The 69,228-nt window shown below is 55.7% G+C and overlaps 1 protein-coding gene across 2 annotated transcripts; it reads right to left on the bottom strand.

The window, feature by feature from the left end:
* Nucleotides 1-32,977: 32,977 nt before the first annotated feature.
* LOC116957911 (uncharacterized) lies at nucleotides 32,978-57,484 on the bottom strand. 2 transcript variants are annotated; one of them, XM_076054567.1, is made up of 6 exons: nucleotides 56,877-57,484; nucleotides 51,212-51,350; nucleotides 50,017-50,112; nucleotides 39,926-40,063; nucleotides 35,061-35,114; nucleotides 32,978-34,836 (listed from the first exon to the last, which is right to left on the bottom strand). In XM_076054567.1, the coding sequence occupies exons 2-6, from the start codon at nucleotides 51,348-51,350 to the stop codon at nucleotides 33,419-33,421; spliced, it is 1,845 nt and encodes a 614-aa protein (XP_075910682.1). In that variant the 5' UTR covers nucleotides 56,877-57,484; the 3' UTR covers nucleotides 32,978-33,418. The 2 variants fall into 2 exon arrangements, with proteins under 2 accessions (XP_075910682.1, XP_075910683.1); XM_076054568.1 differs by having other exon boundaries at nucleotides 50,017-50,109; nucleotides 56,877-57,483.
* Nucleotides 57,485-69,228: the final 11,744 nt, after the last annotated feature.

The following is a 69,228-nucleotide window of genomic DNA, read 5'->3' as shown; positions in this document are numbered from 1 at the left end:
GGGTGAAGGAGAGAGCTGTGGATGAAGCAGAGAGCTGTGGATGAAGGAGAGAGCTGTGAATGGAGGGAGCTGTGGATGAAGGAGGGAGCTGTGGATGAAGGGGAGAGCTGTGGATGAAGGAGGGAGCTGTCGATGAAGGAGGGAGCTGTGAATGAAGGAGGGAGCTGTGGATGAAGGAGGGAGCTGTGGATGAAGGAGGGAGCTGTGGATGAAGCAGAGAGCTGTGGATGAAGGAGGGAGCTGTGGGTGAAGGAGGGAGCTGTGGATGAAGGAGAGAGCTGTGGATGAAGCAGAGAGCTGTGGATGAAGGAGGGAGCTGTGGATGAAGGAGGGAGCTGTGGATGAAGGAGGGAGCTGTGGGTGAAGGAGAGAGCTGTGGATGGACAGAGCTGTGGATGAAGGAGGGAGCTGTGGATGAAGGAGAGAGCTGTGGATGAAGCAGAGAGCTGTGGATGAAGGAGGGAGCTATGGGTGAAGGAGGGAGCTGTCGATGAAGGAGAGAGCTGTGGATGAAGCAGAGAGCTGTGGATGAAGAAGGGAGCTGTGGATGAAGGAGGGAGCTGTGGATGAAGGAGGGAGCTGTGGGTGAAGGAGGGAGCTGTGGGTGAAGGAGAGAGCTGTGGATGGACAGAGCTGTGGATGAAGGAGGGAGCTGTGGATGAAGGAGAGAGCTGTGGATGAAGTAGAGAGCTGTGGATGAAGGAGGGAGCTGTGGATGAAGGAGGGAGCTGTGGGTGAAGGAGGGAGCTGTGGATGAAGCAGAGAGCTGTGGATGAAGGAGAGAGCTGTGGATGAAGGAGCGAGCTCTGGATGAAGGAGCGAGCTCTGGATGAAGGAGAGAGCAGTGGATCGAGGGAGCTGTGGATGAAGGAGGGAGCTGTGGATGAAGGAGGAAGCTGTGGATGAAGCAGGGAGCTGTGTATGAAGGAGAGAGCTGTGAATGGAGGGAGATGCGGATGAAGGAGGGAACTGTGGATGAAGGAGAGGGCTGTGGATGAAGGAGGGAGCTGTGGATGAAGGGGAGAGCTGTGGATGAAGGAGGGAGCTGTCGATGAAGGAGGGAGCTGTGAATGAAAGAGGGAGCTGTGGATGAAGGAGGGAGCTGTGGATGAAGGAGGGAGCTGTGGATGAAGCAGAGAGCTGTGGATGGAGGAGGGAGCTGTGGATGAAGGAGGGAGCTGTGGGTGGAGGGAGCTGTGGATGAAGCAGAGAGCTGTGGATGAAGCAGAGAGCTGTGGATGAAGGAGGGAGCTGTGGATGAAGGAGGGAGCTGTGGATGAAGGAGAGAGCTGTGGATGAAGGAGAGAGCTGTGGATGAAGGAGGGAGCTATGGGCGAAGGAGGGATCTGTGGATGAAGGAGGGAGCTGTGGATGAAGCAGAGAGCTGTGGATGAAGAAGGGAGCTGTGGATGAAGGAGGGAGCTGTGGATGAAGGAGGGAGCTGTGGATGAAGCAGAGAGCTGTGGATGGACAGAGCTGTGGATGAAGGAGGGAGCTGTGGATGAAAGAGAGCTGTGGATGAAGCAGAGAGCTGTGGATGAAGGAGGGAGCTGTGGATGAAGCAGGGAGCTGTGGATGAAGGAGAGAGCTGTGGATGAAGGAGAGAGCTATGGATGAAGGAGGGAGCTGTGGGTGAAGGAGGGAGCTGTGGATGAAGCAGAGAGCTGTGGATGAAGCAGAGAGCTGTGGATGAAGGAGGTAGCTGTGGATGAAGGAGGGAGCTGTGGATGAAGGAGGGAGCTGTGGGTGAAGGAGAGAGCTGTGGATGGACAGAGATGTGGATGAAGGAGGGAGCTGTGGATGAAGGAGAGAGCTGTGGATGAAGCAGAGAGCTGTGGATGAAGGAGGGAGCTGTGGATGAAGGAAGGAGCTGTGGGTGAAGGAGGGAGCTGTGGGTGAAGCAGAGAGCAGTGGATGAAGGAGGGAGCTGTGGATGAAGGAGGGAGCTGTGGGTGAAGGAGGGAGCTGTGGATGAAGCAGAGAGCTGTGGATGAAGGAGAGAGCTGTGGATGAAGGAGCGAGCTCTGGATGAAGGAGGGAGCAGTGGATCGAGGGAGCTGTGGATGAAGGAGGGAGCTGTGGATGAAGGAGGAAGCTGTGGATGAAGCAGGGAGCTGTGGATGAAGGAGAGAGCTGTGAATGGAGGGAGCTGTGGATGGAGGGAACTGTGGATGAAGGAGAGGGCTGTGGATGAAGGAGGGAGCTGTGGATGAAGGGGAGAGCTGTGGATGAAGGAGGGAGCTGTCGATGAAGGAGGGAGCTGTGGATGAAGGAGGGAGCTGTGGGTGAAGGAGGGAGCTGTGGGTGAAGGAGAGAGCTGTGGATGAAGCAGAGAGCTGTGGATGAAGGAGAGAGCTGTGAATGGAGGGAGCTGTGGATGAAGGAGGGAGCTGTGGATGAAGGGGAGAGCTGTGGATGAAGGAGGGAGCTGTCGATGAAGGAGGGAGCTGTGAATGAAGGAGGGAGCTGTGGATGAAGGAGGGAGCTGTGGATGAAGGAGGGAGCTGTGGATGAAGCAGAGAGCTGTGGATGAAGGAGGGAGCTGTGGGTGAAGGAGGGAGCTGTGGATGAAGGAGAGAGCTGTGGATGAAGCAGAGAGCTGTGGATGAAGGAGGGAGCTGTGGATGAAGGAGGGAACTGTGGATGAAGGAGGGAGCTGTGGGTGAAGGAGAGAGCTGTGGATGGACAGAGCTGTGGATGAAGGAGGGAGCTGTGGATGAAGGAGAGAGCTGTGGATGAAGCAGAGAGCTGTGGATGAAGGAGGGAGCTATGGGTGAAGGAGGGAGCTGTCGATGAAGGAGAGAGCTGTGGATGAAGCAGAGAGCTGTGGATGAAGAAGGGAGCTGTGGATGAAGGAGGGAGCTGTGGATGAAGGAGGGAGCTGTGGGTGAAGGAGGGAGCTGTGGGTGAAGGAGAGAGCTGTGGATGGACAGAGCTGTGGATGAAGGAGGGAGCTGTGGATGAAGGAGAGAGCTGTGGATGAAGTAGAGAGCTGTGGATGAAGGAGGGAGCTGTGGATGAAGGAGGGAGCTGTGGGTGAAGGAGGGAGCTGTGGATGAAGCAGAGAGCTGTGGATGAAGGAGATAGCTGTGGATGAAGGAGCGAGCTCTGGATGAAGGAGCGAGCTCTGGATGAAGGAGAGAGCAGTGGATCGAGGGAGCTGTGGATGAAGGAGGGAGCTGTGGATGAAGGAGGAAGCTGTGGATGAAGCAGGGAGCTGTGTATGAAGGAGAGAGCTGTGAATGGAGGGAGATGCGGATGAAGGAGGGAACTGTGGATGAAGGAGAGGGCTGTGGATGAAGGAGGGAGCTGTGGATGAAGGGGAGAGCTGTGGATGAAGGAGGGAGCTGTCGATGAAGGAGGGAGCTGTGAATGAAAGAGGGAGCTGTGGATGAAGGAGGGAGCTGTGGATGAAGGAGGGAGCTGTGGATGAAGCAGAGAGCTGTGGATGGAGGAGGGAGCTGTGGATGAAGGAGGGAGCTGTGGGTGGAGGGAGCTGTGGATGAAGCAGAGAGCTGTGGATGAAGCAGAGAGCTGTGGATGAAGGAGGGAGCTGTGGATGAAGGAGGGAGCTGTGGATGAAGGAGAGAGCTGTGGATGAAGGAGAGAGCTGTGGATGAAGGAGGGAGCTATGGGCGAAGGAGGGATCTGTGGATGAAGGAGGGAGCTGTGGATGAAGCAGAGAGCTGTGGATGAAGAAGGGAGCTGTGGATGAAGGAGGGAGCTGTGGATGAAGGAGGGAGCTGTGGGTGAAGGAGAGAGCTGTGGATGGACAGAGATGTGGATGAAGGAGGGAGCTGTGGATGAAGGAGAGAGCTGTGGATGAAGCAGAGAGCTGTGGATGAAGCAGAGAGCTGTGGATGAAGGAGGGAGCTGTGGATGAAGGAGGGAGCTGTCGGTGAAGGAGGGAGCTGTGGATGAAGGAGGGAGCTGTGGATGAAGGGGAGAGCTGTGGATGAAGGAGGGAGCTGTCGATGAAGGAGGGAGCTGTGGATGAAGGAGGGAGCTGTGGATGAAGGAGGGAGCTGTGGATGAAGGAGGGAGCTGTGGGTGAAGGAGGGAGCTGTGGGTGAAGGAGAGAGCTGTGGATGAAGCAGAGAGCTGTGGATGAAGGAGAGAGCTGTGGATGAAGGAGCGAGCTCTGGATGAAGGAGGGAGCAGTGGATCGAGGGAGCTGTGGATGAAGGAGGGAGCTGTGGATGAAGGAGGAAGCTGTGGATGAAGCAGGGAGCTGTGGATGAAGGAGAGAGCTGTGAATGGAGGGAGCTGTGGATGAAGGAGGGAACTGTGGATGAAGGAGAGGGCTGTGGATGAAGGAGGGAGCTGTGGATGAAGCGGAGAGCTGTGGATGAAGGAGGGAGCTGTCGATGAAGGAGGGAGCTGTGAATGAAGGAGGGAGCTGTGGATGAAGGAGGGAGCTGTGGATGAAGGAGGGAGCTGTGGATGAAGCAGAGAGCTGTGGATGAAGGAGGGAGCTGTGGATTAAGGAGGGAGCTGTGGGTGAAGGAGGGAGCTGTGGATGAAGGAGAGAGCTGTGGATGAAGCAGAGAGCTGTGGATGAAGGAGGGAGCTGTGGATGAAGGAGGGAGCTGTGGATGAAGGAGGGAGCTGTGGATGAAGGAGGGAGCTGTGGGTGAAGGAGAGAGCTGTGGATGGACAGAGCTGTGGATGAAGCAGAGAGCTGTGGATGAAGGAGGGAGCTATGGGTGAAGGAGGGAGCTGTCGATGAAGGAGAGAGCTGTGGATGAAGCAGAGAGCTGTGGATGAAGAAGGGAGCTGTGGATGAAGGAGGGAGCTGTGGATGAAGGAGGGAGCTGTGGGTGAAGGAGGGAGCTGTGGGTGAAGGAGAGAGCTGTGGATGGACAGAGCTGTGGATGAAGGAGGGAGCTGTGGATGAAGGAGAGAGCTGTGGATGAAGCAGAGAGCTGTGGATGAAGGAGGGAGCTGTGGATGAAGGAGGGAGCTGTGGGTGAAGGAGGGAGCTGTGGATGAAGCAGAGAGCTGTGGATGAAGGAGAGAGCTGTGGATGAAGGAGCGAGCTCTGGATGAAGGAGCGAGCTCTGGATGAAGGAGAGAGCAGTGGATCGAGGGAGCTGTGGATGAAGGAGGGAGCTGTGGATGAAGGAGGAAGCTGTGGATGAAGCAGGGAGCTGTGGATGAAGGAGAGAGCTGTGGATGAAGGAGAGAGCTATGGATGAAGGAGGGAGCTGTGGGTGAAGGAGGGAGCTGTGGATGAAGCAGAGAGCTGTGGATGAAGCAGAGAGCTGTGGATGAAGGAGGTAGCTGTGGATGAAGGAGGGAGCTGTGGATGAAGGAGGGAGCTGTGGGTGAAGGAGAGAGCTGTGGATGGACAGAGATGTGGATGAAGGAGGGAGCTGTGGATGAAGGAGAGAGCTGTGGATGAAGCAGAGAGCTGTGGATGAAGGAGGGAGCTGTGGATGAAGGAAGGAGCTGTGGGTGAAGGAGGGAGCTGTGGGTGAAGCAGAGAGCAGTGGATGAAGGAGGGAGCTGTGGATGAAGGAGGGAGCTGTGGGTGAAGGAGGGAGCTGTGGATGAAGCAGAGAGCTGTGGATGAAGGAGAGAGCTGTGGATGAAGGAGCGAGCTCTGGATGAAGGAGGGAGCAGTGGATCGAGGGAGCTGTGGATGAAGGAGGGAGCTGTGGATGAAGGAGGAAGCTGTGGATGAAGCAGGGAGCTGTGGATGAAGGAGAGAGCTGTGAATGGAGGGAGCTGTGGATGGAGGGAACTGTGGATGAAGGAGAGGGCTGTGGATGAAGGAGGGAGCTGTGGATGAAGGGGAGAGCTGTGGATGAAGGAGGGAGCTGTCGATGAAGGAGGGAGCTGTGGATGAAGGAGGGAGCTGTGGGTGAAGGAGGGAGCTGTGGGTGAAGGAGAGAGCTGTGGATGAAGCAGAGAGCTGTGGATGAAGGAGAGAGCTGTGAATGGAGGGAGCTGTGGATGAAGGAGGGAGCTGTGGATGAAGGGGAGAGCTGTGGATGAAGGAGGGAGCTGTCGATGAAGGAGGGAGCTGTGAATGAAGGAGGGAGCTGTGAATGGAGGGAGCTGTGGATGAAGGAGGGAGCTGTGGATGAAGCAGAGAGCTGTGGATGAAGGAGGGAGCTGTGGGTGAAGGAGGGAGCTGTGGATGAAGGAGAGAGCTGTGGATGAAGCAGAGAGCTGTGGATGAAGGAGGGAGCTGTGGATGAAGGAGGGAGCTGTGGATGAAGGAGGGAGCTGTGGGTGAAGGAGAGAGCTGTGGATGAAGCAGAGAGCTGTGGATGAAGGAGGGAGCTGTGGGTGAAGGAGGGAGCTGTGGATGAAGGAGAGAGCTGTGGATGAAGCAGAGAGCTGTGGATGAAGGAGGGAGCTGTGGATGAAGGAGGGAGCTGTGGATGAAGGAGGGAGCTGTGGATGAAGGAGGGAGCTGTGGGTGAAGGAGAGAGCTGTGGATGGACAGAGCTGTGGATGAAGCAGAGAGCTGTGGATGAAGGAGGGAGCTATGGGTGAAGGAGGGAGCTGTCGATGAAGGAGAGAGCTGTGGATGAAGCAGAGAGCTGTGGATGAAGAAGGGAGCTGTGGATGAAGGAGGGAGCTGTGGATGAAGGAGGGAGCTGTGGGTGAAGGAGGGAGCTGTGGGTGAAGGAGAGAGCTGTGGATGGACAGAGCTGTGGATGAAGGAGGGAGCTGTGGATGAAGGAGAGAGCTGTGGATGAAGCAGAGAGCTGTGGATGAAGGAGGGAGCTGTGGATGAAGGAGGGAGCTGTGGGTGAAGGAGGGAGCTGTGGATGAAGCAGAGAGCTGTGGATGAAGGAGAGAGCTGTGGATGAAGGAGCGAGCTCTGGATGAAGGAGCGAGCTCTGGATGAAGGAGAGAGCAGTGGATCGAGGGAGCTGTGGATGAAGGAGGGAGCTGTGGATGAAGGAGGAAGCTGTGGATGAAGCAGGGAGCTGTGGATGAAGGAGAGAGCTGTGGATGAAGGAGAGAGCTATGGATGAAGGAGGGAGCTGTGGGTGAAGGAGGGAGCTGTGGATGAAGCAGAGAGCTGTGGATGAAGCAGAGAGCTGTGGATGAAGGAGGTAGCTGTGGATGAAGGAGGGAGCTGTGGATGAAGGAGGGAGCTGTGGGTGAAGGAGAGAGCTGTGGATGGACAGAGATGTGGATGAAGGAGGGAGCTGTGGATGAAGGAGAGAGCTGTGGATGAAGCAGAGAGCTGTGGATGAAGGAGGGAGCTGTGGATGAAGGAAGGAGCTGTGGGTGAAGGAGGGAGCTGTGGGTGAAGCAGAGAGCAGTGGATGAAGGAGGGAGCTGTGGATGAAGGAGGGAGCTGTGGGTGAAGGAGGGAGCTGTGGATGAAGCAGAGAGCTGTGGATGAAGGAGAGAGCTGTGGATGAAGGAGCGAGCTCTGGATGAAGGAGGGAGCAGTGGATCGAGGGAGCTGTGGATGAAGGAGGGAGCTGTGGATGAAGGAGGAAGCTGTGGATGAAGCAGGGAGCTGTGGATGAAGGAGAGAGCTGTGAATGGAGGGAGCTGTGGATGGAGGGAACTGTGGATGAAGGAGAGGGCTGTGGATGAAGGAGGGAGCTGTGGATGAAGGGGAGAGCTGTGGATGAAGGAGGGAGCTGTCGATGAAGGAGGGAGCTGTGGATGAAGGAGGGAGCTGTGGGTGAAGGAGGGAGCTGTGGGTGAAGGAGAGAGCTGTGGATGAAGCAGAGAGCTGTGGATGAAGGAGAGAGCTGTGAATGGAGGGAGCTGTGGATGAAGGAGGGAGCTGTGGATGAAGGGGAGAGCTGTGGATGAAGGAGGGAGCTGTCGATGAAGGAGGGAGCTGTGAATGAAGGAGGGAGCTGTGGATGAAGGAGGGAGCTGTGGATGAAGGAGGGAGCTGTGGATGAAGCAGAGAGCTGTGGATGAAGGAGGGAGCTGTGGGTGAAGGAGGGAGCTGTGGATGAAGGAGAGAGCTGTGGATGAAGCAGAGAGCTGTGGATGAAGGAGGGAGCTGTGGATGAAGGAGGGAGCTGTGGATGAAGGAGGGAGCTGTGGGTGAAGGAGAGAGCTGTGGATGGACAGAGCTGTGGATGAAGGAGGGAGCTGTGGATGAAGGAGAGAGCTGTGGATGAAGCAGAGAGCTGTGGATGAAGGAGGGAGCTATGGGTGAAGGAGGGAGCTGTCGATGAAGGAGAGAGCTGTGGATGAAGCAGAGAGCTGTGGATGAACAAGGGAGCTGTGGATGAAGGAGGGAGCTGTGGATGAAGGAGGGAGCTGTGGGTGAAGGAGGGAGCTGTGGGTGAAGGAGAGAGCTGTGGATGGACAGAGCTGTGGATGAAGGAGGGAGCTGTGGATGAAGGAGAGAGCTGTGGATGAAGTAGAGAGCTGTGGATGAAGGAGGGAGCTGTGGATGAAGGAGGGAGCTGTGGGTGAAGGAGGGAGCTGTGGATGAAGCAGAGAGCTGTGGATGAAGGAGAGAGCTGTGGATGAAGGAGCGAGCTCTGGATGAAGGAGCGAGCTCTGGATGAAGGAGAGAGCAGTGGATCGAGGGAGCTGTGCATGAAGGAGGGAGCTGTGGATGAAGGAGGAAGCTGTGGATGAAGCAGGGAGCTGTGTATGAAGGAGAGAGCTGTGAATGGAGGGAGATGCGGATGAAGGAGGGAACTGTGGATGAAGGAGAGGGCTGTGGATGAAGGAGGGAGCTGTGGATGAAGGGGAGAGCTGTGGATGAAGGAGGGAGCTGTCGATGAAGGAGGGAGCTGTGAATGAAAGAGGGAGCTGTGAATGAAAGAGGGAGCTGTGGATGAAGGAGGGAGCTGTGGATGAAGCAGAGAGCTGTGGATGGAGGAGGGAGCTGTGGATGAAGGAGGGAGCTGTGGGTGGAGGGAGCTGTGGATGAAGCAGAGAGCTGTGGATGAAGCAGAGAGCTGTGGATGAAGGAGGGAGCTGTGGATGAAGGAGGGAGCTGTGGATGAAGGAGAGAGCTGTGGATGAAGGAGAGAGCTGTGGATGAAGGAGGGAGCTATGGGCGAAGGAGGGATCTGTGGATGAAGGAGGGAGCTGTGGATGAAGCAGAGAGCTGTGGATGAAGAAGGGAGCTGTGGATGAAGGAGGGAGCTGTGGATGAAGGAGGGAGCTGTGGATGAAGCAGAGAGCTGTGGATGGACAGAGCTGTGGATGAAGGAGGGAGCTGTGGATGAAAGAGAGCTGTGGATGAAGCAGAGAGCTGTGGATGAAGGAGGGAGCTGTGGATGAAGCAGGGAGCTGTGGATGAAGGAGAGAGCTGTGGATGAAGGAGAGAGCTATGGATGAAGGAGGGAGCTGTGGGTGAAGGAGGGAGCTGTGGATGAAGCAGAGAGCTGTGGATGAAGCAGAGAGCTGTGGATGAAGGAGGTAGCTGTGGATGAAGGAGGGAGCTGTGGATGAAGGAGGGAGCTGTGGGTGAAGGAGAGAGCTGTGGATGGACAGAGATGTGGATGAAGGAGGGAGCTGTGGATAAAGGAGAGAGCTGTGGATGAAGCAGAGAGCTGTGGATGAAGGAGGGAGCTGTGGATGAAGGAAGGAGCTGTGGGTGAAGGAGGGAGCTGTGGGTGAAGCAGAGAGCAGTGGATGAAGGAGGGAGCTGTGGATGAAGGAGGGAGCTGTGGGTGAAGGAGGGAGCTGTGGATGAAGCAGAGAGCTGTGGATGAAGGAGAGAGCTGTGGATGAAGGAGCGAGCTCTGGATGAAGGAGGGAGCAGTGGATCGAGGGAGCTGTGGATGAAGGAGGGAGCTGTGGATGAAGGAGGAAGCTGTGGATGAAGCAGGGAGCTGTGGATGAAGGAGAGAGCTGTGAATGGAGGGAGCTGTGGATGGAGGGAACTGTGGATGAAGGAGAGGGCTGTGGATGAAGGAGGGAGCTGTGGATGAAGGGGAGAGCTGTGGATGAAGGAGGGAGCTGTCGATGAAGGAGGGAGCTGTGGATGAAGGAGGGAGCTGTGGGTGAAGGAGGGAGCTGTGGGTGAAGGAGAGAGCTGTGGATGAAGCAGAGAGCTGTGGATGATGGAGGGAGCTGTGGATGAAGGAGGGAGCTGTGGATGAAGGGGAGAGCTGTGGATGAAGGAGGGAGCTGTCGATGAAGGAGGGAGCTGTGAATGAAGGAGGGAGCTGTGGATGAAGGAGGGAGCTGTGGATGAAGGAGGGAGCTGTGGATGAAGCAGAGAGCTGTGGATGAAGGAGGGAGCTGTGGGTGAAGGAGGGAGCTGTGGATGAAGGAGAGAGCTGTGGATGAAGCAGAGAGCTGTGGATGAAGGAGGGAGCTGTGGATGAAGGAGGGAGCTGTGGATGAAGGAGGGAGCTGTGGGTGAAGGAGAGAGCTGTGGATGGACAGAGCTGTGGATGAAGGAGGGAGCTGTGGATGAAGGAGAGAGCTGTGGATGAAGCAGAGAGCTGTGGATGAAGCAGAGAGCTGTGGATGAAGAAGGGAGCTGTGGATGAAGGAGGGAGCTGTGGATGAAGGAGGGAGCTGTGGGTGAAGGAGGGAGCTGTGGGTGAAGGAGAGAGCTGTGGATGGACAGAGCTGTGGATGAAGGAGGGAGCTGTGGATGAAGGAGAGAGCTGTGGATGAAGTAGAGAGCTGTGGATGAAGGAGGGAGCTGTGGATGAAGGAGGGAGCTGTGGGTGGAGGGAGCTGTGGATGAAGCAGAGAGCTGTGGTTGAAGCAGAGAGCTGTGGATGAAGGAGGGAGCTGTGGATGAAGGAGGGAGCTGTGGATGAAGGAGAGAGCTGTGGATGAAGGAGAGAGCTGTGGATGAAGGAGGGAGCTATGGGCAAAGGAGGGATCTGTGGATGAAGGAGGGAGCTGTGGATGAAGCAGAGAGCTGTGGATGAAGAAGGGAGCTGTGGATGAAGGAGGGAGCTGTGGATGAAGGAGGGAGCTGTGGGTGAAGGAGAGAGCTGTGGATGGACAGAGATGTGGATGAAGGAGGGAGCTGTGGATGAAGGAGAGAGCTGTGGATGAAGCAGAGAGCTGTGGATGAAGCAGAGAGCTGTGGATGAAGGAGGGAGCTGTGGATGAAGGAGGGAGCTGTCGGTGAAGGAGGGAGCTGTGGATGAAGGAGGGAGCTGTGGATGAAGGGGAGAGCTGTGGATGAAGGAGGGAGCTGTCGATGAAGGAGGGAGCTGTGGATGAAGGAGGGAGCTGTGGATGAAGGAGGGAGCTGTGGATGAAGGAGGGAGCTGTGGGTGAAGGAGGGAGCTGTGGGTGAAGGAGAGAGCTGTGGATGAAGCAGAGAGCTGTGGATGAAGGAGAGAGCTGTGGATGAAGGAGCGAGCTCTGGATGAAGGAGGGAGCAGTGGATCGAGGGAGCTGTGGATGAAGGAGGGAGCTGTGGATGAAGGAGGAAGCTGTGGATGAAGCAGGGAGCTGTGGATGAAGGAGAGAGCTGTGAATGGAGGGAGCTGTGGATGAAGGAGGGAACTGTGGATGAAGGAGAGGGCTGTGGATGAAGGAGGGAGCTGTGGATGAAGGGGAGAGCTGTGGATGAAGGAGGGAGCTGTGGATGAAGGAGGTAGCTGTGGATGAAGGAGGGAGCTGTGGATGAAGGAGGGAGCTGTGGGTGAAGGAGAGAGCTGTGGATGGACAGAGATGTGGATGAAGGAGGGAGCTGTGGATGAAGGAGAGAGCTGTGGATGAAGCAGAGAGCTGTGGATGAAGGAGGGAGCTGTGGATGAAGGAAGGAGCTGTGGGTGAAGGAGGGAGCTGTGGGTGAAGCAGAGAGCAGTGGATGAAGGAGGGAGCTGTGGATGAAGGAGGGAGCTGTGGGTGAAGGAGGGAGCTGTGGATGAAGCAGAGAGCTGTGGATGAAGGAGAGAGCTGTGGATGAAGGAGCGAGCTCTGGATGAAGGAGGGAGCAGTGGATCGAGGGAGCTGTGGATGAAGGAGGGAGCTGTGGATGAAGGAGGAAGCTGTGGATGAAGCAGGGAGCTGTGGATGAAGGAGAGAGCTGTGAATGGAGGGAGCTGTGGATGGAGGGAACTGTGGATGAAGGAGAGGGCTGTGGATGAAGGAGGGAGCTGTGGATGAAGGGGAGAGCTGTGGATGAAGGAGGGAGCTGTCGATGAAGGAGGGAGCTGTGGATGAAGGAGGGAGCTGTGGGTGAAGGAGGGAGCTGTGGGTGAAGGAGAGAGCTGTGGATGAAGCAGAGAGCTGTGGATGAAGGAGAGAGCTGTGAATGGAGGGAGCTGTGGATGAAGGAGGGAGCTGTGGATGAAGGGGAGAGCTGTGGATGAAGGAGGGAGCTGTCGATGAAGGAGGGAGCTGTGAATGAAGGAGGGAGCTGTGGATGAAGGAGGGAGCTGTGGATGAAGGAGGGAGCTGTGGATGAAGCAGAGAGCTGTGGATGAAGGAGGGAGCTGTGGGTGAAGGAGGGAGCTGTGGATGAAGGAGAGAGCTGTGGATGAAGCAGAGAGCTGTGGATGAAGGAGGGAGCTGTGGATGAAGGAGGGAGCTGTGGATGAAGGAGGGAGCTGTGGGTGAAGGAGAGAGCTGTGGATGGACAGAGCTGTGGATGAAGGAGGGAGCTGTGGATGAAGGAGAGAGCTGTGGATGAAGCAGAGAGCTGTGGATGAAGGAGGGAGCTATGGGTGAAGGAGGGAGCTGTCGATGAAGGAGAGAGCTGTGGATGAAGCAGAGAGCTGTGGATGAACAAGGGAGCTGTGGATGAAGGAGGGAGCTGTGGATGAAGGAGGGAGCTGTGGGTGAAGGAGGGAGCTGTGGGTGAAGGAGAGAGCTGTGGATGGACAGAGCTGTGGATGAAGGAGGGAGCTGTGGATGAAGGAGAGAGCTGTGGATGAAGTAGAGAGCTGTGGATGAAGGAGGGAGCTGTGGATGAAGGAGGGAGCTGTGGGTGAAGGAGGGAGCTGTGGATGAAGCAGAGAGCTGTGGATGAAGGAGAGAGCTGTGGATGAAGGAGCGAGCTCTGGATGAAGGAGCGAGCTCTGGATGAAGGAGAGAGCAGTGGATCGAGGGAGCTGTGCATGAAGGAGGGAGCTGTGGATGAAGGAGGAAGCTGTGGATGAAGCAGGGAGCTGTGTATGAAGGAGAGAGCTGTGAATGGAGGGAGATGCGGATGAAGGAGGGAACTGTGGATGAAGGAGAGGGCTGTGGATGAAGGAGGGAGCTGTGGATGAAGGGGAGAGCTGTGGATGAAGGAGGGAGCTGTCGATGAAGGAGGGAGCTGTGAATGAAAGAGGGAGCTGTGAATGAAAGAGGGAGCTGTGGATGAAGGAGGGAGCTGTGGATGAAGCAGAGAGCTGTGGATGGAGGAGGGAGCTGTGGATGAAGGAGGGAGCTGTGGGTGGAGGGAGCTGTGGATGAAGCAGAGAGCTGTGGATGAAGCAGAGAGCTGTGGATGAAGGAGGGAGCTGTGGATGAAGGAGGGAGCTGTGGATGAAGGAGAGAGCTGTGGATGAAGGAGAGAGCTGTGGATGAAGGAGGGAGCTATGGGCGAAGGAGGGATCTGTGGATGAAGGAGGGAGCTGTGGATGAAGCAGAGAGCTGTGGATGAAGAAGGGAGCTGTGGATGAAGGAGGGAGCTGTGGATGAAGGAGGGAGCTGTGGATGAAGCAGAGAGCTGTGGATGGACAGAGCTGTGGATGAAGGAGGGAGCTGTGGATGAAAGAGAGCTGTGGATGAAGCAGAGAGCTGTGGATGAAGGAGGGAGCTGTGGATGAAGCAGGGAGCTGTGGATGAAGGAGAGAGCTGTGGATGAAGGAGAGAGCTATGGATGAAGGAGGGAGCTGTGGGTGAAGGAGGGAGCTGTGGATGAAGCAGAGAGCTGTGGATGAAGCAGAGAGCTGTGGATGAAGGAGGTAGCTGTGGATGAAGGAGGGAGCTGTGGATGAAGGAGGGAGCTGTGGGTGAAGGAGAGAGCTGTGGATGGACAGAGATGTGGATGAAGGAGGGAGCTGTGGATAAAGGAGAGAGCTGTGGATGAAGCAGAGAGCTGTGGATGAAGGAGGGAGCTGTGGATGAAGGAAGGAGCTGTGGGTGAAGGAGGGAGCTGTGGGTGAAGCAGAGAGCAGTGGATGAAGGAGGGAGCTGTGGATGAAGGAGGGAGCTGTGGGTGAAGGAGGGAGCTGTGGATGAAGCAGAGAGCTGTGGATGAAGGAGAGAGCTGTGGATGAAGGAGCGAGCTCTGGATGAAGGAGGGAGCAGTGGATCGAGGGAGCTGTGGATGAAGGAGGGAGCTGTGGATGAAGGAGGAAGCTGTGGATGAAGCAGGGAGCTGTGGATGAAGGAGAGAGCTGTGAATGGAGGGAGCTGTGGATGGAGGGAACTGTGGATGAAGGAGAGGGCTGTGGATGAAGGAGGGAGCTGTGGATGAAGGGGAGAGCTGTGGATGAAGGAGGGAGCTGTCGATGAAGGAGGGAGCTGTGGATGAAGGAGGGAGCTGTGGGTGAAGGAGGGAGCTGTGGGTGAAGGAGAGAGCTGTGGATGAAGCAGAGAGCTGTGGATGATGGAGGGAGCTGTGGATGAAGGAGGGAGCTGTGGATGAAGGGGAGAGCTGTGGATGAAGGAGGGAGCTGTCGATGAAGGAGGGAGCTGTGAATGAAGGAGGGAGCTGTGGATGAAGGAGGGAGCTGTGGATGAAGGAGGGAGCTGTGGATGAAGCAGAGAGCTGTGGATGAAGGAGGGAGCTGTGGGTGAAGGAGGGAGCTGTGGATGAAGGAGAGAGCTGTGGATGAAGCAGAGAGCTGTGGATGAAGGAGGGAGCTGTGGATGAAGGAGGGAGCTGTGGATGAAGGAGGGAGCTGTGGGTGAAGGAGAGAGCTGTGGATGGACAGAGCTGTGGATGAAGGAGGGAGCTGTGGATGAAGGAGAGAGCTGTGGATGAAGCAGAGAGCTGTGGATGAAGCAGAGAGCTGTGGATGAAGAAGGGAGCTGTGGATGAAGGAGGGAGCTGTGGATGAAGGAGGGAGCTGTGGGTGAAGGAGGGAGCTGTGGGTGAAGGAGAGAGCTGTGGATGGACAGAGCTGTGGATGAAGGAGGGAGCTGTGGATGAAGGAGAGAGCTGTGGATGAAGTAGAGAGCTGTGGATGAAGGAGGGAGCTGTGGATGAAGGAGGGAGCTGTGGGTGGAGGGAGCTGTGGATGAAGCAGAGAGCTGTGGTTGAAGCAGAGAGCTGTGGATGAAGGAGGGAGCTGTGGATGAAGGAGGGAGCTGTGGATGAAGGAGAGAGCTGTGGATGAAGGAGAGAGCTGTGGATGAAGGAGGGAGCTATGGGCAAAGGAGGGATCTGTGGATGAAGGAGGGAGCTGTGGATGAAGCAGAGAGCTGTGGATGAAGAAGGGAGCTGTGGATGAAGGAGGGAGCTGTGGATGAAGGAGGGAGCTGTGGGTGAAGGAGAGAGCTGTGGATGGACAGAGATGTGGATGAAGGAGGGAGCTGTGGATGAAGGAGAGAGCTGTGGATGAAGCAGAGAGCTGTGGATGAAGCAGAGAGCTGTGGATGAAGGAGGGAGCTGTGGATGAAGGAGGGAGCTGTCGGTGAAGGAGGGAGCTGTGGATGAAGGAGGGAGCTGTGGATGAAGGGGAGAGCTGTGGATGAAGGAGGGAGCTGTCGATGAAGGAGGGAGCTGTGGATGAAGGAGGGAGCTGTGGATGAAGGAGGGAGCTGTGGATGAAGGAGGGAGCTGTGGGTGAAGGAGGGAGCTGTGGGTGAAGGAGAGAGCTGTGGATGAAGCAGAGAGCTGTGGATGAAGGAGAGAGCTGTGGATGAAGGAGCGAGCTCTGGATGAAGGAGGGAGCAGTGGATCGAGGGAGCTGTGGATGAAGGAGGGAGCTGTGGATGAAGGAGGAAGCTGTGGATGAAGCAGGGAGCTGTGGATGAAGGAGAGAGCTGTGAATGGAGGGAGCTGTGGATGAAGGAGGGAACTGTGGATGAAGGAGAGGGCTGTGGATGAAGGAGGGAGCTGTGGATGAAGGGGAGAGCTGTGGATGAAGGAGGGAGCTGTCGATGAAGGAGGGAGCTGTGAATTAAGGAGGGAGCTGTGGATGAAGGAGGGAGCTGTGGATGAAGGAGGGAGCTGTGGATGAAGCAGAGAGCTGTGGATGAAGGAGGGAGCTGTGGATTAAGGAGGGAGCTGTGGGTGAAGGAGGGAGCTGTGGATGAAGGAGAGAGCTGTGGATGAAGCAGAGAGCTGTGGATGAAGGAGGGAGCTGTGGATGAAGGAGGGAGCTGTGGATGAAGGAGGGAGCTGTGGATGAAGGAGGGAGCTGTGGGTGAAGGAGAGAGCTGTGGATGGACAGAGCTGTGGATGAAGCAGAGAGCTGTGGATGAAGGAGGGAGCTATGGGTGAAGGAGGGAGCTGTCGATGAAGGAGAGAGCTGTGGATGAAGCAGAGAGCTGTGGATGAAGAAGGGAGCTGTGGATGAAGGAGGGAGCTGTGGATGAAGGAGGGAGCTGTGGGTGAAGGAGGGAGCTGTGGGTGAAGGAGAGAGCTGTGGATGGACAGAGCTGTGGATGAAGGAGAGAGCTGTGGATGAAGGAGAGAGCTGTGGATGAAGCAGAGAGCTGTGGATGAAGGAGGGAGCTGTGGATGAAGGAGGGAGCTGTGGGTGAAGGAGGGAGCTGTGGATGAAGCAGAGAGCTGTGGATGAAGGAGAGAGCTGTGGATGAAGGAGCGAGCTCTGGATGAAGGAGCGAGCTCTGGATGAAGGAGAGAGCAGTGGATCGAGGGAGCTGTGGATGAAGGAGGGAGCTGTGGATGAAGGAGGAAGCTGTGGATGAAGCAGGGAGCTGTGGATGAAGGAGAGAGCTGTGAATGGCGGGAGATGTGGATGAAGGAGGGAACTGTGGATGAAGGAGAGGGCTGTGGATGAAGGAGGGTGCTGTGGATGAAGGGGAGAGCTGTGGATGAAGGAGGGAGCTGTCGATGAAGGAGGGAGCTGTGAATGAAGGAGGGAGCTGTGGATGAAGGAGGGAGCTGTGGATCAAGGAGGGAGCTGTGGATGAAGCAGAGAGCTGTGGATGAAGGAGGGAGCTGTGGGTGAAGAAGGGAGCTGTGGATGAAGGAGAGAGCTGTGGATGAAGCAGAGAGCTGTGGATGAAGGAGGGAGCTGTGGATGAAGGAGGGAGCTGTGGATGAAGGAGGGAGCTGTGGGTGAAGGAGGGAGCTGTGGGTGAAGGAGAGAGCTGTGGATGGACAGAGCTGTGGATGAAGGAGGGAGCTGTGGATGAAGGAGAGAGCTGTGGATGACGCAGAGAGCTGTGGATGAAGGAGAGAGCTGTGGATGAAGGAGCGAGCTCTTGATGGAGGGAGCAGTGGACCGAGGGAGCTGTGGATGAAGGAGGGAGCTGTGGATGAAGCAGGGAGCTGTGGATGAAGGAGAGAGCTGTGAATGGAGGGAGCTGTGGATGAAGGAGGGAACTGTGGATGAAGGAGAGGGCTGTGGATGAAGGAGCGAGCTCTTGATGGAGGGAGCAGTGGACCGAGGGAGCTGTGGATGAAGGAGGGAGCTGTGGATGAAGGAGCGAGCTCTGGATGAAGGAGGGAGCAGTGGATCGAGGGAGCTGTGGATGAAGGAGGGAGCTGTGGGTGAAGGAGAGAGCTGTGGATGGACAGAGCTGTGGATGAAGGAGGGAGCTGTGGATGAAGGAGAGAGCTGTGGATGAAGCAGAGAGCTGTGGATGAAGGAGGGAGCTGTGGGTGAAGAAGGGAGCTGTGGATGAAGGAGAGAGCTGTGGATGAAGCAGAGAGCTGTGGATGAAGGAGGGAGCTGTGGATGGAGGGAGCTGTGGATGAAGGAGGGAGCTGTGGGTGAAGGAGGGAGCTGTGGGTGAAGGAGAGAGCTGTGGATGGACAGAGCTGTGGATGAAGGAGGGAGCTGTGGATGAAGGAGAGAGCTGTGGATGACGCAGAGAGCTGTGGATGAAGGAGAGAGCTGTGGATGAAGGAGCGAGCTCTTGATGGAGGGAGCAGTGGACCGAGGGAGCTGTGGATGAAGCAGGGAGCTGTGGATGAAGGAGAGAGCTGTGAATGGAGTGAGCTGTGGATGAAGGAGGGAACTGTGGATGAAGGAGAGGGCTGTGGATGAAGGAGGGAGCTGTGGATGAAGGGGAGAGCTGTCGGTGAAGGAGGGAGCTGTCGATGAAGGAGGGAGCTGTGGATGAAGGAGGGAGCTGTAGATGAAGGAGTGAGCTGTGGATGAAGGAGGGAGCTGTGGGTGAAGGAGGGAGCAGTGGATCGAGGGAGCTGTGGATGAAGGAGGGAGCTGTGGATGAAGGAGGAAGCTGTGGATGAAGCAGGGAGCTGTGGATGAAGGAGAGAGCTGTGGATGAAGGAGGGAGCTGTGGATGAAGGAGGGAGCTGTGGATGAAGGAGGGAGCTGTGGATGAAGCAGAGAGCTGTGGATGAAGGAGGGAGCTGTGGATGAAGGAGGGAGCTGTGGATGGACAGAGCTGTGGATGAAGGAGGGAGCTGTGGATGAAGGAGAGAGCTGTGGATGAAGCAGAGAGCTGTGGATGAAGGAGGGAGCTGTGGATGAAGGAGGGAGCTGTGGATGAAGGAGAGAGCTGTGGATGAAGCAGAGAGCTGTGGATGAAGGAGGGAGCTGTGGGTGAAGAAGGGAGCTGTGGATGAAGGAGAGAGCTGTGGATGAAGCAGAGAGCTGTGGATGAAGGAGGGAGCTGTGGATGGAGGGAGCTGTGGATGAAGGAGGGAGCTGTGGGTGAAGGAGGGAGCTGTGGGTGAAGGAGAGAGCTGTGGATGGACAGAGCTGTGGATGAAGGAGGGAGCTGTGGATGAAGGAGAGAGCTGTGGATGACGCAGAGAGCTGTGGATGAAGGAGAGAGCTGTGGATGAAGGAGCGAGCTCTTGATGGAGGGAGCAGTGGACCGAGGGAGCTGTGGATGAAGCAGGGAGCTGTGGATGAAGGAGAGAGCTGTGAATGGAGTGAGCTGTGGATGAAGGAGGGAACTGTGGATGAAGGAGAGGGCTGTGGATGAAGGAGGGAGCTGTGGATGAAGGGGAGAGCTGTCGGTGAAGGAGGGAGCTGTCGATGAAGGAGGGAGCTGTGGATGAAGGAGGGAGCTGTAGATGAAGGAGTGAGCTGTGGATGAAGGAGGGAGCTGTGGGTGAAGGAGGGAGCAGTGGATCGAGGGAGCTGTGGATGAAGGAGGGAGCTGTGGATGAAGGAGGAAGCTGTGGATGAAGCAGGGAGCTGTGGATGAAGGAGAGAGCTGTGGATGAAGGAGGGAGCTGTGGATGAAGGAGGGAGCTGTGGATGAAGGAGGGAGCTGTGGATGAAGCAGAGAGCTGTGGATGAAGGAGGGAGCTGTGGATGAAGGAGGGAGCTGTGGATGGACAGAGCTGTGGATGAAGGAGGGAGCTGTGGATGAAGGAGAGAGCTGTGGATGAAGCAGAGAGCTGTGGATGAAGGAGGGAGCTGTGGATGAAGGAGGAAGCTGTGGATGAAGGTGCGAGCTCTGGATGAAGGAGGGAGCAGTGGATCGAGGGAGCTGTGGATGAAGGAGGGAGCTGTGGATGAAGGAGGAAGCTGTGGATGAAGCAGGGAGCTGTGGATGAAGGAGAGAGCTGTGAATGGAGGGAGCTGTGGATAAAGGAGGGAACTGTGGATGAAGGAGAGGGCTGTGGATGAAGCAGGGAGCTGTGGATGAAAGAGAGAGCTGTGAATGGAGGGAGCTGTGGATGAAGGAGGGAACTGTGGATGAAGGGGAGAGCTGTGGATGAAGGGGGGAGCTGTCGATGAAGGAGGGAGCTGTGGATGAAGGAGGGAGCTGTGGATGAAGGAGGGAGCTGTGGATGAAGGAGGGAGCTGTGGATGAAGCAGAGAGCTGTGGATGAAGGAGGAGCTGTGGATGAAGGAGGGAGCTGTGGGTGAAGGAGGGAGCTGTGGATGAAGGAGAGAGCTGTGGATGAAGCAGAGAGCTGTGGATGAAGGAGGGAGCTGTGGATGAAGGAGGGAGCTGTGGATGAAGGAGGGAGCTGTGGGTGAAGGAGAGAGCTGTGGATGGACAGAGCTGTGGATGAAGGAGGGAGCTGTGGATGGAGAGAGCTGTGGATGAAGCAGAGAGCTGTGGATGAAGGAGGGAGCTGTGGATGAAGGAGGGAGCTGTGGGTGAAGGAGGGAGCTGTGGATGAAGCAGAGAGCTGTGAATGAAGGAGAGAGCTGTGGATGAAGGAGCGAGCTCTGGATGAAGGAGGGAGCAGTGGATCGAGGGAGCTGTGGATGAAGGAGGGAGCTGTGGATGAAGGAGGAAGCTGTGGATGAAGCAGGGAGCTGTGGATGAAGGAGAGAGCTGTGAATGGAGGGAGCTGTGGATGAAGGAGGGAACTGTAGATGAAGGAGAGGGCTGTGGATGAAGGAAGGAGCTGTGGATGAAGGGGGGAGCTGTGGATGAAGGAGGGAGCTGTCGATGAAGGAGAGAGCTGTGGATGAAGCAGAGAGCTGTGGATGAAGGAGGGAGCTGTGGGTGAAGAAGGGAGCTGTGGATGAAGGAGAGAGCTGTGGATGAAGCAGAGAGCTGTGGATGAAGGAGGGAGCTGTGGATGGAGGGAGCTGTGGATGAAGGAGGGAGCTGTGGGTGAAGGAGGGAGCTGTGGGTGAAGGAGAGAGCTGTGGATGGACAGAGCTGTGGATGAAGGAGGGAGCTGTGGATGAAGGAGAGAGCTGTGGATGACGCAGAGAGCTGTGGATGAAGGAGAGAGCTGTGGATGAAGGAGCGAGCTCTTGATGGAGGGAGCAGTGGACCGAGGGAGCTGTGGATGAAGCAGGGAGCTGTGGATGAAGGAGAGAGCTGTGAATGGAGTGAGCTGTGGATGAAGGAGGGAACTGTGGATGAAGGAGAGGGCTGTGGATGAAGGAGGGAGCTGTGGATGAAGGGGAGAGCTGTCGGTGAAGGAGGGAGCTGTCGATGAAGGAGGGAGCTGTGGATGAAGGAGGGAGCTGTAGATGAAGGAGTGAGCTGTGGATGAAGGAGGGAGCTGTGGGTGAAGGAGGGAGCAGTGGATCGAGGGAGCTGTGGATGAAGGAGGGAGCTGTGGATGAAGCAGAGAGCTGTGGATGAAGGAGGGAGCTGTGGAAGAAGGAGGGAGCTGTGGATGGACAGAGCTGTGGATGAAGGAGGGAGCTGTGGATGAAGGAGAGAGCTGTGGATGAAGCAGAGAGCTGTGGATGAAGGAGGGAGCTGTGGATGAAGGAGGGAGCTGTGGATGAAGGAGAGAGCTGTGGATGAAGCAGAGAGCTGTGGATGAAGGAGGGAGCTGTGGGTGAAGAAGGGAGCTGTGGATGAAGGAGAGAGCTGTGGATGAAGCAGAGAGCTGTGGATGAAGGAGGGAGCTGTGGATGGAGGGAGCAGTGGACCGAGGGAGCTGTGGATGAAGCAGGGAGCTGTGGATGAAGGAGAGAGCTGTGAATGGAGTGAGCTGTGGATGAAGGAGGGAACTGTGGATGAAGGAGAGGGCTGTGGATGAAGGAGGGAGCTGTGGATGAAGGGGAGAGCTGTCGGTGAAGGAGGGAGCTGTCGATGAAGGAGGGAGCTGTGGATGAAGGAGGGAGCTGTAGATGAAGGAGTGAGCTGTGGATGAAGGAGGGAGCTGTGGGTGAAGGAGGGAGCAGTGGATCGAGGGAGCTGTGGATGAAGGAGGGAGCTGTGGATGAAGGAGGAAGCTGTGGATGAAGCAGGGAGCTGTGGATGGAGAGAGCTGTGGATGAAGGAGGGAGCTGTGGATGAAGGAGGGAGCTGTGGATGAAGGAGGGAGCTGTGGATGAAGCAGAGAGCTGTGGATGAAGGAGGGAGCTGTGGATGAAGGAGGGAGCTGTGGATGGACAGAGCTGTGGATGAAGGAGGGAGCTGTGGATGAAGGAGAGAGCTGTGGATGAAGCAGAGAGCTGTGGATGAAGGAGGGAGCTGTGGATGAAGGAGGGAGCTGTGGATGAAGGAGCGAGCTCTGGATGAAGGAGGGAGCAGTGGATCGAGGGAGCTGTGGATGAAGGAGGAAGCTGTGGATGAAGGAGGAAGCTGTGGATGAAGCAGGGAGCTGTGGATGAAGGAGAGAGCTGTGAATGGAGGGAGCTGTGGATAAAGGAGGGAACTGTGGATGAAGGAGAGGGCTGTGGATGAAGCAGGGAGCTGTGGATGAAAGAGAGAGCTGTGAATGGAGGGAGCTGTGGATGAAGGAGGGAACTGTGGATGAAGGGGAGAGCTGTGGATGAAGGGGGGAGCTGTCGATGAAGGAGGGAGCTGTGGATGAAGGAGGGAGCTGTGGATGAAGGAGGGAGCTGTGGATGAAGGAGGGAGCTGTGGATGAAGCAGAGAGCTGTGGATGAAGGAGTAGCTGTGGATGAAGGAGGGAGCTGTGGGTGAAGGAGGGAGCTGTGGATGAAGGAGGGAGCTGTGGATGAAGGAGGAAGCTGTGGATGAAGCAGGGAGCTGTGGATGAAGGGGAGAGCTGTGGATGAAGGAGGGAGCTGTGGATGAAGGAGGGAGCTGTGGATGAAGGAGGGAGCTGTGGATGAAGCAGAGAGCTGTGGATGAAGGAGGAGCTGTGGATGAAGGAGGGAGCTGTGGGTGAAGGAGGGAGCTGTGGATGAAGGAGGGAGCTGTGGATGAAGGAGAGAGCTGTGGATGAAGCAGAGAGCTGTGGATGAAGGAGGGAGCTGTGGATGAAGGAGGGAGCTGTGGATGAAGGAGCGAGCTCTGGATGAAGGAGGGAGCAGTGGATCGAGGGAGCTGTGGATGAAGGAGGGAGCTGTGGATGAAGGAGGAAGCTGTGGATGAAGCAGGGAGCTGTGGATGAAGGAGAGAGCTGTGAATGGAGGGAGCTGTGGATAAAGGAGGGAACTGTGGATGAAGGAGAGGGCTGTGGATGAAGCAGGGAGCTGTGGATGAAAGAGAGAGCTGTGAATGGAGGGAGCTGTGGATGAAGGAGGGAACTGTGGATGAAGGGGAGAGCTGTGGATGAAGGGGGGAGCTGTCGATGAAGGAGGGAGCTGTGGATGAAGGAGGGAGCTGTGGATGAAGGAGGGAGCTGTGGATGAAGGAGGGAGCTGTGGATGAAGCAGAGAGCTGTGGATGAAGGAGGAGCTGTGGATGAAGGAGGGAGCTGTGGGTGAAGGAGGGAGCTGTGGATGAAGGAGAGAGCTGTGGATGAAGCAGAGAGCTGTGGATGAAGGAGGGAGCTGTGGATGAAGGAGGGAGCTGTGGATGAAGCAGAGAGCTGTGGATGAAGGAGGGAGCTGTGGATGAAGGAGGGAGCTGTGGATGAAGGAGGGAGCTGTGGGTGAAGGAGAGAGCTGTGGATGGACAGAGCTGTGGATGAAGGAGGGAGCTGTGGATGGAGAGAGCTGTGGATGAAGCAGAGAGCTGTGGATGAAGGAGGGAGCTGTGGATGAAGGAGGGAGCTGTGGGTGAAGGAGGGAGCTGTGGATGAAGCAGAGAGCTGTGAATGAAGGAGAGAGCTGTGGATGAAGGAGCGAGCTCTGGATGAAGGAGGGAGCAGTGGATCGAGGGAGCTGTGGATGAAGGAGGGAGCTGTGGATGAAGGAGGAAGCTGTGGATGAAGCAGGGAGCTGTGGATGAAGGAGAGAGCTGTGAATGGAGGGAGCTGTGGATGAAGGAGGGAACTGTAGATGAAGGAGAGGGCTGTGGATGAAGGAAGGAGCTGTGGATGAAGGGGGGAGCTGTGGATGAAGGAGGGAGCTGTCGATGAAGGAGGGAGCTGTGGATGAAGAAGGGAGCTGTGGATGAAGGAGGGAGCTGTGGATGAAGGAGAGAGCTGTGGATGAAGCAGAGAGCTGTGGATGAAGGAGGGAGCTGTGGGTGAAGAAGGGAGCTGTGGATGAAGGAGAGAGCTGTGGATGAAGCAGAGAGCTGTGGATGAAGGAGGGAGCTGTGGATGGAGGGAGCTGTGGATGAAGGAGGGAGCTGTGGGTGAAGGAGGGAGCTGTGGGTGAAGGAGAGAGCTGTGGATGGACAGAGCTGTGGATGAAGGAGGGAGCTGTGGATGAAGGAGAGAGCTGTGGATGACGCAGAGAGCTGTGGATGAAGGAGAGAGCTGTGGATGAAGGAGGGAGCTGTGGATGAAGGAGGGAGCTGTGGATGAAGGAGGGAGCTGTGGATGAAGGAGGGAGCTGTGGATGAAGCAGAGAGCTGTGGATGAAGGAGGAGCTGTAGATGAAGGAGGGAGCTGTGGGTGAAGGAGGGAGCTGTGGATGAAGGAGAGAGCTGTGGATGAAGCAGAGAGCTGTGGATGAAGGAGGGAGCTGTGGATGAAGGAGGGAGCTGTGGATGAAGGAGGGAGCTGTGGGTGAAGGAGAGAGCTGTGGATGGACAGAGCTGTGGATGAAGGAGGGAGCTGTGGATGGAGAGAGCTGTGGATGAAGCAGAGAGCTGTGGATGAAGGAGGGAGCTGTGGATGAAGGAGGGAGCTGTGGGTGAAGGAGGGAGCTGTGGATGAAGGAGAGAGCTGTGGATGAAGCAGAGAGCTGTGGATGAAGGAGGGAGCTGTGGGTGAAGAAGGGAGCTGTGGATGAAGGAGAGAGCTGTGGATGAAGCAGAGAGCTGTGGATGAAGGAGGGAGCTGTGGATGGAGGGAGCTGTGGATGAAGGAGGGAGCTGTGGGTGAAGGAGGGAGCTGTGGGTGAAGGAGAGAGCTGTGGATGGACAGAGCTGTGGATGAAGGAGGGAGCTGTGGATGAAGGAGAGAGCTGTGGATGACGCAGAGAGCTGTGGATGAAGGAGAGAGCTGTGGATGAAGGAGCGAGCTCTTGATGGAGGGAGCAGTGGACCGAGGGAGCTGTGGATGAAGCAGGGAGCTGTGGATGAAGGAGAGAGCTGTGAATGGAGTGAGCTGTGGATGAAGGAGGGAACTGTGGATGAAGGAGAGGGCTGTGGATGAAGGAGGGAGCTGTGGATGAAGGGGAGAGCTGTCGGTGAAGGAGGGAGCTGTCGATGAAGGAGGGAGCTGTGGATGAAGGAGGGAGCTGTAGATGAAGGAGTGAGCTGTGGATGAAGGAGGGAGCTGTGGGTGAAGGAGGGAGCAGTGGATCGAGGGAGCTGTGGATGAAGGAGGGAGCTGTGGATGAAGGAGGAAGCTGTGGATGAAGCAGGGAGCTGTGGATGAAGGAGAGAGCTGTGGATGAAGGAGGGAGCTGTGGATGAAGGAGGGAGCTGTGGATGAAGGAGGGAGCTGTGGATGAAGCAGAGAGCTGTGGATGAAGGAGGGAGCTGTGGATGAAGGAGGGAGCTGTGGATGGACAGAGCTGTGGATGAAGGAGGGAGCTGTGGATGAAGGAGAGAGCTGTGGATGAAGCAGAGAGCTGTGGATGAAGGAGGGAGCTGTGGATGAAGGAGGGAGCTGTGGATGAAGGAGCGAGCTCTGGATGAAGGAGGGAGCAGTGGATCGAGGGAGCTGTGGATGAAGGAGGAAGCTGTGGATGAAGCAGGGAGCTGTGGATGAAGGAGAGAGCTGTGAATGGAGGGAGCTGTGGATAAAGGAGGGAACTGTGGATGAAGGAGAGGGCTGTGGATGAAGCAGGGAGCTGTGGATGAAAGAGAGAGCTGTGAATGGAGGGAGCTGTGGATGAAGGAGGGAACTGTGGATGAAGGGGAGAGCTGTGGATGAAGGGGGGAGCTGTCGATGAAGGAGGGAGCTGTGGATGAAGGAGGGAGCTGTGGATGAAGGAGGGAGCTGTGGATGAAGGAGGGAGCTGTGGATGAAGCAGAGAGCTGTGGATGAAGGAGGAGCTGTGGATGAAGGAGGGAGCTGTGGGTGAAGGAGGGAGCTGTGGATGAAGGAGAGAGCTGTGGATGAAGCAGAGAGCTGTGGATGAAGGAGGGAGCTGTGGATGAAGGAGGGAGCTGTGGATGAAGGAGGGAGCTGTGGGTGAAGGAGAGAGCTGTGGATGGACAGAGCTGTGGATGAAGGAGGGAGCTGTGGATGGAGAGAGCTGTGGATGAAGCAGAGAGCTGTGGATGAAGGAGGGAGCTGTGGATGAAGGAGGGAGCTGTGGGTGAAGGAGGGAGCTGTGGATGAAGCAGAGAGCTGTGAATGAAGGAGAGAGCTGTGGATGAAGGAGCGAGCTCTGGATGAAGGAGGGAGCAGTGGATCGAGGGAGCTGTGGATGAAGGAGGGAGCTGTGGATGAAGGAGGAAGCTGTGGATGAAGCAGGGAGCTGTGGATGAAGGAGAGAGCTGTGAATGGAGGGAGCTGTGGATGAAGGAGGGAACTGTAGATGAAGGAGAGGGCTGTGGATGAAGGAAGGAGCTGTGGATGAAGGGGGGAGCTGTGGATGAAGGAGGGAGCTGTCGATGAAGGAGAGAGCTGTGGATGAAGCAGAGAGCTGTGGATGAAGGAGGGAGCTGTGGGTGAAGAAGGGAGCTGTGGATGAAGGAGAGAGCTGTGGATGAAGCAGAGAGCTGTGGATGAAGGAGGGAGCTGTGGATGGAGGGAGCTGTGGATGAAGGAGGGAGCTGTGGGTGAAGGAGGGAGCTGTGGGTGAAGGAGAGAGCTGTGGATGGACAGAGCTGTGGATGAAGGAGGGAGCTGTGGATGAAGGAGAGAGCTGTGGATGACGCAGAGAGCTGTGGATGAAGGAGAGAGCTGTGGATGAAGGAGCGAGCTCTTGATGGAGGGAGCAGTGGACCGAGGGAGCTGTGGATGAAGCAGGGAGCTGTGGATGAAGGAGAGAGCTGTGAATGGAGTGAGCTGTGGATGAAGGAGGGAACTGTGGATGAAGGAGAGGGCTGTGGATGAAGGAGGGAGCTGTGGATGAAGGGGAGAGCTGTCGGTGAAGGAGGGAGCTGTCGATGAAGGAGGGAGCTGTGGATGAAGGAGGGAGCTGTAGATGAAGGAGTGAGCTGTGGATGAAGGAGGGAGCTGTGGGTGAAGGAGGGAGCAGTGGATCGAGGGAGCTGTGGATGAAGGAGGGAGCTGTGGATGAAGCAGAGAGCTGTGGATGAAGGAGGGAGCTGTGGATGAAGGAGGGAGCTGTGGATGGACAGAGCTGTGGATGAAGGAGGGAGCTGTGGATGAAGGAGAGAGCTGTGGATGAAGCAGAGAGCTGTGGATGAAGGAGGGAGCTGTGGATGAAGGAGGGAGCTGTGGATGAAGGAGAGAGCTGTGGATGAAGCAGAGAGCTGTGGATGAAGGAGGGAGCTGTGGGTGAAGAAGGGAGCTGTGGATGAAGGAGAGAGCTGTGGATGAAGCAGAGAGCTGTGGATGAAGGAGGGAGCTGTGGATGGAGGGAGCAGTGGACCGAGGGAGCTGTGGATGAAGCAGGGAGCTGTGGATGAAGGAGAGAGCTGTGAATGGAGTGAGCTGTGGATGAAGGAGGGAACTGTGGATGAAGGAGAGGGCTGTGGATGAAGGAGGGAGCTGTGGATGAAGGGGAGAGCTGTCGGTGAAGGAGGGAGCTGTCGATGAAGGAGGGAGCTGTGGATGAAGGAGGGAGCTGTAGATGAAGGAGTGAGCTGTGGATGAAGGAGGGAGCTGTGGGTGAAGGAGGGAGCAGTGGATCGAGGGAGCTGTGGATGAAGGAGGGAGCTGTGGATGAAGGAGGAAGCTGTGGATGAAGCAGGGAGCTGTGGATGAAGGAGAGAGCTGTGGATGAAGGAGGGAGCTGTGGATGAAGGAGGGAGCTGTGGATGAAGGAGGGAGCTGTGGATGAAGCAGAGAGCTGTGGATGAAGGAGGGAGCTGTGGATGAAGGAGGGAGCTGTGGATGGACAGAGCTGTGGATGAAGGAGGGAGCTGTGGATGAAGGAGAGAGCTGTGGATGAAGCAGAGAGCTGTGGATGAAGGAGGGAGCTGTGGATGAAGGAGGGAGCTGTGGATGAAGGAGCGAGCTCTGGATGAAGGAGGGAGCAGTGGATCGAGGGAGCTGTGGATGAAGGAGGAAGCTGTGGATGAAGGAGGAAGCTGTGGATGAAGCAGGGAGCTGTGGATGAAGGAGAGAGCTGTGAATGGAGGGAGCTGTGGATAAAGGAGGGAACTGTGGATGAAGGAGAGGGCTGTGGATGAAGCAGGGAGCTGTGGATGAAAGAGAGAGCTGTGAATGGAGGGAGCTGTGGATGAAGGAGGGAACTGTGGATGAAGGGGAGAGCTGTGGATGAAGGGGGGAGCTGTCGATGAAGGAGGGAGCTGTGGATGAAGGAGGGAGCTGTGGATGAAGGAGGGAGCTGTGGATGAAGGAGGGAGCTGTGGATGAAGCAGAGAGCTGTGGATGAAGGAGGAGCTGTGGATGAAGGAGGGAGCTGTGGGTGAAGGAGGGAGCTGTGGATGAAGGAGGGAGCTGTGGATGAAGGAGGAAGCTGTGGATGAAGCAGGGAGCTGTGGATGAAGGGGAGAGCTGTGGATGAAGGAGGGAGCTGTGGATGAAGGAGGGAGCTGTGGATGAAGGAGGGAGCTGTGGATGAAGCAGAGAGCTGTGGATGAAGGAGGGAGCTGTGGATGAAGGAGGGAGCTGTGGATGGACAGAGCTGTGGATGAAGGAGGGAGCTGTGGATGAAGGAGAGAGCTGTGGATGAAGCAGAGAGCTGTGGATGAAGGAGGGAGCTGTGGATGAAGGAGGGAGCTGTGGATGAAGGAGCGAGCTCTGGATGAAGGAGGGAGCAGTGGATCGAGGGAGCTGTGGATGAAGGAGGGAGCTGTGGATGAAGGAGGAAGCTGTGGATGAAGCAGGGAGCTGTGGATGAAGGAGAGAGCTGTGAATGGAGGGAGCTGTGGATAAAGGAGGGAACTGTGGATGAAGGAGAGGGCTGTGGATGAAGCAGGGAGCTGTGGATGAAAGAGAGAGCTGTGAATGGAGGGAGCTGTGGATGAAGGAGGGAACTGTGGATGAAGGGGAGAGCTGTGGATGAAGGGGGGAGCTGTCGATGAAGGAGGGAGCTGTGGATGAAGGAGGGAGCTGTGGATGAAGGAGGGAGCTGTGGATGAAGGAGGGAGCTGTGGATGAAGCAGAGAGCTGTGGATGAAGGAGGAGCTGTGGATGAAGGAGGGAGCTGTGGGTGAAGGAGGGAGCTGTGGATGAAGGAGAGAGCTGTGGATGAAGCAGAGAGCTGTGGATGAAGGAGGGAGCTGTGGATGAAGGAGGGAGCTGTGGATGAAGGAGGGAGCTGTGGGTGAAGGAGAGAGCTGTGGATGGACAGAGCTGTGGATGAAGGAGGGAGCTGTGGATGGAGAGAGCTGTGGATGAAGCAGAGAGCTGTGGATGAAGGAGGGAGCTGTGGATGAAGGAGGGAGCTGTGGGTGAAGGAGGGAGCTGTGGATGAAGCAGAGAGCTGTGAATGAAGGAGAGAGCTGTGGATGAAGGAGCGAGCTCTGGATGAAGGAGGGAGCAGTGGATCGAGGGAGCTGTGGATGAAGGAGGGAGCTGTGGATGAAGGAGGAAGCTGTGGATGAAGCAGGGAGCTGTGGATGAAGGAGAGAGCTGTGAATGGAGGGAGCTGTGGATGAAGGAGGGAACTGTAGATGAAGGAGAGGGCTGTGGATGAAGGAAGGAGCTGTGGATGAAGGGGGGAGCTGTGGATGAAGGAGGGAGCTGTCGATGAAGGAGGGAGCTGTGGATGAAGAAGGGAGCTGTGGATGAAGGAGGGAGCTGTGGATGAAGGAGAGAGCTGTGGATGAAGCAGAGAGCTGTGGATGAAGGAGGGAGCTGTGGGTGAAGAAGGGAGCTGTGGATGAAGGAGAGAGCTGTGGATGAAGCAGAGAGCTGTGGATGAAGGAGGGAGCTGTGGATGGAGGGAGCTGTGGATGAAGGAGGGAGCTGTGGGTGAAGGAGGGAGCTGTGGGTGAAGGAGAGAGCTGTGGATGGACAGAGCTGTGGATGAAGGAGGGAGCTGTGGATGAAGGAGAGAGCTGTGGATGACGCAGAGAGCTGTGGATGAAGGAGAGAGCTGTGGATGAAGGAGGGAGCTGTGGATGAAGGAGGGAGCTGTGGATGAAGGAGGGAGCTGTGGATGAAGGAGGGAGCTGTGGATGAAGCAGAGAGCTGTGGATGAAGGAGGAGCTGTGGATGAAGGAGGGAGCTGTGGGTGAAGGAGGGAGCTGTGGATGAAGGAGAGAGCTGTGGATGAAGCAGAGAGCTGTGGATGAAGGAGGGAGCTGTGGATGAAGGAGGGAGCTGTGGATGAAGGAGGGAGCTGTGGGTGAAGGAGAGAGCTGTGGATGGACAGAGCTGTGGATGAAGGAGGGAGCTGTGGATGGAGAGAGCTGTGGATGAAGCAGAGAGCTGTGGATGAAGGAGGGAGCTGTGGATGAAGGAGGGAGCTGTGGGTGAAGGAGGGAGCTGTGGATGAAGCAGAGAGCTGTGAATGAAGGAGAGAGCTGTGGATGAAGGAGCGAGCTCTGGATGAAGGAGGGAGCAGTGGATCGAGGGAGCTGTGGATGAAGGAGGGAGCTGTGGATGAAGGAGGAAGCTGTGGATGAAGCAGGGAGCTGTGGATGAAGGAGAGAGCTGTGAATGGAGGGAGCTGTGGATGAAGGAGGGAACTGTAGATGAAGGAGAGGGCTGTGGATGAAGGAAGGAGCTGTGGATGAAGGAGGGAGCTGTGGGTGAAGGAGAGAGCTGTGGATGGACAGAGCTGTGGATGAAGGAGGGAGCTGTGGATGAAGGAGAGAGCTGTGGATGAAGCAGAGAGCTGTGGATGAAGGAGGGAGCTGTGGGTGAAGAAGGGAGCTGTGGATGAAGGAGAGAGCTGTGGATGAAGCAGAGAGCTGTGGATGAAGGAGGGAGCTGTGGATGGAGGGAGCTGTGGATGAAGGAGGGAGCTGTGGGTGAAGGAGGGAGCTGTGGGTGAAGGAGAGAGCTGTGGATGGACAGAGCTGTGGATGAAGGAGGGAGCTGTGGATGAAGGAGAGAGCTGTGGATGACGCAGAGAGCTGTGGATGAAGGAGAGAGCTGTGGATGAAGGAGCGAGCTCTTGATGGAGGGAGCAGTGGACCGAGGGAGCTGTGGATGAAGCAGGGAGCTGTGGATGAAGGAGAGAGCTGTGAATGGAGTGAGCTGTGGATGAAGGAGGGAACTGTGGATGAAGGAGAGGGCTGTGGATGAAGGAGGGAGCTGTGGATGAAGGGGAGAGCTGTCGGTGAAGGAGGGAGCTGTCGATGAAGGAGGGAGCTGTGGATGAAGGAGGGAGCTGTAGATGAAGGAGTGAGCTGTGGATGAAGGAGGGAGCTGTGGATGAAGGAGAGAGCTGTGGATGAAGCAGAGAGCTGTGGATGAAGGAGGGAGCTGTGGATGAAGGAGGGAGCTGTGGATGAAGGAGGGAGCTGTGGGTGAAGGAGAGAGCTGTGGATGGACAGAGCTGTGGATGAAGGAGGGAGCTGTGGATGGAGAGAGCTGTGGATGAAGCAGAGAGCTGTGGATGAAGGAGGGAGCTGTGGATGAAGGAGGGAGCTGTGGGTGAAGGAGGGAGCTGTGGATGAAGCAGAGAGCTGTGAATGAAGGAGAGAGCTGTGGATGAAGGAGCGAGCTCTGGATGAAGGAGGGAGCAGTGGATCGAGGGAGCTGTGGATGAAGGAGGGAGCTGTGGATGAAGGAGGAAGCTGTGGATGAAGCAGGGAGCTGTGGATGAAGGAGAGAGCTGTGAATGGAGGGAGCTGTGGATGAAGGAGGGAACTGTAGATGAAGGAGAGGGCTGTGGATGAAGGAAGGAGCTGTGGATGAAGGGGGGAGCTGTGGATGAAGGAGGGAGCTGTCGATGAAGGAGGGAGCTGTGGATGAAGAAGGGAGCTGTGGATGAAGGAGGGAGCTGTGGATGAAGGAGGGAGCTGTGGGTGAAGGAGGGAGCTGTGGGTGAAGGAGAGAGCTGTGGATGAAGCAGAGAGCTGTGGATGAAGGAGAGAGCTGTGGATGAAGGAGCGAGCTCTGGATGAAGGAGGGAGCAGTGGATCGAGGGAGCTGTGGATGAAGGAGGGAGCTGTGGATGAAGGAGGAAGCTGTGGATGAAGCAGGGAGCTGTGGATGAAGGAGAGAGCTGTGAATGGAGGGAGCTGTGGATGAAGGAGGGAACTGTAGATGAAGGAGAGGGCTGTGGATGAAGGAGGGAGCTGTGGATGAAGGGGAGAGCTGTGGATGAAGGAGGGAGCTGTCGATGAAGGAGGGAGCTGTGGATGAAGGAGGGAGCTGTGGATGAAGGAGGGAGCTGTGGATGAAGGAGGGAGCTGTGGGTGAAGGAGGGAGCTGTGGGTGAAGGAGAGAGCTGTGGATGAAGAAGGGAGCTGTGGATGAAGGAGGGAGCTGTGGATGAAGGAGAGAGCTGTGGATGAAGCAGGGAACTGTGGATGAAGGAGGGAGTTGTGGATGAAGCAGAGAGCTGTGGATGAAGGAGAGAGCTGTGGATGAAGGAGGGAGCTGTGGGTGAAGGAGGTAGCTGTGGATGAAGGAGAGAGCTGTGGATGAAGGAGCGAGCTCTGGATGAAGCTGTGGATGAAGGAGGAAGCTGTCGATGAAGGAGGGAGCTGTGGATGAAGGAGAGAGCTGTGGATGAAGGAGGGAGCTGTGGATGAAGGAGGGAGCTGTTGATGAATGAGGGAGCTGTGGATGAAGGCGAGAGCTGTGGATGAAGGAGGGAGCTTTGGATGAAGGAGGGAGCTGTGGATGAAGGAGGGAGCTGTGGATGAAGGAGGGAGCTGTGGATGAAGGAGGGACCTGTGAATGAAGGAGGGGGCTGTGGATGAAGGAGGGAGCTGTGGATGAAGGAGAGAGCTATGGATGAATGAGGGAGCTGTGGAGGAAAGAGGGAGCTGTGGAGGAAAGAGGGCGCTGTATTTACGTTGACCGTCTTTGTTCGATGGCTAGCCAAAAGCCGCCGCTGTGAGGATGACCGGGGTTTGCGTGATGATGTCTGTTCCTTGAGATCAGCGAGGTAATGTGGTTCATTCGTGGCAAACACTTTGTAGCTAGTGCAACGACAGTAGACGGGAAGCAGGATGAGGAGAGGTGATACGTGGGAGTGGTGGAGGAGATTGAAGATGATAAGGGCAGCAGATCATCTTCACACTACAAGTGAACACAGAAACAGACATTTTGTAATGGCGGCGATGGTGGAGGTGATAGCGGGGAGCGGAAGTGTAGCGGTTAGCACGTTGCGCTACCAACCCAGCGACCAGAGTTCGACCAGTGACAAATTTCTGAACCGGTCCTGGGTCTCCCCTAGGTCGACGCGGTCTCAAATGAGTACCTGGTGAGATGTGTAAACATTGCCGCTCGGGAGACAGAGGCAGCCGGGCGCGGTGCTAGCCACGCAAACGTCATCGTGTGCCACAGTGCCGGCCTTCATTACGTGCTCGCGAACGGCCCCAACAGTCTGTTGAAGGCCACATGGGGGGGATCTTTGTCTTTGTGTGTATAAGGGGGCGCGAAGGCGATGCACGGCAGGGCAAAATCCGGAAAGGGCGTTCCACCGTCGGTGTCCGCGAGGAGGGCGGCTCAGGGCGTCCGCTCGGCGGCATGCGTCTTGTAGTGCCTCTTCAACGCGTTCCTCCGCGAGAATCCCCGGCCGCACTCCTCGCACACGTGAGGCCTCTCGCCCGTGTGCGTCCTCGCGTGCGTCTCCAGGTTCGAGCGCTGCGAGAAGGCGCGCCCGCACTCGCCGCAGGCGTGCGGCCGCTCGCCGCTGTGCGTCTTCGAGTGCTCCTTGAGGTGCGAGTGGCGCGCGAAGCCCCTCCCGCAGTCGGCGCACGCGTGCAGCCTCTCGCCCGCGTGGACGCGCGCGTGCGTCTCGAGGCCGGAGCGCCGCGCGAACGCCTCCCCGCACTCGGCGCAGGTGTGCAGCCTCTCGGGGGCGTGCGTCCGGCGGTGCGCCTCGAGGCCCGCGCGCAGCACGAACCCCTTGCCGCAGTCGGGGCACGCGCGCGGCCACTCGCCCGTGTGGGTCCGCGCGTGCCTCTCCAGGTTGGAGCGGCGCGTGAAACCCCGGCCGCAGTCGGGGCAAGCGTGCGGCCTCTCGCCCGTGTGGGTGCGCGCGTGCGTCTCCAGGTTGACGCGCAGCGAGAAGCGCTTGCCGCACTCGCCGCAGGCGTGCGGCCTCTCGCCCGTGTGGACGCGCGCGTGCGCCTCCAGGTTGGAGCGCGTCGCGAAACCCTTGCCGCACTCGGTGCACGCATGCGGCCACTCGCCCGTGTGGGTCCGCGCGTGCGTCTCCAGGTTGTAGCGCGTCGCGAACGTCTTCCCGCACTCGCCGCACGCGTGCGGCCTCTCGCCCGTGTGCTTCCGGGCGTGAACTTCCAGGTTGCCGCGCAGCGTGAACGCCTTGCCGCACTCGGCGCACACGTGCGGCCGCTCGCCCGCGTGCGTCTTCACGTGCCTCCGCAGTCGGTAGCGGTGCGAGAACGTCTTACCGCACTCGGCGCACGCGTGCGGCCTCTCCCCCGTGTGCTTCCGGGCGTGAGCTTCCAGGTTGCCGCGCAGCGCGAACGCCTTGCCGCACTCGGCGCACACGTGCGGCCGCTCGCCCGCGTGCGTCTTGACGTGCCTCCGCAGTCGGTAGCGGTGCGTGAACCCCTTCCCGCACTCGTCGCACGCGTGCGGCTTGCCGCCGTCGGCGCCGCTGGCCGGCGTGGGAGACGCCTTCACTCCGTGCGTCGACCGCAGGCAACGTTTCTCTCCGCCGAACGCCGCCCGATTTTTCCGCAACCGCCCGCCGCCGCCGCCGCCGGCATCGCCGCCGCCGCCGCGCGACGCGACGCCTCCCGGCGGCTTCTCTCCGCACCGTGCGCAGGCTCGCGAGGTCCGGCCTCCGCGTTTGCCTCCGACCCCGGCCACCGCCGCCGCCACGGTCGTCCGGATGCCCTCGCCGTGGCCCTTCCCGCACTCGTCGCACGGGAGACCTGATCCCCTCGCTGCGCCTGCCGCACAGGTTTTTCTTTTTTAGCGAAACAAAACGCAGGGGCGGCGGTCGGTCGTAATCGGGGGGGGGGGGGGGGGTGGGAATGGGGGCGGAATGACGTGGAAACGCTGTGCGCGGCGGTTGAAGGGAAAAATCTGAACCGGATTACGTTTCTGGGAAAGGAGCCGGGGACAGAAGTGCGTTCCCTCCGCGATTGCGATCGGAGAGTGGTGGAAGTCTCACCTTCACCAACGTCGTCCTCCTCCGCTGACAACTCCACCTCGATGAAGTTCTCGTCTGGGAACAGCAGACGCCCACGGGAATCCCCGCAGCTGTTATCTATTATCAGCATGACGGCGATGGCGATAACGACGATGATTTGAATAGCGGCATTACACTCAGCACTAGCAACACCGCGACAGATAAAGATGTGGCCCTGCAAGCGCCGGCTCGCGCCAGTGCATAGAGCATAATAGGAGCGAACTAGTTCACATTTCTAAATCACAAATGTACTTACGTTTACAAATTAGTAACTATCTCTACAGATGATTGCCATATAATCAACACAATAGCATAGCAATTGGTTGACAATGTATTTCACAAAACTAACATGGCATAATTAAACAAATTTGCTCGACCTATAAACAACTCTCAACTAAAAATGAACAATTAAAAAGAAAAACGGCTATGAACATGACGAGCGTTGAATAATCCAACCCTACGGTATCAGTCCTATCCAGAGGTCTTAACTTTGCTGTTGCCCCGCGTACCATCCCTGTCCATGAGACAATTGCTGAAGTGAAGGCGGCAGACACCTCCCACACAATGAAGCTGAGATGACGAGGAATGAGGTTGCCAAAACAAGTGAGAACGGTAAATTGCCACAAACGAATATTAGCCTGAGTGAGGCAAAGAGCCTTTAGAGAATTGAGAGTAAGTAAAGATATCCAAATTCTTGCCGCTGCTGATAAGGGCCGATAAACTGCTGTGATGCCCCGTGAGGGTTATGATAATAAAATCAAGAGATTTTACTGGATGAAGGTACCTAACCTGAAATGAATCAAGACCCAACCTTAAACGAGACCCAACCTTGAAACGTAAGACTACGGCAATCATTGCCAAGTCATCAATTCCCAAGGGAAGAGCAATACCTGTTCATACCAAGGGCGTTAAAACCGCCAAGACTTTATGGGTTAACCAAACATTCACAAACCCGCTGTCCCATGAAGACCCATAGTCAGTACAATGGGCTCTGCCACATACAAATTGAGCACAATGCGTAACAAAACAAAGACAGCCCCACATTGGCAGGACCTGGTCGTTCATTAAAAACTCAGAACATCTCGTGAATGCAATGAAAGATATTAAGCTTAACCCTAACGTTATTCTGGTAAGTTGCGGGAGTAACTGATAAACTTGCCAGATTTTGGAAAAAACGAAACATCCGAGTCATATTTGGCACGGTACATAAAATAACAAACTAATATCCAGTACCAAAGATGTATTACCGAAGCTATCAACAGAAGGTGTGCACCGGATTCATTGCGCCTGCGGCAAATGCTGTGTTGGTCAGACGGGTCGAATGATCAGCACGAGACAAAAAGAACACCAAAGGAATATGAAATACTCACAAACACAATTGTCGGCAGTGGCAGAACACGCGTGCCAGCAAGGACACTCAATTTATTTTGATAATGTTGAAGTTTTGTGCAAAAATGGTTACTGCTGGCCAAGACTAATTAGATCATCTATTGAAATTGGAGAAATAAAAACACATTTTAACCGTTCTGATAGCTATAGGCTCAGTGCTGCTTGTAAGCATATTATGAAGTAATACACTCTACACTACACTATACACTAGTGCTGTACTAGTATACTACACTATACACTACACTATACACTCGTGCTGTACTAGTATACTACACTATACACTACACACTAGTGCTGTACTAGTATACTACACTATGCACTATACTATACACTAGTGCTGTACTAGTATACTACACTATACACTACACTATACACTACACTATACACTAGTATACACTACACTATACACTACACACTACACTATACACTACACTATACACTAGTATACACTACACTATACACTAGTGCTGTACCAGTAACGAATTGGCCACGTTCTGTCGACGTGACACTAAACCCCTTACGAGTTGGCTGCGGCTTTAACGACGCATCTACACAAACATTTTACACAATCTACCCCCCAAATATAAAACAAAAAACAAGTACAGAGGAGGCCTCCTCTAACTGGAGGCCGCTCCGGAGTAGAATCTTGGTCTACTCTTCCACGCCGAGCCGGTATACAGGAAACTAATTTAGAAAATTATTTTACCAGGTCAAGGGCCCACTGAGCTACGTGGCTATTTTTTTCAGAAGTGACCTGGGCCACAAGTTACAGGCAAACGAAGTGGCGTGGGAAAAGCACAGGGGGCGATGTCGATTTCACACGTCGAGGGAGAAGCGCCGGAGGTCCTGGAGGAAAACCCACGTGGGGACTCCAACAAAATACACAGCGGGGAGAGAGACACAGACTCCAAATATACAGCAGCAGTAGCAGCAGGCGTCAGGGTCGGGATTGAATCCACGACCTCCTGCACACCAGGCGAGGTAGTCAACATCTCATAGCCACCGTGATGATGATAGTTGTGGAACCCACGACCACCTGTACACCAGGCGAGGGAGTCAACATCTAGCCACCGTGATGATGGTGGTGGTGGTGGAACCCACGACCTCCTGTACACCAGGCGAGGTAGTCAACATCTCCTAGCCACCGTAATGATGATGGTGGTGGTGGAACCCACGACCTCCTGTATACCAGGCGAGGTAGTCAACATCTCCTAGCCACCGTGGTGATGATGGTGGTGGTGGTGGAACCCACGACCTCCTGTACACCAGACGAGGTAGTCAACATCTCCTAGCCACTGTGATGATGACGGTGGTGGAAACCACGACCTCCTGTACACCAGGCGAGGTAGTCAACATCTAGCCACCGTGATGATGGTGGTGGTGGAAACCACGACCTCCTGTACACCAGGCGAGGTAGTCAACATCTCCTAGCCACCGTGGTGATGGTGGCGGTGAAACCCACGACCTCCTGTACACCAGGCGAGGTAGTCAACATCTCCTATCCACCGTGATGATGATGGTGGTGGTGGTGGAACCCACGACCTCCTGCGCACCAGGCGAGGTAGTCAACATCTCCTAGCCACCGCGTCCTGCTTGGGTCAAGGTGGGAAGCCAACTCTGTACCCCACCACCGCATGCGACTCACCTGCCCATCGCAGACCTCACCGTGGCTGCGGACGGGGACCTTAAACCAGGGGTCCCCAACCCCCGGGCCGCGGACCGGCGCCGGTCCGCGGCCTGTTCAGAACGTGGCCGCACAGCGGGTGGTGAGAGCGGTGAGTCCCAGCTCGGCCCGCCCCCCCTTATTTTATTATTGACCACTTCCGTCCGTGCCTCTTTGCCCGCACTGCTCACTCGTCACAGTCGCGGTTTTTGGTAAGCCCCAGAAGCTGACCCCCCTAGGCCACAATGAGTCTAAAACAAAACGTCGCCTGAGAGCTCGTTTGATAAGGGGGAAAGACTCCAATGATGAACCCCCCGCCCCCCCACGCCCGCCGCCCCCCCGTTCCGTGAAGAAAAGTTGTCTTCCACGAAACCGGTTCCCTGGGTGCCAAAAATATTGGGGACCGCTGCCTTAAACGACTGCTACCGCTGCCGCTCGCTGGGCAGAGCGGTAGCGGTGATTGTGTTGTTTGTGGGGGTGGAGAGAGAAGAGTGTGTGTGACATTCACTCTGTGTGTGTGACATTCACTGTGTGTGTGACATTCACTCTGAGTGTGTGACATTCACTGTGTGTGTCATTCACTCTGTGTGTGACATTCACTCTGTGTGTGTTACATTCACTGTGTGTGTGATATTCACTCTGTGTGTGTGACATTCACTGTGTGTGTGACATTCACTCTGTGTGTGTGACATTCACTGTGTGGGTGACATTCACTCTGTGTGTGTGACATTCACTCTGTGTATGTGTGACATTCACTCTGTGTGTGTGTGTGTGTGACATTCACTCTGTGTGTGTGTCATTCACTCTGTGTGTGTGTGACATTCACTCTGTGTGTGACATTCACTCTGTGTGTGTGACATTCACTCTGTCACTCTATGTGTGACATTCACTGTGTGTGTGACATTCACTGTGTGTGCGTGACATTTACTGTGTGTGTGACATTCACTCTGTGTGTGTGACATTCACTCTGTGTATGTGACATTCACTGTGTGTGACATTCACTCTGTGTGTGTGACATTCACTGTGTCACTCTGTGTGTGTGACATTCACTCTATGTGTGTGACATTCACTCTGTCACTCTGTGTGTGTGTGACATTCACTCTGTCACTCTGTGTGTGTGACATTCACTCTGTGTGTGTGTGACATTCACTCTGTGTGTGTGTGACATTCACTGTGTGTGGCATTCACTCTGTGTGTGTGACATTCACTCTGTGTGTGTGACATTCACTGTGTGTGTGACATTCACTCTGTGTGTGTGACATTCACTCTGTCACTGTGTGTGACATTCACTCTGTGTGTGTGACATTCACTCTGTGTGTGTATGTGTGTGACATTCACTCTGTGTGTGTGTGTGTGACATTCACTCTGTGTGATATTCACTCTTGTGTGTGACATTCACTCTCTCTGTGTGTGTGTGACATTCACTCTCTGTGTGTGTGTGTGACATTCACTCTGTGTGTGTGACATTCACTCTGTGTGTGTGTGACATTCACTCTCTGTGCGTGTGTGTGACATTCACTCTGTCACTCTGTGTGTGTGACATTCACTCTGTGTGTGTGTGAGACATTCACTCTGTCACTGTGTGTAACATTCATTCTGTCACTCTGTGACATTCACTCTGTGTGTGACATTCACTCTCTGTGTGTGTGTGACATTCACTCTGTGTGTGTGACATTCACTCTGTGTGTGTGTGTGACATTCACTCTGTGTGTGACATTCACTCTCTGTGTGTGTGACATTCACTCTGTCACTCTGTGTGTGTGACGTGATGAGATGCTGGCGGGGGGACCGTCACCTTCGCCATCGTCCCCCTCCGACAACTCCACCTCAATGAAGTTGCGGTGCAGAGCGGCCGGGCGCCAGCCGTGTGAATCCCGGCTCCCCTCCGTCCTCTCGCCGGCTCTCTCGACCTTGACGATCTTCAGGTCTGGCGCTGCGATGCGGAGAGAGCGCGGCGGTGTGAGTTGAATGCTACAGTAGGACGCAGTTGCTCAGCTCTAAATTTAGCAATCTTTGGAGAACGTAATCAGCCAGGATATGCGTTCACTGTGTGTGTGTGTTAGCCGACTCTCTGCGTTGCATTGCATTTCATTTCCACTCAGCTCTCTCTAAAATGTACCAGACTTGCTGGGTCTTTCTCTCTCCCCCTGTCACCTCTTCAGGGTGGATTTCCACTCAGCTCTCTCTAAAATGTACCAGACTTGCTGGATCTTTCTCTCTCCCCTGTCACCTCTTCAGGGTGGATTTCCACTCAGCTCTCTCTAAAATGTACCAGACTTGCTGGGTCTTTCTCTCTCCCCCTGTCACCTCTTCAGGGTGGATTTCCACTCAGCTCTCTCTAAAATGTACCAGACTTGCTGGGTCTTTCTCTCTCCATGTCACCTCTTCAGGGTGGATTTCCACTCAGCTCTCTCTAAAATGTACCAGACATGCTGGGTCTCTCTCTCTCCCCTTGTCACCTCTTCAGGGTGGATTTCCACTCAGCTCTCTCTAAAATGTACCAGACTTGCTGGGTCTTTCACTCTCCCCTGTCACCTCTTCAGGGTGGATTTCCACTCAGCTCTCTCTAAAATGTACCAGACTTGCTGGGTCTTTCTCTCTCCATGTCACCTCTTCAGGGTGGATTTCCACTCAACTCTCTCTAAAATGTACCAGACTTGGTGGGTATTTCTCTCTCCCCCTGTCACCTCTTCAGGGTGGATTTCCACTCAGCTCTCTCTAAAATGTACCAGACTTGCTGGATCTTTCTCTCTCCCCCTGTAACCGCTTCAGGGTGGATTTCCACTCAGCTCTCTCTAAAATGTACCAGCCTTGCTGGGTCTTTCACTCTCCCTGTCACCGTTTCAGGGTGGATTTCCACTCAACTCTCTATAAAATGTACCAGACTTGCTGGGTCTTTCTCTCTCCCCCTGTCACCTCTTCAGGGTGGATTTCCACTCAGCTCTCTCTAAAATGTACCAGACTTGCTGGGTCATTCTCTCTCTCCCTGTCACCTCTTCAGGGTGGATTTCCACTCAACTCTCTCTAAAATGTACCAGACTTGCTGGGTCTTTCTCCCTGTCACTGCTTCAGGGTGGATTTCCACTCAGCTCTCTCTAAAATGTACCAGACTTGCTGGATCTTTCTCTCTCCCCCTGTAACCGCTTCAGGGTGGATTTCCACTCAGCTCTCTCTAAAATGTACCAGCCTTGCTGGGTCTTTCACTCTCCCTGTCACCGTTTCAGGGTGGATTTCCACTCAACTCTCTATAAAATGTACCAGACTTGCTGGGTCTTTCTCTCTCCCCCTGTCACCTCTTCAGGGTGGATTTCCACTCAGCTCTCTCTAAAATGTACCAGACTTGGTGGATCTTTCACTCTCCCCTGTCACCTCTTCAGGGTGGATTTCCACTCAATTCTCTCTAAAATGTACCAGACTTGCTGGGTCTTCCTCTCTCCCTGTCACCGCTTCAGGGTGGATTTCCACTGTCTGTGTGTCTATGTTGTGTGTCTCTGTGTCTGTGTGTCTCTGTGTTGTCTCTTTCTGCTTGTATGTCTGTGTGTCTATTTTGTGTGTCTCTCTCTCTGTGTGTCTCTGTGTGTCTATGTTGTGTGTCTCTCTCTGTGTCTCTGTGTGTCTCTCTCTGTGTGTCTATGTTGTGTGTCTCTGTGTGTCTCTCTCTGTGTCTCTGTGTTGTCTCTCTCTGCTTGTGTGTCTGTCTGTGTGTCTCAGTGTCTGTGTTGTGTCTCTCTCTCAAATTGAGCTCTACCTGATGACGACTGCTTGTGTTGCAATCGAATCGTCGTGTTCTAGTGTTTAATTTGTATTCTTGCTACGCGACTGTACCGAAATAACCACAGAGTAATCTAGATGTGAATCTAGATTTGAAGTTTTCGTGACTGCAGGGGTCCCCGTCATCTGGTGGGACAACCACAGCAAGAAACTATTGCTGAAGTGGGCAAAATGGGCTGCTTGTGACAAGAGGCCATATAGGTCAGAGAGGGGGGAGGAGCCAGGGAGGAGAGGTAGAAAGGGTGGGGGTGTGGGAGGAGCCAGGGAGGAGAGGTAGAGAGGGTAGGGGTGTGGGAGCAGCCAAGGAGGAGAGGTAGAAAGAGAGTGTGGGGGTGTGGGAGGAGCCAGGGAGGAGAAGTAGAGAGGGTAGGGGTGTGGGAGCAGCCAAGGAGGAGAGGTAGAAAGAGAGGGTAGGGGTGTGGGAGGAGCCAGGGAGGAGAGGAAGAGGCTGGGGGTGTGGGAGGAGTCAGGGAGGAGAGGTAGAGAGGGTAGGGGTGTGGGAGCAGCCAAGGAGGAGAGGTAGAAAGAGAGGGTAGGGGTGTGGGAGGAGCCAGGGAGGAGAGGAAGAGGCTGGGGGTGTGGGAGGAGCCAGGGAGGAGAGGTAGAGAGGGTGGGGGTGTGGGAGGAGCCAGGGAGGAGAGGTAGAGAGGGTGGGGGTGTGGGAAGAGCCAGGGAGGAGAGCTTGAGAAGGTGGGGGTGTGGGAAGAGCCAGGGAGGAGAGCTTGAGAAGGTGGGGGTGTGGGAGGAGCCAGGGAAGAGAGATAGAGAGGGTGGGGATGTGGGAGGAGCCAGGGAGGAGAGGTAGAGAGGGTGGGGGTGTGGGAGGAGCCAGGGAGGAGAGCTTGAGGTGGGGGTGTGGGAGGAGCCAGGGAGGAGAGATAGAGAGGGTGGAGGTGTGGGAGGAGCCAGGGAGGAGGTAGAGAGGGTGGGGGTGTGGGAGGAGCCAGGGAGGAGAGATAGGGTGGGGTGTGGGAGGAGCCAGAGAGGAGTGGTAGAGAGGGTGGGGGGGGTAGAGAGGGTGGGGGTGTGGGAAGAGCCAAGGAGGAGAGGTAGAGAGGGTGGGGGAGTGGGAGGAGCCAGGGAGGAGAGGTAGAGAGGGTGGGGGTGTGGGAGGAGCCAGGGAGGAGAGGTAGAGAGGGTGGGGGGTGTGGGAGGAGCCAGGGAGGAGAGATAGAGAGAGGGTGGGGGTGTGGGAGGAGCCAGGGAGAGGTAGAGAGGGTGGGGGTGTGGGAGGAGCCAGGGAGGAGACATAGAGAGGGTGGGGGTGTGGAAGGAGCCAGGGAGGAGAGGTAGAGAGGGTGGGGGGGTGTGGGAGCCAGGGAGGAGACAGAGAGGGTGGGGTGTGGGAGGAGCCAGGGAGGAGAGGTAGAGAGGGTGGGGGTGTTGGAGGAGCCAGGGTGGGGGGTGTGGAGTAGGGTGGGGGTGTGGGAGGAGCCAGGGTGGGGGTGTGGAGTAGGGTGGGGGTGTGGGAGGAGCCAGGGTGGGGGTGTGGAGTAGGGTGTGGGAGGAGCCAGGGTGGGAGGTGTGGGGTAGGGTGACTTGGGAAGAGTAATTATTCCCTGCAGCCACGAAAACTTCAAATCAAGTTTTTGTTAGCAGCCAGTAGTCAGTCAACATCGGCGGCGCGTCTCTCTCTCGCGACCGACTCCACAGCGAAGGTTTTGCGATCACGTGAGCGCGAACATTGCGTCGGTCTCCCGATCGGTGAAGGGTTTTTACTTAACTTGACCCGCCTTTGTGTTTGTCGTGGCTCAAATCTTGCAATCGAAAGCTAGTCCACTCCGTGTTCATCTTCTTTGGTTCTTTCGGTAAAGTCACGTAGAATGAGAATAAAATAATAAAATAAAACAATTAAATTCTCACGACGTTTCGGCCACAACACAAGTGGCCTTCTTCAGGTGAAAGGAACAAACCTGTCGGGACGACAGAGCTACAATGAACGCCGCTAAGATTTGCAGCGTCTTTTAAGCTGGTTGAGAGAAGTGAGGCACCTTGACACGTACTCAGATCCGGTGACAATGCAACGCCTGTGTCAAAATCGACACCAATTAATCAATTAATTGCCTCGTTTGAAGCAATTAACATTTTGTATGGACGCCTGTCTCAATCTGTCTCAGGTGCCACGTGTCTCAGTGTGTCTCAGGTGCCACGTGTCTCAGTCTGTCTCAGTCTGTCTCAGTCTGTCTCAGGTGCCACGTGTCTCAGTCTGTCTCAGTCTGTCTCAGTCTGTCTCAGGCTGTCTCAGTCTGTCTCAGGTGCCACGTGTCTCAGTCTGTCTCAGTCTGTCTCAGTCTGTCTCAGGTGCCACGTGTCTCAGTCTGTCTCAGGTGTCACGTGTCTCAGTCTGTCTCAGTCTGTCTCAGTCTGTCTCAGTCTGTCTCAGGTGCCACGTGTCTCAGTCTGTCTCAGGTGCCACGTGTCTCAGTCTGTCTCAGGTGCCACGTGTCTCAGTCTGTCTCAGTCTGTCTCAGTCCGTCTCAGTCTGTCTCAGGTGCCACGTGTCTCAGTCTGTCTCAGTCTGTCTCAGGTGCCACGTGTCTCAGTCTGTCTCAGTCTGTCTCAGGCTGTCTCAGTCTGTCTCAGGTGCCACGTGTCTCAGTCTGTCTCAGTCTGTCTCAGGTGCCACGTGTCTCAGTCTGTCTCAGGTGCCACGTGTCTCAGTCTGTCTCAGTCTGTCTCAGGTGCCACGTGTCTCAGTCTGTCTCAGTCTGTCTCAGTCTGTCTCAGGTGCCACGTGTCTCAGTCTGTCTCAGGTGCCACGTGTCTCAGTCTGTCTCAGTCTGTCTCAGTCCGTCTCAGTCTGTCTCAGGTGCCACGTGTCTCAGTCTGTCTCAGTCTGTCTCAGGTGCCACGTGTCTCAGTCTGTCTCAGTCTGTCTCAGGCTGTCTCAGTCTGTCTCAGGTGCCACGTGTCTCAGTCTGTCTCAGTCTGTCTCAGGTGCCACGTGTCTCAGTCTGTCTCAGGTGCCACGTGTCTCAGTCTGTCTCAGTCTGTCTCAGGTGCCACGTGTCTCAGTCTGTCTCAGTCTGTCTCAGGTGCCACGTGTCTCAGTCTGTCTCAGGCTGTCTCAGTCTGTCTCAGGTGCCACGTGTCTCAGTCTGTATCTGTCTCAGGTGCCACGTGTCTCAGTCTGTCTCAGGTGCCACGTGTCTCAGTGTGTCTCAGTCTGTCTCAGTCTGTCTCAGGTGCCACGTGTCTCAGTCTGTCTCAGTCTGTCTCAGTCTGTCTCAGGCTGTCTCAGTCTGTCTCAGGTGCCACGTGTCTCAGTCTGTCTCAGTCTGTCTCAGTGTGTCTCAGTCTGTCTCAGTCTGTCTCAGGTGCCACGTGTCTCAGTCTGTCTCAGTCTGTCTCAGGCTGTCTCAGGTGCCACGTGTCTCAGTCTGTCTCAGTCTGTCTCAGGTGCCACGTGTCTCAGTCTGTCTCAGGCTGTCTCAGTCTGTCTCAGGTGCCACGTGTCTCAGTCTGTATCTGTCTCAGGTGCCACGTGTCTCAGTCTGTCTCAGGTGCCACGTGTCTCAGTGTGTCTCAGTCTGTCTCAGTCTGTCTCAGGTGCCACGTGTCTCAGTCTGTCTCAGTCTGTCTCAGTCTGTCTCAGGCTGTCTCAGTCTGTCTCAGGTGCCACGTGTCTCAGTCTGTCTCAGTCTGTCTCAGTGTGTCTCAGTCTGTCTCAGTCTGTCTCAGGTGCCACGTGTCTCAGTCTGTCTCAGTCTGTCTCAGGCTGTCTCAGTCTGTCTCAGGTGCCACGTGTCTCAGTCTGTCTCAGTCTGTCTCAGGTGCCACGTGTCTCAGTCTGTCTCTGTCTCAGGTGCCACGTGTCTCAGTCTGTCTCAGGTGCCACGTGTCTCAGTGTGTCTCAGTCTGTCTCAGTCTGTCTCAGGTGCCACGTGTCTCAGTGTGTCTCAGTCTGTCTCAGTCTGTCTCAGGTGCCACGTGTCTCAGTCTGTCTCAGTCTGTCTCAGGCGCCACGTGTCTCAGTCTGTCTCAGTCTGTCTCAGTCTGTCTCAGGTGCCACGTGTCTCAGTCTGTCTCAGTCTGTCTCAGTCGCCACGTGTCTCAGTCTGTCTCAGTCGCCACGTGTCTGAGTCTGTCTCAGGTGCCACGCATTGTCTTTGAGCTGTGTAACGCCTTTTGCCGTCATGTGGTCGAGCACCAATTGGGTCGAGGCTCAAAAGAAAGCCGTCCCTTGGTGTGGACCAATCAGCTTCAAGGACAATGCATCATATATTATGATAGTGTGTTTTTCGTTTGCATTTTGACTACAGGTATTGTGGTTAATGCAGTGACATGAATCCTTTGAAAAAAAGGTTTCAGTTTTGTTGCCAGAAAAAAGGGGAAAAACCCTATTATTACATTTTGGTACTGGCAAAGGAGGTCTAATGATGTAGATGCTCACCCCGAGCCCTCATTGCTTTGATAGTGCATTGTCTTTGAGCTGTGTGACGCCTTTTGGCGTCATCTGGTCGAACACCAATTGGGTCGAGGCTCAAAAGAAAGCCGTCCCTTGGTGTGGACCAATCCACTTCAAGGACAATGCATATATTATCATAGTATGTTTTTTGTTTGCATTTTGACTGCAGGTATTGTGGTTAATGCAGTAGACATGAATCCTTTGCAAAAAAGGTTTCAGTTTTGTTGCCAGAAAAAAGGGGAAAAACCCTATTCCTACAAATGACGACGTTTCGATCGCACCACAAGCGACCATCATCAGGTGGCACCGACACTGAGTTGTTAGTAAGTAAGGACTTGTCCCTTACTTGTTTGTGATCACCATCGCGCTCGCTTGAAGGTGCTGACGCCTTCAGGGAAGCATATTCTTGGTTCTTTCGGTAAAGTCACCACGTAGAAGGGAAACAATAAAATAATAAAAATATAAGAAAATGTGTTTTCTCGTTGTGGTTTTCACATCTGACGATGATTGCTTGTGTTGCAGTCGAAACGTCGTGAGAATTTTATTGTTTTATATTTTTATTATTTTATTGTTTCCTTTCCACGTGGTGACTTTACCGAAAGAACCAAGAATACTAACAACTTCTTACTTACTAACAACTCCTTACTTACTAACAACTCAATTTTTTCTTGCTGTGGTTTTCACACCTGATGATGATTGCTTGTGTTGCAGTCGAAACGACGTGATAATTTTATTGTTTTATATTTTTATTCTTTTATTGTTTCCCTTCCACGTGGTGGTGACTTTACCCAAAGAACCAAGAATATGAATCCCTGCGGTCACGAAAGCTTTAAATCTAAATTTAGCCTTCAGGGAAGTCGTGGACTCATAGAGTCCCTGGCACGTAATAAAATGCTACACCAGACACGGGCAAAGTACGGCCCCTGGGCTGTATATGGCCCGTTTGGCTTTTTAATCCGGCCCGCCAAACTTGTCCAAATAATGTTTAACACGTAGGCTTTCGCAAACCAATATTATTCATAATAAAGGTTTTTGGGTTAGATCGCGTTATTTATAAATGTGTTGTAACCCTCCACCACCCGACATGGCCAATCAGCAAAAAAGTGTCACGTTGACAAAAGACAAATAGTTCACTACTTTAGCCCACCGGTGTGTTGAAGACTAATTAGAGAATCCATTGAAATTGAGAGGAATAGAAATAACTTTAATTGCTCTGACAGCTACAGGCTTAGTGCGGCTTGGAAGCGTATTATTAAATAATACATATTACAATTCCTTATAGGGGAAGCATACTAATTAACGGATTACTAACGTAGCATATAATCACAATAACACCCATTACAACTAATTACTAATCTACAACTCATTACTAATCATAACCATTGACTGATTACCAATCGATTATATAATTACAATACCCCCCCCCCCCTCCGCCTCAAATCGCTGCACCTGAATGAGTTAAATGATGACGTCACCCTGCTGCTCTATTTAAGACCGGGAGCAAGCGAGGGCTTTACCATTCTGGCGAATTGCCTAATGATGCTGGATGTAATTACCAGCGAAACGTCGTACTCAAACTGTAAATGTGGATTCACTCTTCAACACACCGGTGTGGGGCTAAAGTAGTGAACTATTTGTCTTTTGTCAACGTGACACTTTTTTGCTGATTGGCCGTGTCGGGTGGTGGAGGGTTATGACACAATTATAAATAACGCGATCTAACCCAAAAACCTTTATTATGAATTGTCCAAATAATATTATTATTATTGTTAAATCAAATTTTACCTTTCTCCTGTAATGCCCCCATTTGCCCATGAGATGGCGCACTTTGACCGGCCCCTCTGTCAAATTTTAGAACCCACTGTGGCCCGCGAGTCAAGAAATTTGCCCACCCCTGTGCTACACGGTGGCAGTGGGGGTCGCAAAAAGCCGATTGATTACCAATAAACCCACAATGATCCGATCGAAATGAGGGATTTCGATTGGTTCATTGGGGGGGGCACGTTCCACCACCCCCCCCCCCCCCCCCCACCGGCTCCGCCAGTGCCCGTAACCCCCTGGGGCCTGCCGGGGGCCTTTGATGGATTGGCGGCTGGCGGGGGGTGGAGGTACAATGGCGCGGAGAGCCACGCTCCGCTCGCTTGCTTCCCACTGGCGATTTGGAACTGCGAAGAATTTATTTTTTGTAAAAAGTCGCCGCGCATCGCGACGGCAGCGGCGTTGCGGAGAGGGGCGCCCGGTGGGTGGGGGAGGTCGGCCAGCCACGGCAGAGCGAGTTGGTGAGGTTCCTGAGACTCCTCCTCATCACTCCTACCACCTCCTCCCTCCTACCCCCTCCTTCCTCCTCCCTCCTCCCCCCTCCTCCTTCCTCCTCCCCCCTCCTCCTCCCTCCTCCCCCCTCCTCCCTCCTCCCCCTTCCTTCCTCGTCCTCCCCCCTCCTCTTTCTCCTCCCCCCTCCTCCTCCCCCCTCCTCCTCCTACCCCCTCCTTCCTCCTCCTCGTCCTCCTCCCCCCTCCTCCCCCTTCCTTCTTCCTCCTCCCTCCTCCTCCCCCCTCCTCCTCCCCCCTCCTCCTCCTCCCTCCTCCTCCTTCCCCCTCCTCCTCCTACCCCCTCCTTCCTCCTCCTCCTCGTCCTCCTCCCCCCTCATCCTCCCTCCTCCTCCTCCCCCCTCCTCCTCCTCCCTCCTCCTCCCCCCTCCTCCTCCTACCCCCTCCTCCTCCTCCCCCCTCCTCCTCCTACCTCCTCGTCCTCCCCCCTCCTTCCCCCTTCCTCCCTCCTCGTCCCCCCTCCCCCCTCCTCTTCCTCCGTTGAAGGGGCGTAGACTACTCTGTGTTGTCACGATATGGACCACCAACATCCACGCAGTGACCACCACGGGGAGAGAGAGAAAGACACGCAGACTCCAAATATACAGCAGCAACCTCCTGTACACCAGGCGAGGTAGTCAACATCTCCTAGCCACCCTGATGATGGTGGTGGAACCCACGACCTCCTGTACACCAGGCGAGGTAGTCAACATCTCCTAGCCACCGTGATGATGGTGGTGGTGGAACCCACGACCTCCTGTACATCAGGCGAGGTAGTCAACATCTCCTAGCCACCGTGATGATGGTGGTGGTGGTGGAACCCACGACCTCCTGTACACCAGGCGAGGTAGTCAACATCTCCTAGCCACCGTGATGATGGTGGTGGTGGAACCCACGACCTCCTGTACACCAGGCGAGGTAGTCAACATCTCGCCACCATGGTGCCCAACATTGAGTCCGTGTACGGCGCTGCTGTTTGTCTCTGTGGAGCGCCCTCGCCTTCCCGCACGCGGTGACAACACACGTCCTCTCACTCATCACCATCACCCTCTCTCACTCATCACCATCATCATCACCATCATCACCATCACCATCACCCTCTCTCATTCACCATCATCACCATCACCCTCTTTCACTCACCACCATCACCAACATCACCCTCTCTCATTCATCACCACCACCATCACCACCATCACCCTCTCTCACTCATCACCATCATCACCACCATCACCCTCTCTCACTCACCATCATCACCATCACTCTCTCTCCCTCATCATCACCACCATCACCCTCTCTCACTCATCACCATCGTCTCATCACCCTCTCTCACTCACCACCACCATCACCATCATCCTCTCTCACTCACCATCACCACCATCACAACCATCCTCTCTCACTCACCATCATCACCGTCCACCACTTCGCTCTTCACCAGCGTCCTCACGATCTCGGAGCCCAGACGGCCCTCACCCTCCTCCTGCTTCACTGCCGCTCCTGCTGCACACACACACACTGCTGCTGCACACACACACAAACACTTCTGCTGCACACACACTGCTGCACACACACACACTGCTGCTGCACACACACACTGCTGCACACACACACGCTCGTGCTGCACACACACGCTGCTGCTGCTGCAGAGACGAGAGGAGACCGAGAGGCTCAGGGAGATGGTGGCTGGGCCAGAGACACAGAGCGGCTGGGTTCAAGCCCTGGGTCTGGGTGTCTCTCTCTGTCTCAGGGGGTTCATGATGAACAAGTCAGAGACACTGAGATGCTGGCTTCGATCCCTGGGTCTGGGTGTCTCTCTGTCTCAGGGGGTTCATGATGACCAAGCCAGAGACACTGAGATGCTGGGTTCAAGCCCTGCATCTGGGTGTCTCTCTCTGTCTCAGGGGGTTCATGATGACCAAGTAAGAGACACTGAGAAGCTGGGTTCAAGCCCTGGGTCTGGTGTCTCTCTCTGTCTTAGGGGGTTTATGATGACCGAGCCAGAGACACAGAGAGGCTGGGTTCAAGCCCTGGGTCTGGGTGTCTCTCTCTGTCTCAGGGGGTTCATGATGAACAAGCTAGAGACAGAGAAGCTGGGTTCAAGCCCTGGATCTGGGTGTCTCTCTCTGTCTCAGGGGGTTCATGATGACCAAGCTAGAGACACAGAGAAGCTGGGTTCATGCCCTGGGTCTGGGTGTCTCTCTGTCTCAGGGGGTTCATGATGACCAAGCCAGAGACACAGAGAGGCTGGGTTCAAGCCCTGGGTCTGGGTGTCTTTCTCTGTCTCAGGGGGTTCATGATGACCGAGCCAGAGACACAGAGAAGCTGGGTTCAAGCCCTGGGTCTGGGTGTCTCTCTCTGTCTCAGGCGGTTCATGATGAGCAAGCTAGAGACACTGAGAAGCTGGGTTAAAGCCCTCGGTCTGGGTGTCTCTCTGACTCTCAGGGAGTTTATGATGACCAAGCTCGAGACACGGAGCACCCTTGGTTCATTCCCTGGGTCCGGGTGTCCCTCAGGGTTCGTGACGATTGCAGCAGTCCCTGGTGACATGAGGCCGCCGCCCCCGCCGCCGATGACAGCGGATCGAGATGCGAGAGCTCACCGCCTTCGTCAGCAGCCAGCTCTTCACGTTTCACCGCCACGCCCGGACCAACCCCAGCACCTCGCACGTCTTCTTCATATTCTCTTTTGATGAGCGGCGGCGGAGCAGGAGCAGGAGGAGGCTCGGTGAGGGAATCCATCTGAGGGTGCGGGGCGGCGGGGGGGGGGAAACATCGAGGCGATTCGACGTCCGCCGGCCGAACGTGGAGCGGGCGGTCGCGACGAGCGGGGGAAGCCCCTCGCCGCGGGCAGGGCCCCGGGAGGGGACGGACGCGGGGGGGGGGATGCTTCCAACACGGCCAGACGGCCGTCTCGCGGCCACCCGCGGCTCTGCTCGTTGTCGTGGCGAGCGTCGCTCCTCCGCCGCGGTGCGGTTCCGGCGGACGCTCTCGCTGGGAGCCGGCTTGCGTCCACGGGCGTCGCGTGGATGATGCGCCGATGCCGGGACAGCGCGTTGGCAATTACAAGCCCATGGGCTGCACAAAAATCTAGCGGCCTCCTGCCGTTGTTATTGAGTTGATCTGGCCCATGCCTTCCTATCACTCCAGACCAGGTGCCAGCATCGTGACCAACTCAGGCATTGAAGTCACTCCAACAAGATGACTCTATCCCGAGGGGCCACTTTAGCCAGCACCTGTGACAGGAGGTCAAAGAAGGCATCTGACTCATCGGCCTTGCCTGCATCCCCCCACGGATGTTCGTCTTCGGTGGGGGCATAAATAACCACCACCGTTCTTCGTTTCCCATGCATGGGGAAGCGAGCCCACAGTAGCCTGAGGCTTACAACTACCCACACCCAGGGCCGGTTTAAGACACACACACAGACACACAGACAGACACACACAGACACAGACAGACACACAGACACAGACAGACACACAGAGACACACAGACACACACAGACACACAAACACAGATACACACAGACACACAGACACACACACAGACACAGACACACACAGATACACACAGACACACACACAAACACACACAGACACAACAACAACATCCATTCGCCACTAAGTGTCGGTGACGTCACCACGACGCTTGTGCCAGGCTATGTGCACCTTGAGGCCACGTGAAGTGTCGAACGCCCGCGGGCAGGAGGTCACGGGGCAGACCCAGGTGCCACGGGTCGAATGACTGAGATGACTGACTGGTGCACCACCTGTGCCCCCTACTGTGCCAACCTGCTGTGCGTCAGCCACCCGACGCTCCACTCGTTGTGAGCGTCGCTCCTCCGCCCTCCGTTGTTGTTGGAGGGCGATTGCCTCCAACTACCCAGTAGCGTCCTTCATGAGCCTCCTCCACAGAGGCCGATCTTGACACCGCTAGTACCAGTCATCGGCAAGTCCACTCAGCTCCACGTCCTCCTGTACCACATCACTCCATCTCTTCTCTAGCCCGTGCCGCGCCTGTTTAGCCCCCTCGATCCAGCCGAACAGAAGCTGTTTCGGTATGCGGTGGCTGGGCATGCTGGCTACATGACCCAGCCAACGCAGCCTTGCCTGCCGGAGGAGCTCACCGATGGGACCTTGCCCAGATCTTTCAAGGATTTGGGAGCTCCTCACACAATCCAGCCTGGTAAAACCCAGGATGGATCGTAGGCAGGCCAGCCTAAATGTTTCCAACCGGCGAAGATGCTCCATTAAGGGGGTCCACTTTCGCAAGCATAGAGAAGGGAGGGAATGACCGTGGCCGAGAAGACCTGAAGCTTAATGCGGAGCGACAGACCAGGTAGCTTCCACACAGCATTACGCAACCGATGAAAAGATATTGCCGCTCGACTGATTCGGAGTGAGACCTCTGCTGTTAAACTGGAGCCAGTCATAAACACACTGCCCAGGTATGGGAAACTCTCCACTCTCTCCACAACTGCCCCATAACCGATTGGGAGTTGTGGGGGTGGAGTGTCCGATGGTACAAAATACCCAGGCAGGTGCTTAGTTTTGGTAAGGCCTCATCTCTTAGTGGCACGCTCCAGTCTCAGCAGCAGCGTCTCCAACTCCTCCTCTGAATGAGCAGCTATTACCAAACCATCGGCATACATAACGTGGTTGAGCAATAGGGAGCCATCCTTTGACCACACCCGGGCATGGATCAGCCTCCCTTTATATCTACCAAATGGAGATTCCCCCGGTACAGCTATTGAAGGCTTCACGAACTACGTGGTCAAAATAGATGTTAAATAATGTGGGAGCCAGAAGACATTCTTGTCACACCCCAAGGTGTACAGGGAATGGCTCTGACTCCCAGCCATGTAGTTTTACCCGGACCCGCTCACCATCATGAAGGTCCTTAATGATCGTGAGAGGGCGTCAGGGACTCCAAAAGCACGAAGAACAACCCAGAGTCCAGGCCTAGTGATGGTATCGTAGGCCTTGACCAGGTCAATAAAGCAGAGATGTAGGTCTTGTTGGAATTCCCTACACCTCTGCTGTAGCAGACGGACAGAAAATATGGCATCTGTGCAGGACCACCCTTTCCTGAAACCGCATTGGGGCTCCGGAAGCCTCTCCTCAGTGTGCCTGGCAAGGCGATGTTGAATAATCCTTGCCAGGACCTTTCCCGGCACACTGAGTGAGATGCCCCTGTAGTTGTTACGGTCTGTGCAGTCGCCCTTCATAAAGAGGGGGACCACCAGGGCATCCTTCCAATCCTGCGGAACCCGTCCAGTGGTCCAGACTGTTGTTATGATGTCATATAGGGCAGTCTGTGCACAAACGCCACCCTCCCTCAGCATTTCGCTTGGCAGGACATCTCTGCCCGGTGCCTTTCCTGGTCTCAGGCTCCGGATCGCCTTCAGTACTTCCTCAACAGATGGCATCTCAGCCAGCCACTCACAGGGGGTGACTTCTTTCAATATTTGAGGCACTGCAGCCTCAGCAGGGTCATCCCCACTTTGTGCCACGATGTTTTCCTGGCTGAGGGATTTTTCCTCCCCCAGGACCTCACAGAAATGCTCAGCAAATCTGCAAACCTGTTCCTGGGGGTCGGAGATTGGATCACCGTTTTTTTCCCTAATGATGGTAATAGGTGTGGCGCTGCAGGTTACTTTTTTGATGGAGTTAAATAGAGATTTGTGATCGCGGGCCACTGAGGCAGACTCCATCTCCTCAGCAACCCACAACCACCACCCATCCTTTCAGCGCCTCACGGCTCTCCGAACCTCCGAGCGAAGGCTACGGTAAACCTCCTCATTCTCTGACGTGGGATTCTGTAGCCGATGACAGTGGGCCTGTCGCTTTTTCTCAACTATCCTGAACACCTCCTCTGTCAACCAGGGTCTCTGGGGAGGTCTGGACCGCGTACCCAAAGCGGCTATTGCAGCTGCATGAGTCACAGTCCTAAACCTCGCCCATTTACCCTCGACATCAGGAGGAGTGGGGGACGATGCCAACCCCAGCCGCAAGCTATGATGAAATTCTCGCTTGCAACTTTCATAAGATAACTGAGACCAGGCCACTTTAGTTTGGAATGGGGTCCTGGGTGTACACCCACCACCGGAGTGGAAGAATGGCAGGCGTATCTTACAGATGACTAGTCGATGGTCAGAGGGCAGATCAGCTCCACGGTAGGTTCTGGTGTCAAGGACATGGGCTCGCATCCGCTGGTCCGTCACTATGTAGTCCAGCAGATGTTCTGGCTTGGACCTGGTATGCATCCATGATGTGTGGATGCGCCGATGCCGGAACAGCGTGTTGGTAATTACAAGCCCATGTGCTGCACAAAAATCTAGCAGCCTCCTACCGTTGTTATTGAGCTGATCTGACCCATGCCCTCCAATCACTCCAGACCAGGTGCCAGCATCATGACCAACTCGGGCATTGAAGTCACCCAACAAGATGACTCTATCCCGAGGGGCCACTTTAGCCAGCACCTGTGACAGGAGGGCATAGAAGGCATCTGACTTATCGGCTTTGCCTGCATCCCTCCACGGATGTTCGTCTTCGGTGGGGGCATAAGTAACCACGACCACCACTCCTCGCCTCCGGTTGATGGGAAGGCGAGCCCAAAGTAGCCTGGGGCTTACGGCTTCCCACACGTCACCGCCACGCTCCCACGCCCCCTTTATTCTTTTGTTCAAAAGAAGAGCCACACCCTGTTGTTTGGCAGTCTGCTGCCCCTAGTAGAGGACTGTCCACCCCTCATTGTGGCAGGAGCCAGAACCGGTCCATTGGACCTCCTGAATGCCACAGAGTTCCAGGCGGTACCGGTCCAGCTCCCGACAGAGGAGTGGCAGCCTCTCCTCCGCAGTGAGCGTTCGAACATTCCATGTGGCCACACGAAGTTGCTTTTCGTTGTTTCTGGAGGAGCCCCGAGGATAGAGATTCAATCTCCTGGCTCCGCCAATTGGGGTTTGGCCAGGAGACGTCATAGACGCCTGTCCCCCCGGGGCCTCCGGCACAAGCTTATTAGTTATATATTTTATACGTGGTTTAGTGGTAAATTTTTGAAGGTGGAGGGGTTACCAGCCCCTCGCACCCGTCCAGAGCCCCCGTTTAGCCCCTGTGGTGGTCACAGACGCCATGAGAGGAGGGGCCAATCGGAATTGGCCCTCCACAGCACTGTCCACGATAGAGTTGCCCGTCCGGCACCGCGAGGAGATAGGGGGTTGTTTTGCCGGACACAGACACACACAGACACACACAACAACAACCGCCATTCACCACTAAGTGGCGGTGACGTCACCACGACGCTTGTGCCAGGCCATGTGCACCTTGAGACCACGTGAAGTGTCGAACGCCCGCGGGCAGGAGGTCACGGGGCAGACCCAGGTGCCACGGGTCGACTGAGATGGCTGGTGCACCACCTGTGCCCCCTACTGTGCCAACCTGCTGTGCTTTAGCCACCTGGCGCTCTGCTCGTTGTGAGCATCGCTCCTCCGCCCTACGTTGTTGTTGGAGGGCGACTGCCTCCAACTGCCCAATAGTGTCCTTCACGAGCCTCCTCCACAGAGGCCGATCTTGACACCGCTGGTACCGGTCATCGGCAAGTCCACTCAGCTCCACGTCCTCCTGTACCACATCACTCCATCTCCTCTCTAGCCCGTGCCACGCCCGTTTAGCCCCCTCGATCCGGTCGAACAAAAGCTGTTTCGGCATGCGGTGGCTGGGCATGCGGGCTACATGACCCAGCCAATGCAGCCTTGCCTGCCGGAGGAGCTCACCGATGGGACCTTGCCCAGATCTTTCAAGGATTTGTGAGCTCCTCACACAATCCAGCCTGGTTAAACCCAGGATAGATTGTAGGCAGGCCAGCCTAAATGTTTCCAACCGGCGAAGATGCTCCATTAAGTGGGTCCACGTTTCACACACAGACACACAGACACACACAGACACAAAAGACAAAGATCCCCCATATAGCCTGTAACAGACTGTAGGGGCAAGTGCTGTTAGCGAGCACCTATGAAGGCCGGAACGGTACACGAGGGGGTGGGTGGCCAGCACCACGCCCGACCGCCTTTGTCTCCCTAGTGGTGATATTTACACACCGCACCAGGTACTCATTTGAGGCTGAGTCGACCTAGGGAAGGCCCGGGACCGGTTCAGATAATCGTCACTGGTGTTGGCCGTGAGCAGGAATCGAACCCGGGTCGCCAGGTTCATAGCGCAGCGCGCTAACCGCTACACTACCGCTCCCCACACACAGACACAGACACACACCTGAGTCTGGGTGGGTGGGGGCTGTGGGGGAGCTCCGCCCACCCGCTCGGCCGCCTTTGTCTCAACGGGGCAGCAGTCGCGCGTCAAACGCGCGTGGGCAGACGACGACGTTGATGACGATGACGTTGATGACGATCACGACGACGATGACGATGATGACGACGATGAAGATGTTGACTCTGGGTGTCACGCGACGAGCTGCAGGGTGACGAGGCGCAGGGGAGCGACAAGATGCAGCACAAGGCGGAGGAGAGCCACGGCAGTGAGCACCGTGGCCTGGGGGGCAGACTCGCTCACTCACGCACCTACTCACCCACCCACTCACTCGCTCACTCGCTCACTCACTCACGCACCTACTCACTCACCCACTAATTCACCCACTCGCTCACTCACTGACTCACCCACTCACTCACCCACTAACTCATCTACTCACTCACCCACTTACTCACCCACCCACTCACTCATCCACTCACTTACTCAGACACTCACCCGCTCACTCACCCAGCCAGACACTCACCCACCCACTCACTGACTCACGCACTCACCCACTCACTCACCAAGTCACTCGCCCACTCACTCACCCACTCACCCGCTCACTTACCCACTCATTCACCCACTCACCCACTCAACAACAACCGCCATTCGCCACTAAGTGGCGGTGACGTCACCACGACGCTTGTGCCAGGCCATGTGCACCTTGAGGCCACGTGAAGTGTCGAACGCCCGATGGCAGGAGGTGACGGGACAGACCCAAGTGCCACGGGTCGACTGACTGAGATGACTGAGATGACTGGCTGATGCACCACCTGTGCCCCCTACTGTGCCAACCTGCTGTGCTTTAGCCACCCGGCGCTCCGCTCGTTGTGAGCGTCGCTCCTCTGCCCTCCGTTGTTGTTGGAGGGCGACTTCCTCCAACTGCCCAGTAGCGTCCTTCACGAGCCTCCTCCACAGAGGCCGATCTTGACACCGCTGGTACCAGTCATCGGCAAGTCCATTCAGCTCCACATCCTCCTGTACCATATCACTCCATTCCTTCTCTTGCCTGTGCTGCGCCCATTGAGCCCCCTCTATCCAGTCGAACAAAAGCCGTTTAGGCATGCGGTGGCTGGGCATGCGGGCTACATGACCCAGCCAACGCAGCCTTGCCTGCCGGAGGAGCTCACCGATGGGACTTTGTCCAGATCTTTCAAGGATTCGTGAGCTCACACAATCCAGCCTGCAGCTTAAACCCAGGATTGATCGTAGGCAGGCCAGCCTTATTGTTTCTAACCGGCGAAGATGTTACATTAGGGGGGGCCACGTTTCGCAAGCATAGAGAAGGGAGAGCATGACTGTGGCCGAGAAGACCTGAAGCTTCGTGTGGAGCGACAGACCAGGTAGCTTCCACACAGCGTTACACAACCGATGAAAAGATAATGCCGCTCGACTGATTCGGAGTGAGACCTCTGCTGTCAAACCGGAGGCAGTCATGAGCACACTGCCCATGCATGAGAAACTCTCCACTCTCCACAACTTCCACATCACCAATTGGGAATTGAGGGGGTCTGATGGTACAAAATACCCAGGCAGGTGTTTAGTTTTGGTGGGGCTGATGGTAAGGCCCCACCTCTCATTGGCACGCTCCAGTCTCAGCAGCAGCGCTTCCAACTCCTCTGAGTGAGCAGCAATTACCAGGTCGTCGGCATAATGTGGTTGAGCAATAGGGAGCCATCCCTTGACCGCACCCGGGCATCGATCAGCCTCCCATTGTATCTGTACCAGATGGAAATTCCTCCGGTACAGCCATCGAAGGTGTCACAAACTACGAGGTCAAAATAGATGTTAAATAATGTCGGAGCCAGAGGGCATCCCTGTCACACCCCAAGGTGTAAAGGGAATGGCTCCGACTCCTGGCCACAGCTCCATCCTTCATCCACAGCTCCTTCCTTCATCCACAGCTCTCCCCTTCATCCACAGCTCTCTCCTTCATCCACAGCTCTCTCCGTCATCCACAGCTCTCTCCTTCAGCCACGGCTCCCTCCTTCATTCACAGCTCCCTCCTTCATCCACAGCTCCCTGCTTCATCCACAGCTCCCTCCTTCATCTGCAGCTCCCTCCTTCATCCACGGCTCTCTCCTTCATCCACAGCTCCCTCCTTCATCCACAGCTCTCTCCTTCATCCACAGCTCCCTCCTTCATCCACAGCTCCATCCTTCATCCACAGCTCCTTCAACCACATCTCTCTCCTTCATCCACAGTTCCCTCCGTTATCCACAGCTCCCTCCTTCATCCACAGCTCCCTCCTTCGTCCACAGCTCTCTCCTTCATCCACAGCTCCCTGCTTCATCCACAGCTCCCTCCTTCATCCACAGCTCCCTCCTTCATCCACAGCTCCCTCCTTCATCCAAAGCTCTCCTTCATCCACAGCTCTCTCCATCATCCACAGCTCCCTCCTTCATCCACAGCTCCCTCCTTCATCCACGGCTCTCTCCTTCATCCACGGCTCTCTCCTTCATCCACAGCTCCCTCCTTCATCCACAGCTCTCCTTCATCCACAGCTCCCTCCTTCATCCACAGCTCTCTCCTTCGTCCACAGCTCCCTCCTTCGTCCACAGCTCTTCTTCATCGACAGCTCCATCCACAGCTCCCTCCGTTATCCACAGCTCCTTCCTTCATCCATAGCTCTCTCCTTTATCCACAGCTCCCTCCTTCATCCACAGCTCCCTCCGTCCACAGCTCTCTCCTTTATCCACAGCTCCCTCCTTCATCCACAGCTCCTTCCTTCATCCATAGCTCTCTCCTTTATCCACAGCTCTTTCCTTCATCCACAGCTCCCTGCTTCATCCGGAGCTCTCTCCTTCATCCACAGCTTCCTCCTTCATCCACAGCTCTCCTTCATCCACAGCTCTCTCCATCATCCACAGCTCCCTCCTTCATCCACAGCTCCCTCCTTCATCCACAGCTCCCTCCTTCATCCACGGCTCTCTTCTTCATCCACGGCTCTCTCCTTCATCCACAGCTCCCTCCTTCATCCACAGCTCTCCTTCATCCACAGCTCTCTCCTTCATCCACAGCTCCCTCCTTCATCCACAGCTCTCTCCTTCGTCCACAGCTCCCTCCTTCGTCCACAGCTCTTCTTTATCGACAGCTCTCTCCATCCACAGCTCCCTCCTTCATCCACAGCTCGCTCCTTCAACCACAGCTCCCTCCTTCATCCACAGCTCCCTCCTTCATCCACTGCTCCCCCCTTCATCCACAGCTCTCTCCTTCATCCACAGCTCCCTCCATCCACAGCTCTCTCCGTCATCCACAGCTCTCTCCTTCATCCACAGCTCTCTCCTTCATCCACAGCTCCCTCCTTCATCCACAGCTCCATCCTTCATCCACAGCTCCTTCAACCACATCTCTCTCCTTCATCCACAGCTCCCTCCGTTATCCACAGCTCCCTCCTTCATCCACAGCTCCCTCCTTCGTCCACAGCTCTCTCCTTCATCCACAGCTCCCTGCTTCATCCACAGCTCCCTCCTTCATCCACAGCTCCCTCCTTCATCCACAGCTCCCTCCTTCATCCAAAGCTCTCCTTCATCCACAGCTCTCTCCATCATCCACAGCTCCCTCCTTCATCCACAGCTCCCTCCTTCATCCACGGCTCTCTCCTTCATCCACGGCTCTCTCCTTCATCCACAGCTCCCTCCTTCATCCACAGCTCTCCTTCATCCACAGCTCTCTCCTTCATCCACAGCTCCCTCCTTCATCCACAGCTCTCTCCTTCGTCCACAGCTCCCTCCTTCGTCCACAGCTCTTCTTCATCGACAGCTCTCTCCATCCACAGCTCCCTCCTTCATCCACAGCTCGCTCCTTCAACCACAGCTCCCTCCTTCATCCACAGCTCCCTCCTTCATCCACAGCTCCCTCCTTCATCCACAGCTCCCTCCTTCATCCACGGCTCTCTCCTTCATCCACAGCTCCCTCCTTCATCCACAGCTCTCTCCTTCGTCCACAGCTCCCTCCTTCGTCCACAGCTCTTCTTCATCGACAGCTCTCTCCATCCACAGCTCCCTCCTTCATCCACAGCTCGCTCCTTCAACCACAGCTCCCTCCTTCATCCACAGCTCCCTCCTTCATCCACAGCTCCCTCCTTCATCCACAGCTCCCTCCTTCATCCACGGCTCTCTCCTTCATCCACGGCTCTCTCCTTCATCCACAGCTCCCTCCTTCATCCACAGTTCTCCTTCATCCACAGCTCTCTCCTTCATCCACAGCTCCCTCCTTCATCCACAGCTCTCTCCTTCGTCCACAGCTCCCTCCTTCGTCCACAGCTCTTCTTCATCGACAGCTCTCTCCATCCACAGCTCCCTCCTTCATCCACAGCTCGCTCCTTCAACCACAGCTCCCTCCTTCATCCACAGCTCCCTCCTTCATCCACTGCTCCCCCCTTCATCCACAGCTCCCTCCATCCACAGCTCTCTCCGTCATCCACAGCTCTCTCCTTCAGCCACGGCTCCCTCCTTCATTCACAGCTCCCTCCTTCATCCACAGCTCCCTGCTTCATCCACAGCTCCCTCCTTCATCTGCAGCTCCCTCCTTCATCCACGGCTCTCTCCTTCATCCACAGCTCCCTCCTTCATCCACAGCTCTCTCCTTCATCCACAGCTCCCTCCTTCATCCACAGCTCCATCCTTCATCCACAGCTCCTTCAACCACATCTCTCTCCTTCATCCACAGCTCCCTCCGTTATCCACAGCTCCCTCCTTCATCCACAGCTCCCTCCTTCGTCCACAGCTCTCTCCTTCATCCACAGCTCCCTGCTTCATCCACAGCTCCCTCCTTCATCCACAGCTCCCTCCTTCATCCACAGCTCCCTCCTTCATCCACGGCTCTCTCCTTCATCCACAGCTCTCTCCTTCATCCACAGCTCCCTCCTTCACCCAATGCTCTCCTTCATCCACAGCTCTCTCCATCATCCACAGCTCCCTCCTTCATCCACAGCTCCCTCCTTCATCCACAGCTCCCTCCTTCATCCACGGCTCTCTCCTTCATCCACAGCTCTCTCCTTCATCCACAGCTCCCTCCTTCATCCACAGCTCCATCCTTCATCCACAGCTCCTTCAACCACATCTCTCTCCTTCATCCACAGCTCCCTCCGTTATCCACAGCTCCCTCCTTCATCCACAGCTCCCTCCTTCGTCCACAGCTCTCTCCTTCATCCACAGCTCCCTGCTTCATCCACAGCTCCCTCCTTCATCCACAGCTCCCTCCTTCATCCACAGCTCCCTCCTTCATCCAAAGCTCTCCTTCATCCACAGCTCTCTCCATCATCCACAGCTCCCTCCTTCATCCACAGCTCCCTCCTTCATCCACGGCTCTCTCCTTCATCCACGGCTCTCTCCTTCATCCACAGCTCCCTCCTTCATCCACAGCTCTCCTTCATCCACAGCTCTCTCCTTCATCCACAGCTCCCTCCTTCATCCACAGCTCTCTCCTTCGTCCACAGCTCCCTCCTTCGTCCACAGCTCTTCTTCATCGACAGCTCTCTCCATCCACAGCTCCCTCCTTCATCCACAGCTCGCTCCTTCAACCACAGCTCCCTCCTTCATCCACAGCTCCCTCCTTCATCCACAGCTCCCTCCTTCATCCACAGCTCCCTCCTTCATCCACGGCTCTCTCCTTCATCCACGGCTCCCTCCTTCATCCACAGCTCTCTCCTTCGTCCACAGCTCCCTCCTTCGTCCACAGCTCTTCTTCATCGACAGCTCTCTCCATCCACAGCTCCCTCCTTCATCCACAGCTCCCTCCTTCAACCACAGCTCCCTCCTTCATCCACAGCTCCCTCCTTCATCCACAGCTCCCTCCTTCATCCACAGCTCCCTCCTTCATCCACGGCTCTCTCCTTCATCCACGGCTCTCTCCTTCATCCACAGCTCCCTCCTTCATCCACAGTTCTCCTTCATCCACAGCTCTCTCCTTCATCCACAGCTCCCTCCTTCATCCACAGCTCTCTCCTTCGTCCACAGCTCCCTCCTTCGTCCACAGCTCTTCTTCATCGACAGCTCTCTCCATCCACAGCTCCCTCCTTCATCCACAGCTCGCTCCTTCAACCACAGCTCCCTCCTTCATCCACAGCTCCCTCCTTCATCCACTGCTCCCCCCTTCATCCACAGCTCCCTCCATCCACAGCTCTCTCCGTCATCCACAGCTCTCTCCTTCAGCCACGGCTCCCTCCTTCATTCACAGCTCCCTCCTTCATCCACAGCTCCCTGCTTCATCCACAGCTCCCTCCTTCATCCACAGCTCCTTCAACCACATCTCTCTCCTTCATCCACAGCTCCCTCCGTTATCCACAGCTCCCTCCTTCATCCACAGCTCCCTCCTTCGTCCACAGCTCTCTCCTTCATCCACAGCTCCCTGCTTCATCCACAGCTCCCTCCTTCATCCACAGCTCCCTCCTTCATCCACAGCTCCCTCCTTCATCCACGGCTCTCTCCTTCATCCACAGCTCTCTCCTTCATCCACAGCTCCCTCCTTCACCCAATGCTCTCCTTCATCCACAGCTCTCTCCATCATCCACAGCTCCCTCCTTCATCCACAGCTCCCTCCTTCATCCACAGCTCCCTCCTTCATCCACGGCTCTCTCCTTCATCCACGGCTCTCTCCTTCATCCACAGCTCCCTCCTTCATCCACAGCTCTCCTTCATCCACAGCTCTCTCCTTCATCCACAGCTCCCTCCTTCATCCACAGCTCTCTCCTTCGTCCACAGCTCCCTCCTTCGTCCACAGCTCTTCTTCATCGAAAGCTCTCTCCATCCACAGCTCCCTCCTTCATCCACAGCTCGCTCCTTCAACCACAGCTCCCTCCTTCATCCACAGCTCCCTCCTTCATCCACTGCTCCCCCCTTCATCCACAGCTCTCTCCTTCATCCACAGCTCCCTCCATCCACAGCTCTCTCCGTCATCCACAGCTCTCTCCTTCATCCACGGCTCCCTCCTTCATTCACAGCTCCCTCCTTCATCCACAGCTCCCTGCTTCATCCACAGCTCCCTCCTTCATCTGCAGCTCCCTCCTTCATCCATGGCTCTCTCCTTCATCCACAGCTCCCTCCTTCATCCACAGCTCTCTCCTTCATCCACAGCTCCCTCCTTCATCCACAGCTCCATCCACAGCTCCTTCAACCACATCTCTCTCCTTCATCCACAGCTCCCTCCGTTATCCACAGCTCCCTCCTTCATCCACAGCTCCCTCCTTCGTCCACAGCTCTCTCCTTTATCCACAGCTCCCTCCTTCATCCACAGCTCCTTCCTTCATCCATAGCTCTCTCCTTCATCCACAGCTCTCTCCTTCATCCACAGCTCCCTGCTTCATCCACAGCTCTCTCCTTCATCCACAGCTCCCTGCTTCATCCACAGCTCCCTCCTTCATCCACAGCTCCCTCTTTCATCCACAGCTCCCTCCTTCATCCACGGCTCTCTCCTTCATCCCCAGCTCTCTCCTTCATCCACAGCTCCCTCCTTCATCCACAGCTCTCCTTCATCCACAGCTCTCTCCATCATCCACAGCTCCCTCCTTCATCCACAGCTCCCTCCTTCATCCACAGCTCCCTCCTTCATCCACGGCTCTCTCCTTCATCCACGGCTCTCTCCTTCATCCACAGCTCCCTCCTTCATCCACAGCTCTCCTTCATCCACAGCTCTCTCCTTCAGCCACAGCTCCCTCCTTCATCCACAGCTCTCTCCTTCGTCCACAGCTCCCTCCTTCGTCCACAGCTCTTCTTCATCGAAAGCTCTCTCCATCCACAGCTCCCTCCTTCATCCACAGCTCGCTCCTTCAACCACAGCTCCCTCCTTCATCCACAGCTCCCTCCTTCATCCACTGCTCCCCCCTTCATCCACAGCTCTCTCCTTCATCCACAGCTCCCTCCATCCACAGCTCTCTCCGTCATCCACAGCTCTCTCCTTCATCCACGGCTCCCTCCTTCATTCACAGCTCCCTCCTTCATCCACAGCTCCCTGCTTCATCCACAGCTCCCTCCTTCATCTGCAGCTCCCTCCTTCATCCACGGCTCTCTCCTTCATCCACAGCTCCCTCCTTCATCCACAGCTCTCTCCTTCATCCACAGCTCCCTCCTTCATCCACAGCTCCATCCACAGCTCCTTCAACCACATCTCTCTCCTTCATCCACAGCTCCCTCCGTTATCCACAGCTCCCTCCTTCATCCACAGCTCCCTCCTTCGTCCACAGCTCTCTCCTTTATCCACAGCTCCCTCCTTCATCCACAGCTCCTTCCTTCATCCATAGCTCTCTCCTTCATCCACAGCTCTCTCCTTCATCCACAGCTCCCTGCTTCATCCACAGCTCTCTCCTTCATCCACAGCTCCCTGCTTCATCCACAGCTCCCTCCTTCATCCACAGCTCCCTCCTTCATCCACAGCTCCCTCCTTCATCCACGGCTCTCTCCTTCATCCCCAGCTCTCTCCTTCATCCACAGCTCCCTCCTTCATCCACAGCTCTCCTTCATCCACAGCTCTCTCCATCATCCACAGCTCCCTCCTTCATCCACAGCTCCCTCCTTCATCCACAGCTCCCTCCTTCATCCACGGCTCTCTCCTTCATCCACGGCTCTCTCCTTCATCCACAGCTCCCTCCTTCATCCACAGCTCTCCTTCATCCACAGCTCTCTCCTTCAGCCACAGCTCCCTCCTTCATCCACAGCTCTCTCCTTCGTCCACAGCTCCCTCCTTCGTCCACAGCTCTTCTTCATCGACAGCTCTCTCCATCCACAGCTCCCTCCTTCATCCACAGCTCGCTCCTTCAACCACAGCTCCCTCCTTCATCCACAGCTCCCTCCTTCATCCACTGCTCCCCCCTTCATCCACAGCTCTCTCCTTCATCCACAGCTCCCTCCATCCACAGCTCTCTCCTTCATCCACGGCTCCCTCCTTCATTCACAGCTCCCTCCTTCATCCACAGCTCCCTGCTTCATCCACAGCTCCCTCCTTCATCTGCAGCTCCCTCCTTCATCCACAGCTCCCTCCTTCATCCACAGCTCCCTCCTTCATCCGCAGCTCTCTCCTTCATCCACAGCTCCCTCCTTCATCCATGGCTCTCTCCTTCATTTACAGCGCCCTGCTTCCACAGCTCTCTCCTTCATCCACAGTTCTCTCCGTCCACAGCTCTCCTTTGTCCACAGCTCTCCTTCATCCACAGCTCTCGCCTTCACCCACAGCTCTCTCCATCCACAGCTCTCTCCTTCATCCACAGCTCCCTCCTTCGTCCACAGCTCTCTCCTTTATCCACAGCTCCCTCCTTCATCCACAGCGCCTTCCTTCATCCATAGCTCTCCTTCATCCACAGCTCTCTCCTTCATCCACAGCTCTCTCCATCCACAGCTCCCTCCTTCATCCACAGCTCCCTCCTTCACCCAATGCTCTCCTTCATCCACAGCTCTCTCCATCATCCACAGCTCCCTCCTTCATCCACAGCTCCCTCCTTCATCCACAGCTCCCTCCTTCATCCACGGCTCTCTCCTTCATCCACGGCTCTCTCCTTCATCCACAGCTCCCTCCTTCATCCACAGCTCTCCTTCATCCACAGCTCTCTCCTTCATCCACAGCTCCCTCCTTCATCCACAGCTCTCTCCTTCGTCCACAGCTCCCTCCTTCGTCCACAGCTCTTCTTCATCGAAAGCTCTCTCCATCCACAGCTCCCTCCTTCATCCACAGCTCGCTCCTTCAACCACAGCTCCCTCCTTCATCCACAGCTCCCTCCTTCATCCACTGCTCCCCCCTTCATCCACAGCTCTCTCCTTCATCCACAGCTCCCTCCATCCACAGCTCTCTCCGTCATCCTCAGCTCTCTCCTTCATCCACGGCTCCCTCCTTCATTCACAGCTCCCTCCTTCATCCACAGCTCCCTGCTTCATCCACAGCTCCCTCCTTCATCTGCAGCTCCCTCCTTCATCCACGGCTCTCTCCTTCATCCACAGCTCCCTCCTTCATCCACAGCTCTCTCCTTCATCCACAGCTCCCTCCTTCATCCACAGCTCCATCCACAGCTCCTTCAACCACATCACTCTCCTTCATCCACAGCTCCCTCCGTTATCCACAGCTCCCTCCTTCATCCACAGCTCCCTCCTTCGTCCACAGCTCTCTCCTTTATCCACAGCTCCCTCCTTCATCCACAGCTCCTTCCTTCATCCATAGCTCTCTCCTTCATCCACAGCTCTCTCCTTCATCCACAGCTCCCTGCTTCATCCACAGCTCTCTCCTTCATCCACAGCTCCCTCCTTCATCCACAGCTCCCTCCTTCATCCACAGCTCTCTCCTTCATCCACAGCTCTCTCCATCCACAGCTCCCTCCTTCATCCACAGCTCCCTCCTTCACCCAATGCTCTCCTTCATCCACAGCTCTCTCCATCATCCACAGCTCCCTCCTTCATCCAGAGCTCCCTCCTTCATCCACAGCTCCCTCCTTCATCCACGGCTCTCTCCTTCATCCACGGCTCTCTCCTTCATCCACAGCTCCCTCCTTCATCCACAGCTCTCCTTCATCCACAGCTCTCTCCTTCATCCACAGCTCCCTCCTTCATCCACAGCTCTCTCCTTCGTCCACAGCTCCCTCCTTCGTCCACAGCTCTTCTTCATCGAAAGCTCTCTCCATCCACAGCTCCCTCCTTCATCCACAGCTCGCTCCTTCAACCACAGCTCCCTCCTTCATCCACAGCTCCCTCCTTCATCCACAGCTCCCTCCATCCACAGCTCTCTCCGTCATCCACAGCTCTCTCCTTCATCCACGGCTCCCTCCTTCATTCACAGCTCCCTCCTTCATCCACAGCTCCCTGCTTCATCCACAGCTCCCTCCTTTATCTGCAGCTCCCTCCTTCATCCACGGCTCTCTCCTTCATCCACAGCTCCCTCCTTCATCCACAGCTCTCTCCTTCATCCACAGCTCCCTCCTTCATCCACAGCTCCATCCACAGCTCCTTCAACCACATCTCTCTCCTTCATCCACAGCTCCCTCCGTTATCCACAGCTCCCTCCTTCATCCACAGCTCCCTCCTTCGTCCACAGCTCTCTCCTTTATCCACAGCTCCCTCCTTCATCCACAGCTCCTTCCTTCATCCATAGCTCTCTCCTTCATCCACAGCTCTCTCCTTCATCCACAGCTCCCTGCTTCATCCACAGCTCTCTCCTTCATCCACAGCTCCCTGCTTCATCCACAGCTCCCTCCTTCATCCACAGCTCCCTCCTTCATCCACAGCTCCCTCCTTCATCCACGGCTCTCTCCTTCATCCACAGCTCTCTCCTTCATCCACAGCTCCCTCCTTCATCCACAGCTCTCCTTCATCCACAGCTCTCTCCATCATCCACAGCTCCCTCCTTCATCCACAGCTCCCTCCTTCATCCACAGCTCCCTCCTTCATCCACGGCTCTCTCCTTCATCCACGGCTCTCTCCTTCATCCACAGCTCCCTCCTTCATCCACAGCTCTCCTTCATCCACAGCTCTCTCCTTCAGCCACAGCTCCCTCCTTCATCCACAGCTCTCTCCTTCGTCCACAGCTCCCTCCTTCGTCCACAGCTCTTCTTCATCGACAGCTCTCTCCATCCACAGCTCCCTCCTTCATCCACAGCTCGCTCCTTCAACCACAGCTCCCTCCTTCATCCACAGCTCCCTCCTTCATCCACTGCTCCCCCCTTCATCCACAGCTCTCTCCTTCATCCACAGCTCCCTCCATCCACAGCTCTCTCCTTCATCCACGGCTCCCTCCTTCATTCACAGCTCCCTCCTTCATCCACAGCTCCCTGCTTCATCCACAGCTCCCTCCTTCATCTGCAGCTCCCTCCTTCATCCACAGCTCCCTCCTTCATCCACAGCTCCCTCCTTCATCCGCAGCTCTCTCCTTCATCCACAGCTCCCTCCTTCATCCACGGCTCTCTCCTTCATTTACAGCTCCCTGCTTCCACAGCTCTCTCCTTCATCCACAGTTCTCTCCGTCCACAGCTCTCCTTTGTCCACAGCTCTCCTTCATCCACAGCTCTCGCCTTCACCCACAGCTCTCTCCATCCACAGCTCTCTCCTTCATCCACAGCTCCCTCCTTCGTCCACAGCTCTCTCCTTTATCCACAGCTCCCTCCTTCATCCACAGCGCCTTCCTTCATCCATAGCTCTCCTTCATCCACAGCTCTCTCCTTCATCCACAGCTCTCTCCATCCACAGCTCCCTCCTTCATCCACAGCTCCCTCCTTCATCCACAGCTCCCTCCTTCATCCACGGCTCTCTCCTTCATCCACAGCTCTCTCCTTCATCCACAGCTCTCGCCTTCACCCAGAGCTCTCTCCATCCACAGCTCTCTCCTTCATCCACAGCTCACTCCTTCA

The sequence above is a fragment of the Petromyzon marinus genome, chromosome 66 (assembly GCF_048934315.1).
Source record: "Petromyzon marinus isolate PM22_M1 ecotype Great Lakes invasive population chromosome 66, UKy_Petmar_22M1.pri1.0, whole genome shotgun sequence".
Lineage (NCBI taxonomy): Eukaryota > Metazoa > Chordata > Hyperoartia > Petromyzontiformes > Petromyzontidae > Petromyzon > Petromyzon marinus.
The sequence above is the reverse complement of the archived record's forward strand: the minus strand, read 5'-3'. Positions and strand labels throughout refer to the sequence as shown.

Bases quoted from the DNA above. Each gene is read 5' to 3' on its own strand.
- LOC116957911 (XM_076054567.1), bottom strand. From the start codon at position 51,350: ATGGATTCCCTCACCGAGCCTCCTCCTGCTCCTGCTCCGCCGCCGCTC. The intron at 40,064-50,016 runs GTGAGTGAGAGA...TCCGCATCGCAG, and splicing joins AGTGGTGGACGGTGATGATG to CGCCAGACCTGAAGATCGTC. The intron at 34,837-35,060 runs GTGAGACTTCCA...CCTGTGCGGCAG, and splicing joins GGAGGACGACGTTGGTGAAG to GCGCAGCGAGGGGATCAGGT.